Source organism: Filicampus tigris, chromosome 13, assembly GCF_054856515.1.
Source record: "Filicampus tigris isolate MCC_2025a chromosome 13, RoL_Ftig_1.0, whole genome shotgun sequence".
NCBI classification, from domain to species: Eukaryota; Metazoa; Chordata; class Actinopteri; order Syngnathiformes; family Syngnathidae; genus Filicampus; species Filicampus tigris.
The window spans coordinates 22,014,143-22,065,877 of record NC_141229.1 but is presented as its reverse complement, the minus strand read 5'-3'; the positions used below and the strand labels follow the sequence as shown (position 1 = coordinate 22,065,877).

General features: G+C 41.8%; 1 protein-coding gene and 1 pseudogene across 1 annotated transcript; both read left to right on the top strand.

Moving 5' to 3' along the window:
• The first annotated feature begins 25,509 nt into the window (after nt 1–25,509).
• Nucleotides 25,510–26,939, top strand: LOC147137955 (uncharacterized; annotated as a pseudogene).
• An 11,223-nt stretch (nt 26,940–38,162) lies between these two features.
• Nucleotides 38,163–44,546, top strand: LOC147137954 (uncharacterized). The gene is made up of 2 exons (XM_086048581.1): nt 38,163–38,268; nt 38,514–44,546. Exon 2 carries the CDS (start codon nt 38,796–38,798, stop codon nt 40,170–40,172), a length of 1,377 nt encoding a protein of 458 aa, XP_085904707.1. The 5' UTR covers nt 38,163–38,268; nt 38,514–38,795; the 3' UTR covers nt 40,173–44,546.
• Nucleotides 44,547–51,735: the final 7,189 nt, after the last annotated feature.

The window sequence follows — 51,735 nt, the reverse complement described above, 5'->3', positions numbered from 1 at the left end:
CACCCAGTTGCGCCCAGGTGTCGTCCGAATCGGCCAGCAGCGAGGGGGACTGCAGCGGCCAGGCCGGGAGCGGTGACGTCATCAGCCGACGGAGAAGCAGTTTGAGCAGCAGTTGTGTCGGTGGACGATGGACCCACAATAAAATAAGTGTGCCAAGCATTTTAGAGCACAGTGGTTTTAGACAGTTATTTAGTGTGTCCGTAAATTAGTGGATTTGTCAGTTAGACATATTAAAAGGTGCTGGAGCACAATGACCCCTCAAGATTAGTGGCAGTCGCCTCATACATGCCTGTCTAGACCTGGCCTTGCTCCATCCAGAGTACGTACTTTTCATGAAGGTGCGTAAGTGTCACACTTAAGTTGATGGGAGAATCTGCACAGCCCAAAACAAGTGCCCAGCTGCGTGCTATTCTGACGTAAGTAAACGGGAGAATATGATGAGGAGGAGAAAATAATATTTCTCCTGTACAGTCTTTGCTGTCTAGACCTTTAGCTATTCTGGATTTGTGGTCCCGTTGTTTCACAGTTTTTTTTTCCCTGTTATAACTCTATTGTTCTTTATTTTGGAGTGTGATACCACTTTTGTCGTAGATATGGCAGCACCGTATTGTGTATAACACTCTAAATCGCATTGGTGTAGTGGTACACTCGCCTGACTTGTGCGGCAGCGTGGGATCAGTTCCCGCTCAGTGAAGTTGTTTATGGTTGTTTGTGTCTGTGTGTACCCTGCGACTGGTTGGAGACCAGTTCAGGGTATAGTCCAACTGTCGCCCGTTTCGGCTGGGGTAGACTAGAGCATTATAAGCGGGGTCGAAGATGAGGCGTTGAAAACAGGAAGCGGCAGCTTCGTTTTGGACCAAAATATTATAAAGACATGAATGAATATCTCACTCTGCTCCCATCCTGCGAGAAATAAACGTCAGTAGCTTCATTTTATAGTGTACATCTTTGGGCATGACTATTGATGTATATTGTGAGATAAGTTAAGATTTTTACCAGCTTCGGCCACACCACTGCTCGGACACCGGCGGGGTCAGTCTGCTTGAATTGCCTTCGTTCACAGGCCGGTTAAACCTAAGTAGGTCTTCATACTCCATTTGCACCAACTACATCCTTATTGAGAGGCTTTTCCTGCTAGAGGGACGTGTCCGTCAGCTAGAGCAGAATAATGGTGTAAAGGTAGATATGATGGACACAACAGATAGCGTGGCTTGTAGTCAACCTACTAACCCGGTTAGCATTAGCCCTAAGCGGCTTGCTAATCACGGTGAGCCTGTTATAGCATACCATTTTATTATTTTCTTGCTTCTGTTCCTCTCAGTGGCTACGTTTAAATGGCACATTTATTTGGATTAAATGCCTGATCGGAATGAAAATGATTCATGCACACACCATATTCGAAACATTCTGACCCGATCAAGCCTATTCCGATCAACATTTTATTCCGAATGCGAGAGATAGTTGGTAGTTTATGTTGATTGTTAATCGAGGTAGTTTATGTCGATTGTTTATCCGATCTGCGCGGATAAAAACACTTATTCCATTCCAGACATTTCTGAACAAACTGTCTTGAGCGCATGTCTGTGATGTCAGTAAACGGGATTCTGATATTCCTGGAAGCTAGTAAAAGCAGAGCGAGCGAAAGACATGGCGGCCACAAGACTGAACTGCTACATTTGCGACGTAACAGCACAAACTGGAAAAATATGTGAAATAACGCTAACGTTTAAAGTGGAACTGGACAGATTGGTGTTTTGTTGACATGGATATCGGTACTGCTTCTTCTTCTACTACCACTTCCGGTATACAGTATTTGGTCCATCTGCGCATGTCAAAATAATTTGGTCTGCTCGAAAGTGTGGTGCCTGAACACGCAAGTCCTAATCGGATCAATAGGTTTAGTGTCCCTGAAAACAGTGCATCCGATCATAATTCTAATTAGAACTCTGATCGGATTAAAAAATGTTTGTCCATGTAAACGTAGCCAGTTTCCGCTTGATCTATCAGAATTCAAATCAATTTCAAAGTAACTCCTAGGTTAAATTATTCATTTTATTTTCTGAATGTTATTTGAAGGTTGCATTTGCTCAACTGAACTGTCTTACATCATTTAAGAATATACTCAACTCTGAGGCACAGTGCGCAGTCCAGTCCTCAAGAGCCCCTGTCCTGTTTTAGATGTCTCCCTCCTCCAACACACCTGATTCAAATGATCAGCTCATCAGCAAGATTTGCAAAAGCCTGATAACAATCCTGATCGTTTGAATCAGGTGTGTTGGAGGAAGAAGACGTCAAAAACAAACTAGATAGGAGGTCTCGAGGACCAGACTTGGGCACCCCTGGTGTAAAGTAAAGAGCGAAGTTTTAGCTTTCCCAACCAAACTATCTTGGTTTATAATTCAACTTAAAACAAATAAATAAAAATGTTACATTACAAAAATGAACAGCTCAGACCAATACTATGTCCATGCCTATGCATTAGGAGGAGCAAATGCTTCACTTTCAATTTGACACAGATTGCTCTCACTAGTGGTTGGAGTATCAGAGAGGATCAGACATGGATATGCAGGAAGACACATAATTGTTCCCAGTACTTGCAAAACATACCCAATGCACTTATTTTTTTCAGCAACCAATTCATGGTGTTGTTTTTGCATCATTTGACTGTCAGCACCACACACTTCTGGACGTTGTGTTAGTACTGTTAAGAAAAAATACTCGGTTCTCAATAAGCCCTCTGATTTACAGTGTCTTTGTGGTTGTTTAATGTGAACGATATTGCCTAATCTGTTACAGCAGTGTTAATAGTTGTAAGCAGCAGAAATTGTGCAAAGATTCATAGTTCCTGACGTGTAAGTCTAAATATACATCTGTTAGATTTAAAGGGTAAACTCATCTCACAGCAAAATCTTTTTGTGACAAAATGACTTGTTATTGTTTAGATTAGCAGACCTTGTTGGCAACAAATTGAGCCGAAGGTTGCTGCCCACCTATAGTTTTGAGCAGGGGTGTTGCTGGACACAAAGCTGTACTGGGGCACAAGCACATTACGACTGTTGTTGTTGTTGTTCATGTAAACATAGCCATTGAAGCATCTAACAACTAAATGGTGGGTCAACTCAAATGTAAATAACCAGCTAACATTAACATATGTACAGTATTTTCTATACCAAACGAGCATGTGTCCACAACAGGCCCATTGTAAACACGCAAGGTACCTGCAGCTAATGAACTGGGTTGCCATATTGCTCTGCTTTTGTCTGTCTACACAGCAGGTTAGCCCATCAGTGTATACTCATTTCCATGTGTGAATTGATTTTTAGGAGGTTTTCAGATAAAAAAGTGAAAGCGTTCTGTGGAGCAGAACACACTGGCAAGTCATTGTGCTTATGCATTTCTTTCCGGTCAAACAGCCTTTTCATGTGGACAGGGATAGAGGTCCCTGCTACTGGTTGCTCTGGGGCAAGGTCAGGAAGTCTATATGGTCATCCATACAGAATCTCAAATGGGGATAGAGTTTTTCCTCCTGTAGGTACTATCCTCATTCTTGTGGCTACAATGAGAATGCAATCAGCCAATGTCTCTTTGATTCTTTCATGGTCTTAATGAGTCTGGCTTTAACTGTTCCATTGGTTCGTTCCACTAGTCCTGCTGACTGTGGATGGTACGCATAATGTCGCTTTAAGTCAATCGTTAACAGTTCACAAAGTGTGTTCCATTGTCACTTCTGATTACAGATGGAATTCCAAACGTTGGAATTATGTGTTCACATAATGCCTTTACAACAGTTTTCGCATCATTGTGGGTGCTTGAAACAGTTCAATCCACTTTGAAAACACATCAACAATAACAAGACAATATTGTTTCCCTTGTGTTTTGTTCAATTCAGTATAATTCATGTGTATTGTGCGTTGTTTTTTTCAAACAAATTATACATCGTTTGCAAATTTTTTTTTAAATAGTGCATAAATCCATGTGTGTGGTAGTGCTGGTGTACCTGTGCTATAATCCCTCCTGTTGACACATGACTCAATCCATGTGTCAATTTTGCTGCCCACTCATATAAGGATTTAGGTAGCCATGGCTTACTGTCGGCCAATTTTCTTAATCATGTGTCATATTTTTGGCCCACTTGTTTTCCCAATGTTGTTGTATGTGGTGCTTGTTTTTGTCGCAAATTCAAAATCTCTTGTGTTGTGTTCTGTGTTTCTGCTGCAAACAGTTCATGTGCTAATGTTGTGTCAACTGGGGGAATCCCCCGGGCGACTTCCTTAGCAGCTTTATCAGCTAATCCAGCTAAGGGTGGCGCCCCTGTGGCCGTGGGCTGTCATTCCCCTCGGCGCGGAGAGCTCCTCTTGGGTACCCTTTCCTCATATGGTTTCTCTGTGCCTTGTCATGTCTTTTTAACACATTTTATCAGGTTGTGCACTTTGTGTGGGTGTGTGTGAATGATTGCTGATGTACTAATGGATATCTGTCTTGGGTTTGTTGGGAGGGAGGGCATGAACGGATTTTTTTTTTTTTTTTAATTATCAATGTTTTGCTTTGAATGTTTTAAAGCACTTTGAGTTGCATTTTTATGTATGAAAAGTGCTATATAAATAAAATGTGATTGATTGATTGATTGATAATCAGTTGCCAATTGGGATTTGGTCATTTCCTGTCAAATGTGCTTTACATTTGCAAATTGCAATTTCTTTTAGGTAGTTACACTGCTTCTAGTAGCTGTTGAAGTAATGCCTTGTGGGCGACTTCTTTTCCTGTTGTGGTTTTGAACCCTCAGTTTGCCCAGTGTTCGACAGAACACATGCACTGAACCCCAGCCGTATTGGCCGTCTGTCCAAATGGTTCCATCTTTCCCTTGAAACATTTTGCATGCTTGAATCAATGCTGATACCTCAGCTAATTGTGCTGAACACATTGAATTCAACATTCCTTGAAACAAAATCTTGGTCTGTGTTTTAACTGCATACCCTACCCTCTTTGCGGCCGTCTTCCCCTTTGCCAGCTGATGCGTCAACAAAAACAACTTCTCGAGTCGGGAGAGGAATGTCAGTTAGGTCGAGTCGGGGTTTGGTGGAAATTTGGACTTGGCTACCACAGTCGTGTGGCGTGCCATCTACTGGTGTGGGCAGAAGTGTCGCTGGGTTTAATGCGCCACTCATTATGATGTTAATGTGTCCCTGTGATAGGAGAAGCGCGGTGCAGTGTAGGTGTCATGCTGGTGACAAAAATGTCATCTTTGCCTCTAAGAGCAGTACTGAAACTGCATGTGGTCCCTTGTGTTAAAGGAAGTAACAACACCACTTCCGCTGATGTCTCGACCACCAAAGCTGCAGCCAACACTGCTTGGACACATTCAGGAGTAGCTCTAGCCACAGGATCAAGTTGTTGTGAATAATAAGCTACAGGCCTAATTTTTGTTCCATGTTTTTGCATCAATGCGGAGGTCATAAAACCTTGCTTAACTGTTACTGTTTGTTCAAAAGGTTTGTCATAATTTGGCAAAGCAAGTACTGATGAGTTCTAACAGAGGTGCAGAAGGCTTTACCGCCTTGATGACTGCTTCCTCTGTGTTTCCCCATTCTAGTCATAGTTCCTCATCTGAGGACGGCTCCGCATGCGTCTATCTTTTTGGTATTGTTTGCATTGTCGTGCAATGTGGCCTGTTGTACCGCAATTAAAACATCTGCCTTCTTTGAGCCATTGTTGTTTCTCTGGGGTCAATTTGGAGGGATCAAATGGCCTTTTTTTTTTTTTTACATTTTTATAATACGGATCTTTCTTGGTGTTTTATTTATTTTTTTCGGTATAATAAATGTTAGTCTCGTGACTCTCAGTATTCTCTTTCTTGTTCTCAACTCGCTCTAAATTTCGTGCATAATTTAAAATGTCCAATTCAGGTTATGTCTTTTAAATAACATATCTTATGCAAATGTACACTACTTTTACTAGCACAAAAATGGAAACCATGCGTACAAAACGAAAAAAAAAGACAAAAAAGACATCTTCGATGACATTATTTCTATGGCTTAAGTTAAATTTCTTGTGTAGTCTTTAATATGAAGTCAGTTTTTTTTGTCTTTATTTTTGTTTCAAATTGCTTCAAATGACATTCGCAAACATATTATTGGTCATTATATTGTAATACAGTTTATATATGGCCTACTGTAATTTAGAAGTATTGTATAGATTACATACTAGTATGTAACAGTCAACATTTAAATCAGTTTTACCCAATCAACATATTAAATTTATACGTTATCAGAAGCAAATTACTTTAAATTTGTTTACTATGTGTAAATATTACTTTAAAAACAAAACAAAAAAACTCCAGACAAAGGTCTAAACGTATAGACTAATAGGATGTCTGTTATTCTGTCAAAATTAGCATTTTACTCCAAGCAGTTCACTACTTTGGCACTTTATAAGTACATAGCAAGTTAACTCCAATGCATGTGTTTATACAAGGAAACCATACTTCAATTTATACATTTGCACTTTAATTTTTTTTTCAAAATAATTAATTCAATAAATGTTGTTGAGTCTAAAAGGAACTTAAATTATTATAGTATCTATACTATATATATTATTTTATATCTTATATATTATTGATATCTTTTATATATTTAAACTTGTTCTTGTTTTGTAGCAAAAAATAAGTAATCGTTTGGATAATCGTGATTTTAATTATTACCAATAATTAATGATAGTTAATTAATAAAATAATGAATAGTAAATGGCTGCTGTAGCGGCCATTGTTAAGTCCTCATCCATTTTTTTTTCTCTGCTGTTTTTCTTAGCTCATTTCACTCCAGCCCGGTCAACGAGGGCTTTACACTTAAACCATTGTTTCCCATGTTCACTGTTCTTTCTCTTTTCTTTATCTTTCAACGCCAATTTACTCAATACTCTTCCCAATTCTTCACTATCATCTAGATCACCTGAAAAAACATACATGTTTCTCCATTTTAGCACAAATTGTGTTGACCCTAACAACAAGTTGTTGTCCCTCTTGCCTCCTTGGGCCGCGCCCCATGCACTGGAGGTCTTATTTGCTTTCACCATTCTATTTATGTATTTTTCCTTTGTTCAGAGAAAAGTTCTACGTGCCTGGTGTTGTGTCAGATACCAAGCTTCTACTCCCAATTGGAGCGGGTACCTTCTGGCCGTTTATACTCGTGACCGGTTCACCAGTTTTAGATTTCTCTTAACTCAGGACATTCACACAACATTTACATTCACACTCACAAAAGTGATCAATTTCTGTGTCCTGAAAGCCAAGCTTTCACTTCGGGAATTAGCTTTATTCCTTACTATCCATAGTCAGGTTTTCACCTTACTATACTTCAGAATCATTAACTCTAACAGTTCTTACTATCCTGTCAGTTTAACCATACAATGACCTTAGGTTCCTGCAATCTCTCAGCTGGTCGAGTCACTTGGGTTCATTGGATGGTGTTCGCGTTCCTCCGGTGAGCGGTGTTCGACTTCTGGCCTCGTGGAAAGGAGGACTTCCCGGACCCAGTGGGTTCTGACAGTGCACTGATTGGTTCAGTTGTCGTCAATCGTCCACCGAAGAGAAGGCGTTACTACCCGGCTCGAAGGACCACGTTTTAGAATGTCAGGGAATTCCACTCGGAAGACCGAGACAAGCCTAATAGAGGACTGTAAAAAGCAACTCAGACCAGCCAAGATTGACTTTTCTTATGCGCGGGACAGTGGAGGCCAATCAAGGTGGTTTCTCCCCCAGTCTGTCAGCTTCCGTGCCCCCCTCATGCTCCTTTTATTCAGTACAAGCACCATGCATTCAAAGATACAGACACATGACAATAGCGATACTTCCTCTTATGTGCACTTTGCAACAGTCTGCGGTTAAACGTCTTCTGCTGACAGCTTCCTGTTTGACACTTTGCACAGCACATTTTACTGCATATGGAGACTATGTGGGTAAGGTCAACAAACGGTCACCACAGGACATACAAGGAAATGAAACTTTTAACATGATATTAATGTAATTGTCGATTTCTCTCACAGTATCTATGTATTATATTATGTAAACTTACTTTATTCAAAAATAAACATCATATTGTCATTAAAGGAACCATTATGTCACAACCGAAACCTTTCTGTATGTTTCGGTAGTGACTGTTTCGGTTTTATTTTTCCCTTCAAATTAAGACAAAATATGGAATAGAATATAGTTAAAATCAGAAAGATCTATGTATTACATATGTATCTATGTATTATATTATTTAAAACGTACTTTATTCAAAAATAAATGTCATATTGTCACTACCGAAACCATTATGTCACAACCAAAACCTTTTGGTATGTTTCGGTAGTGACTGTTTCGGTTTTATTTCTCCCTTCAAATTAAGATAAAATATGGAATAGAATATTGTTAAAGTCAGAAAGACATATGTGTCAATGTATTATATTATTTAAAACTAACTTTATTCAAAAAGAAACATCATACACTGACAATCACTACCTTTGAAACCATTATGTCACGACCGGTAGTGACTGTTTCGGTAGTGACGTTTTATGAATACTCAACACTGCTGGGCACAATGTGGCTACCACAGACAGTTTTGAGCATGTGTACAGAGATAGAAAACAGTACATTTCACATTAAAATCAAAAATGCTCATTGTATTGCCAAAATGAGGTGTTCGGTAGTGATGGTCCTTAAAACCACATGCTGATTTTCAGACTTTGGAGGGCACATAACTTAATAATGCTGTCAACTAATTACTCGCCATGTGGCCAGTGATAAACATGAAGGTAATGTCTCTTACTGGTGAAATTTCTGGGGGAAAAAAAACAACCAAAATGTTCTATTAAAGTAAAGAATTTTGTAAATTGGCAAAAATATTATACATTTATTTTTCATGAATTGAAATTCAGGAGTTAGAGATTGCGACAGCCACATCCCAATAGGAAGTGATATAGAAAAGATGACTTTTTATACATTCAGTTTAATAGTATCTCAATTAATGGCTTGTGGTAAAATAGATCATAAGAAGACATGACTAAATATGCAAGGTCTGAACACTTCATTGTTTTTTAAAGTGTGATTTTCATTGTGGGACAACAATTTCAACCAATTCGGTAGAATGGCTCGTATATAAAACACCACACACCATAAAGTGGTGATGTATGGCTTTTGTGTAGGTATATGACAATTGACTTGTTTCCGATATTTTTCGTGAGGCCGTTTCTGTGTGATCACTTTGCACTATTTTGTGCTCCTCTTGGAAAAATGCACTTCGGCTTGTTAAAAATGTCTTTCCCGCGTCTATTTTTAGATATGATGTACAGTGGAATCTCCTCTGTCGTCTCATTTTCAATTTGATGATTTTTTTTGCAGTATTTCTATGGTTATCGCACGCATGGCGAGATATCTCATCTTTGCAAAATGTGTGAAAGCTAGCTGGCTTTTTCATATCGACCTATCACATCTAATTTTGAGATCTTTGGAAACATGCATATGACGTTATGTTAAATTGGTTCGATGCAGAAGAAAATTATATGTTGCCAAAATTTGTGTCGCCTAATCCTGAATGGGTGGGATGGGGGTTAATGCACAGAAGCCATCCACTGCCAGCGATGGTGTGGGAATCTGCTAGCCAAACAACAACAGGTAGACAGGGGCAAAACTTTAGCTTTCAAAACACAAAGCTCTGAATGAAAATTGTGCTGTTTTATGGTCTATACATGGCCACACATCACATATTTGTAAGTATCCAAGGACTTACAGCCTTGCAGTTTCTCCATCGTGTAAACACTGGGTGTCTCCAAGCACAGATGAATATCTGGACATCAGGCCACTTTGAAACATCTTCCTCCCACTCTGTAATCCCAGAAGGATCAGATAGTTGCTTTCCATCTGATAACATGAGCTTTTTAGTACTTTTCATGATCCTTTCCAGTTAGTTCGCTTGTGTACCTATTCTCAAACCCCGCCATTTTGCACCAACAATATACGTGCATTCTGATGACGTCACCTTTGCTTACGAACTTGGAAAGGGGTCTGTTTGATCACAAAGTGAAGCAGTGTGCTCTTTGAAAGTAGCTCCTATGCACCGAAACATAAGACGCCAACCGCTGAATGCAAAAGACATGAAGTGGCGTGATGCTAGCAGTCAATTGTGGAGAGAAAAGCGATGTTAGGATTCAAGGATGATTGATGAGACCGGGAAAAAGCCAGTAGCAGCATGTGAGGTTTGAAACTGTACAGAAACTGGACCCAGAAACAGACAGGACATCGAAGTGGCAAAGTAAAAGTCTTTATATACAAAAGTACAACTACCGGTCATGTCATTTTGCCTTTGACCCTCCACATCATTTGCACAGCAGTCATGGTTTGGTACTATCGCATTAACGATATCCTGACATTGCTTTATGATTCTCTGTGCCTATGTATTATGTCCTAAATATTCTTTGTTATGGTTACTTGTTGCTGTAATAGTAGAGTGGTTCAAACTACTGTAGATAAAATCCTTGGATGTCTTTACATGATTGGCTAATAAAGGTGAGTCTGATTAACCCATTAAGGACGGGAGCGCATAACCGCGTTTCTAACACAAAAGCCGGGTGCGCTGTTGCGTGTTTCTCTCCCTTTAACCGGAGAGCGTATACGTCATTATCTTTTTTTAATCCAATTCTCTGTGTCTTAGCCAATGAAATGCATCAGAATATGCATGTGATGGTGTCGTGAGTTGTCGGAGGATATCCAGAATGTTTTCGGGGAGTAATGGCGGCAACAGTCGATTGCTGGAGCTCTGCAATAAGTCACGTTAGTGATATAGACGACACGCTCGCGGACTTTAAAGCCGCAAAACCATCCAAACGTGATGTATGGTTAAGATATATGTTCGTAAACAACGATTTCAACGTCTTTGTAAGAGAATACAGCATGGTAAGTACCACTCCATTTTTAAATTAAAAATAATGCTTCACTTGCATCTTTGATTCAAACAGTAAAGATTAATAAACTGTGTGAAAGCCACATGTCTAAGCTCTCAAATTCCTTTGGAATTATGTTTCTATCTGCTACAGGGGCTGAGATATTATTCTGTAGGTGGCAAAAATGTCAAGTTTTCAAGGGTGACTCCAAAGACGACTGTAGGTTTTAGAGAGATGTCTCATGAGGAGCTTCAGGTTTTAATAGGTTAAATTTGTAAATGTGTTGAACATTTCCAGCGAGTGGGGGAAGGGGTGTGGTCCCACACCCAATTGATTATTTGAATGTGTTAAAAATACTTTATATTTTGTCCATTAACTGTTTGTATATATTTGGTGCCACATGAGGACAGTCATTGTTTTTATTTGTTTCAGTGGATCAGAGTTTGATCAATTGCAATTGTTCACTGTAAAAAACAAGGAAGAACCCTAACACAACTAAAACTGAGCTCTCTCAAAGACTCACACTTACTGTATTCTCCAGAGATTGATGCATTATGCAGCTGTAATCCAGTCTGATTGCATTTGCTGGATTTAATCTAGAAAAACCTTGCAAATAATTGTCAAGGCACTCACATGAGCTAGTTATTGTCCAATCAAAGATGCTGTATATTTGCTTTGTCTCAAGTGTCCAAAATGCTTCCAAAAAAGAATGAGCTCTTGATTAATCCAAACAAAGGGTTGAAATTGAAAGATGACAGTTTAAGACATGGAATTTTTTTCAAGGGAAAAGTTATTTTACTAAATGTTGGAGTTGATAAATTTATAACAATCAGATTTCCAACTGGTTGGCAATATATCTCTAGAAGAAGTCCCCCACCAGTATGTCTGGCAGGAATGTCTGCCACCTGCCTGTGGCAGAACAAAGTAAAGGTGTGGTTCACATTTACTTGAGCGGATGTTCATTTTTAGGTTTATCAAATAATCTTAAAATATAAATAATCCTACATGTTAGGTTAACTAAATTGCCTGTCTTTATGTGCTCTGTGATTTAATTGCTGACCTGTCCAAGGTCTTCCCCACCTATGACCTTAAAGTGGAAGTCAACACAAACATATTTTTTCAAGAATATGTTCAATACAGGCCCACTAGTTGAAACAAGGCATTCTGATAGATATTGCGTTTGCAGAGTAAGAGTTAATCCACCCGATTTTAGCCATCTCTGGGGGCGGCCATATTATCACTGCTGTCAACTGAAAATGACATTACAGTTGCTCTGGGCTCAGATAACAACCAATCATGGCTTACCTGTTTTCTGAAGATGAGCCATGATTGGTCGTTATCCGAGCCCTGTGCAACTGCCAGGTAATGTCCAGTCGACAGAAGTGACAAAATGGCCACCCCGAGATGGCTAGAAACGGGTGGATTTTGCTGCTTAACTCATATTCCACAAATGCAATATTAAATCAGTTTCAACTAGTAGGCCTGCTGGGAAAAAACAATTTCTTGAAAAAAAAAAAAAAAATTGTTTGGGTTGTTAAGAAATTGGAAATACGTTAATTTTATTTGATTGTTATACCATTGCATAGAACATATTCTTGAAAAAAATGTTTGGGTTGACTTCCGCTTTAAGCAGCAAAATCCACCCATTTTTGGCCATCTCAGGGGGCGGCCATTTTGTCACTTCTGTCAACTAAAAATGACAGGGAAAAAAAATGACTGAGCCCTAATGCTCAGGGCTTAGATAACAAGCAACCATGGCTTCCGAAAACAGGTGAGCTGTGATTAGTTGTTACCTGAGCCCTGAGCGACTGTGATGTCATTTTCAGTCGACAGGAGTGACAAAATGACCTCCCCCAGCGATGGCTAAAAACTGGTGGATTAACTCTTATTCCACAAACGCAATATTTATCAGAATGCCTTGTTTCAACTAGTGGGCCTCCATAGAACATATTCTTGGGAAAAAAATGTTTGGGTTGACTTCCCCCTTAAGTCAGCTGTGACAGACTCCAGCACACGGTGACTCTTAACTTCAAAAGCAGGAGATAATTACTAACTTAAAGGTCCACTGATAGTGTAGTGGTACACACGCCTGAGTTGTGTGCGGGCAGCGTGGGATCGATTCCCGCTCAGTGACAGTGTCTATGTGTGCCCTGCGACTGGCTGGCGACCAGTTCGGGGTGTAGTCTGCCTTCGCCCATTGACGGCTGGGACAGGCTCCAGCAATTCCCCGCGACCCTGTATAGGATAAGCGGTTTGGAAGGTGACATGACATGACATTACTAACTTACTAACTTAATTACGAACACCAACAAGTGACACCGCCCAGGGACAGCTGTGTAAGGGTGCACCAACTTTTGCAATGTATTCTGAGATTCTGGTATTGCTTGTATTATGTACTCACTGACAGTTAAGCAATTGTTTAGTTTTACCGATAACAGTCTGTCACCCTTCGTCTTCTCCCCAGAGTTGAAAGACAGTGTTGGAAAATAATACTAAAATGCATTATGAGTACTTATCAACAATAGCATCTAATAGATATATAGATTAAATATAAAGGTGATTGAAACAAGCAATTTGGATTTTGGTTTGACTCACAAAAAGTCCAAATGAAGTCTTTGGAAGTATTAGCCTCTCTCATCTCCCCAAGATGCACTTCAACACAGCTAAGACAACATTTCTACTGGATGTTTTACCGTGTTTGTAGAAAAAAAAAGAGGTAATAAAATCAGCTGTTTTGGTGAGGTCCGAACAAAGTGCTGTTTTCATAAACATGCTGGGTGAAAAGGATTAAGGTCATACAAGAATATTATTGGGGGGTATGTATGGGTGTGTGTTTGGCTAAGGTTGCACAAGTTGCTCTTGGAAGGAGGATCAAACCATGAGGAGGCCCTTCATCATCATCCTCTTTCTAGCTCCTCTTGTTATACTTCGATTTTTACATAAACATCTTCTCGGGAGGTTGAATATTGCATCAGGCATGTGGCTTGTCAATTTAACTCATAATTGAGGTAACATGGAATCAAAAGAGGAGCAACAATGTAGCAGTCACTTGCGGTAAAGATAAAGTTATGAAGTCTCCCGTCCGCTTGCATGGCCAAAGCATGTCACTCTGGGCTTTACAGTCACGGAAAAATAGACACTCAACTTTTGAATCCATCATTAATCCAATTACCAAACACCTGCAGATATGGAAATAACCCTTTTTGCTACAAAGTACATCCCTACTTTTAAATCCCTACCTCACCTTTTAAAGGTTACCCTACACTAAATGGGGTTTCATTAATTGTAATTAATACTAAGTAAAGGTGTCTTTATTTACAGTCTCTTTAAAACACTACATGACAATTGGGGTGGGAAAATGACTGTGCCCAATTTGGACTTTTTCGTTTAGGGGTGTACTCGCTTTTCAAGCGGTTAAGACATCGATGGCCATTTGTTGCGTTATTTTTGACAGAACAGTAAACTTACAGAGATTTACAAGCAAAACATCACTTTTTCAGTGTTGCTCCATAAAAGAGACATTTTCAAAACTGTGGTAATGTACTCACTTTAGTGAGATATTGTATTTGATTTTAAAACATGTATTTACCCTCCAACTGTGAAAATTCAAGAAATGCTGTTTAAATGGGATGTCAACCCCAAAAATGTCTTCCCAAAAATATTTTCTATGAGGCTGCGCTAGTCAAAACATGGCATTCTGATTTGATATTGCATTTGTGGAATATGAGTTAAACAGCAAAATCCACCCGATTTTTGTCATATAAGGGGCGGCCATTTTGCCACTTTTTGTCAACTGATAATTGCATCTCAGTTGCTCAGGGCTCAGGTAACGACTAATCATGCCTGAGCTTCAGAAAACAGGTGAGCCGTGATTGGTCGTTACTTGAGTAAAATGGCCGCACCCTGACATGAACAAAAACTGATGGATTTTACTCCTTAACTCATATTCCACAAACACAATATTAATCAGAATGCTGTGTTTTGACTTGTGGAGGTGCACAGAACATATTCTTCAAGGGAACATTTTTGGGTTGACTTCCTTTATAAAAAATGCCAAAAGAGGGATGTTTCATAGTCAACGGAAATTGCTATGAGGTGCTGTGATATCTATCTATCTATCTATCTATCTATCTATCTATCTATCTATCTATCTATCTATCTATCTATCTATCTATCTATCTATCTATCTATCTATCTATCTATCTATCTGTGTACTTCTCTGGTTAATTATGTCGTCTTTTACCCACTTTGGGCGGAGTAACCCTGGAATGAAAGCTGATGAAGCGGACATTCTCCCAAAGACTTTTTGTCATGTGCACTACAGAGACTCTAGTAAGTCTAGCGTCTCTTGAAAGTGATCTTTTTTTTTAATTCAATGAACTGTTTCCGTGCTATGGCGGCACGGTGGTCGACTGGTTAGCACGTCCGCCTCACAGTTCAGAGGTCGTGGGTTTGATCCCGGCTCCAGCCTCCCTGTGTGGAGTTTGCATGTTCTCCCCGTGCCTGCGTGGGTTTCCTCCGGGTACTCCGGTTTCCTGCCACATTCCAAAAACATGCATGGCAGGTTAATTGATCGCTCTAAATTGCCCCTAGGTGTGATTGTGAGTGCGGATGTTTGTCTCTGTGTGCCCTGCGATTGGCTGGCAACCAATTCAGGGTGTCCCCCGCCTACTGCCCAAAGACAGCTGGGATAGGCTCCAGCACACCCGCGACCCTTGTGAGGATAAGCGGTATGGATAATGAATGAATGAATGAATGTTTCCGTGCTCCACTGGTGATGGCTGGGTAACAGCACCAGTTGATTCATGCTCATGGCTTGGAGGTCTTTTGAAAGCGCCACTCACAACAGCAACTACAGTCATTGTAATTGTGGCAATGATGAGTTAGATTGTGAATTGTTTGTTTTTATTTGATCTCGGCTGGTTGTGGAATCCGTTGGAGTGATTTGCATGCGTGGTTGGCGTGAAACTGCAAGCATGGTGGCTGGGCAATACGGATAAACAATGGCTGACTAATTTGCTTTCTTTAGATCAGGGGTCACCAAGTCCGGCCCTCAAGGGCACCTATCCTGCATGTTTTCCATCTCTCCCCGCTGCAACACACCTGATTGAAATGATCAGCTCATCAGCAAGCTTTGCAGAAGCCTGATAACGGTACAAATCATTTGAAACAGGTGTGTTGCAGCAGGGAGGGATGGAAAACATGCAGGATAGGTGCCCGTGAGGACCGGACTTGGTGACCCCTGCTTTAGATGCATTTGCTCCAAACGTGTTCAGCCATGCACACAGTATGCTGATCCTGATTAAATTACTTTTATTAGATCTACTAAATATAGAATATAAAAACACATGGTCCTTCGGTGCACACGTCACTGGCTTTTAATATAACTTGGATCCGCTAAGGAAGTTATTTTCACATTTAAAGTGTGACATATTTTCCAAATAGATCTCTATAGAGTTCATGTCTCATGAAAACTCTGTGAATTAGAGCCACCCACAGATTCATCGAGTCACACCTCTTGTGTGGGTGTGTCAGAAGTGTGGATGGGAGACTGTGTACCATGAAAGTGTGCAAGGCAGACGCGAAAAAAACAGACTTGAACAGGAGAATATGGCCTTATATCTTTTCATGGGACAAAGCTGAAAAAAATCACCTTTCAGTAATGTAAAAATGTGTGTGGCTGCCCATCTCCTATGCCCAATTTGTTTGGTGTTTTTATTGTTTTTAACCCTTTGCTAATGTAAATGTATGTTGCGTCTTCGACATGATGCCGTAGATTTGGGTGCTTTCGAGCATTGCAGACAGGAAACTTTGCCCCACTCACCTCTTTCAAGTTTTGTCTTTGACTTCTCGGCGGAAGCGTGGTAGTCTGGTGAAGTTGAAAGACATGATATGGACTTACTCCTCACTAAGCTGTGCCGGGGCACCTGGGGCACGTCTACAACTGCCTGTTGACCGTCATCAGCTTCGTCAGCTTCTCTGCGGAACTCCCCTGTCCTCCTCGGCTTTCTCAACGCGGCATGGACCTACAGCTCCTGCTGACGCTGCCACAGGCTCCCCTATCAGCCCGGTCGAGACAAGCAGCTCCCGCAAGGATTGACCTGGTGGACACCAGGTCATTGAGAAACTTTTATCCCGAGGGACTTCTTCAACTCCTGTGACCTGGCCTTTCTTTGTGTTATGGAGGTTGATGCTGGTGATTGTTCTACTTTAGTTGAATTTTTTATCAGATGATAAGATGATAAGCTGGATAACGAATTTTGCTGCTTAATTCATATTCCACAAATGCAATAGAATCAGAATGCCATGTTCAGACAAGCGGGCCTGCATAGAACATCCATCCATCCATCCATTATCGATACCGCTTATCCTCACAAGGGTCGAGGGCGTGCTGGAGCCTATCCCAGCTGTCTTTGGGCAGTAGGCAGGGGACACCCTGAATTGGTTGCCAGCCAATCGCAGGGCACACAGAGACAAACATCCGCACTCACAATCACACCTAGGGGCAATTTAGAGCGATCAATTAACCTGCCATGCATGTTTTTGGAATGTGGCAGGAAACCGGAGTACCCGGAGAAAACCCACGCAGGCACGGGGAGAACATGCAAACTCCACACAGGGAGGCTGGAGCCGGGATCAAACCCACAACCTCTGAACTGTGAGGCGGACGTGCTAACGAGTCGACCACCGTGCCGCCCGCATAGAACATCATCTTGAAAAAAATATGTTTGGGTTGACTTTCTCTTTAAGATGAATCGGTCTTCAGTGAGTATGTTCCAAACAGTAAATAGCAGTCAACACTTCCTCCTTTCCTGCATGTGTGTATGACAACATGGCCAGTTTCCCCGCCTACCCGACTGTACATTTTCACCCGCTTGCTCTTACTGAGCGACACGACAATTGTGACAATGTATCCACTGGGCTCAAATAAACAATGGTGTCACTTTCTCCATGTGAAAAATGTAAACTTGAACAATAATCCCTGTTTTTAATAAATGTACCTGTAATCTGATTGTATTTTTTTTCTGTAACTGTAATGTAATATATATACAGAGCTGGGCATTTTACTACCAATTCACGGTCTATCGGTTTATCACCTTCCACCTACAGCCAGGGTACCCTTCCGCCGTCCGTTTGTCTGCCATTTTGTCCAGCCAGACCAAATAGTAATCATTTATGGGTCGGTCCGTCAATCATTTTAAGTTGACCACATTAGCTAGAGTCCTTAACCACATCAGTGGCCGCAACCACTGGACCATGGATTGGTACCGGGCAGCACAGCACGCCCTTTGGTACTGGGCCACACAGAGAGACTGAACAAAAAAAATGTTCTGTTTAATTTTGAAAATCAGGTGCATCCGCCTGTGCCTCTCTGGCCAAAAAAATCTATGTCAAAGTAAGCTCACAAATTAGCAAAAAGGAGTAAAAACAAACAAACACGATTGGAGAGTGTTTTCTAAAACTGGAACAGGCTAAATAATGAGATGGAAGAAGAGCCTATAAAGTCCAAGAAAAAGCTGTATTCAAAAAACAATTTCAGCAGTCCTACTAAATACAGGTTTATTGCTACAGGTGATGTGTACTCATAAAACCTGCTCTGCGTAGTATTGTATGTGGTGACACACTTGCAAAGACGTGAAGAAAAGGGGTGGGCAAAAGATTACAGGCTCATAGAAGATACAAGCACAGTGCTCCACTAATTACAACTACAGTACATACATAGTGTAATGGTGACTTGTATTTTTCATTTGTTTTCCTCTGTTTCTTGTTCCTCTGATGGAACAACAAAATATGTGGCGCAAAGAAAAGTTGGCAACCATTAGTCTACATCACAGTGTGAGAGGCACCGTTTATACTTTTCTTGGATAATATTGCCTTCTCTTTGTTACTGACATTATGTTTTGAAAAACCTAGCAGGAAAATCAGTGAATGTAACAATGTTTCTAAATTCAGAAGTTGAAACAGTTCAAGGAGGTCTTAAATTACTTATTGTGGATTCACCAAACAACAGATATGACCACACATCGCGAGAAATAACTCTTGGTAAGCTCCGAATGTCATATTTTGATGGAGTGGTGTATGAGGATTTGACCATGGAATTTTCCACTGAGATTAATACATTTACTACCGTGTCTCTCGACAGTTCAACTCTGTTGATAATAGAACTTGTGCCTTGAGCAAACAGCCCATTTGTTTCATGTCAATACAGCTTCAATGTCAAACTTTGATCTCCGATATATCAGCCCCCTCCCACTCCCCTTGAGTCAAACCTGAACTATTCACTCTTTCCACGACTTCCTGCTAAAGGCAGTCAGCAAAATGTGGAGGAATCCTTTCATGTCCTACTGTAAACACAGGGCAGCTCCGACTCATGGCATGAAAGCAAAGTGAAGAGAAATGGACCATTATGACAGAACACAAAGATTTTAAGGGGATGACAGGATTTGCACTCAAAGTCAGGCTTTCCGAAATATCTTTGAGCAGTTAGATGACTTGTCAAGCTTAAGCTGTCACAGGCGTTTGTCTGTTTGTGTGTGCATGCGTGTATCTCCATTAATGTGTGAGCATGCCAGATTGGTACACGTATTTGTATTTAGAGACATTCATGTAATTATGGCACAAGGGAATCTGGGTAGGGACTGATAGAAGTTGTATGAATGACTAGACAACTGGCTGTCGTGTTAATTGCAAATAGGTTGAAAACGATTTGCAAATCAGTACATCCTGTTTGGATTTACATTTTACACAATGTCTTAAAGGGTCATGCGGCCGGTCCATTCTTTCATTAACAAGCTCAATTTATGTATTTTTTTTAATCAGGAAAATTATACTATCTTGGATTTTCAATTATATCAATTTGTTTTGTAGAAATCAATAAAAATAAATCAATTTAAAAAACTAATAACTTTAAAACTGCCTCCTGGAAATGAGCAATATGGCAACAACCTCTACCCTCCCTTCATATCTTGGTGGGAGTCACGACAGGGATGTGTCCATTCAAGTTCACTGTAAATACATCGGTAATATCAAAATAATGGGGATCAATCAGCCCCAAAATGTATGTGGACATCTCTACTTAGGCCCATTCAACATCTGAAAACATCACAAAATGATTAGCCATTATCCAAGAGCAAGAAATCAGTAGCCTACTCGCAGCTTAGGTGCACTTTCCGTCACGTCTGTCTGTTTTCTTTTATAAGTCACCAACATACTGTGTCCAAATTCGGTCCTCAAGTGCCGCTGTCCTGACTGTTTTCCATCTCGTCCTGCTGCAACACACCTACCGTTACACCATTTGACAATTTTACAAAAGTCTTTGTTTATAATATGATTCGGATCAAATGGGCTCTCGTGGGCCGAAAAAAGACTAGTGTCATCCGCAAACAGGACTTTTTGGAGCACTTTTGGAGGGTTAGCAATGTTATTGATGTACACAATAAAGAGAAGTTGTCCCTATATGAACCCCCATGGAGCCCATGTTTAGTAATTCTATTTAACAATATATGATCATTCGCGGATACATACTCTTCCCTTCCATGTAGGGAGCTTCTGAACCAGTTCAATGCTATGCATCTGATGCCATAATGCTGCAGCTTCTTAATCAGGATGTTAATATGAATTGTATCAAAAGCTTTTGACCAGTCCAAAAAAACTCAAACTTCACAATCACTGCCATCAATTGCATCATTCATTTCTTTCCTACAAGATCAAGTATTCTCATGCAAGTAGTCCTATCCTTCCTGAAGCCGTACAGATGCAGTAAAAATATTCGGTTTATTTAAATAATTGCTAAGTGTATTAGACGGTGGTCGACTGGTTAGCATGTCCATCTCACAGTTCAGAGGTCGTGAGTTCGATCCCGGCTCTGGCCTCCCTGTGTGGAGTTTGCATGTTCTCCCCGTGCCTGTGTGGGTTTTTTCCAGGTACTCCGGTTTCCTCCCACATTCCAAAAACATGCATGGTAAATTGATTGGATATTCTAAATTGCCCCTAGGTGTGACTGTGAGTGCGGATGTTTGTCTCTGTGTGCCCTGCGATTGACTGGCAACCAATTCAGGGTGTCCCCTGCCTACTGCCCGAAGACAGCTGGGATAGGCTCCAGCACACCCGCGACCCTTGTGAGGATAAGCGGTATGGATAATCAATCAATCAATCAATCAATCACATTTTATTTATATAGCACTTTTCATACATAAAAATGCAACTCAAAGTGCTGTAAAACATCCAAAGCAAAACATTAAAAAAAAAAAAAAAAATCTGTTCACGCCCTCCCTCCCAACAAACCCAAGACAGATATCCATTAGTTCATCAGCACTCATTCACACACACCCACACAAAGTGCACAACCTGATAAAATGTGTTAAAAAGACATGACAAGGCACAGAGAAACCATATGAGGAAAGGGTACCCAAGGGGAGCTCTCTGCGCAGAGGGGAATGACAGCCCACGGCCACAGGGGCGCCACCACCATAGAGACCCCAGCCCGGATTAGACAGGCGGACCCCACACAAAGTGTAGAGGCCGCCGGCCACCCAGACCCAAGGAGTCCCTGCGATGACAGCCCCCGCGGGAAGGACAGCCACCCCTCCCTCAACGCGGAGGCCCCCCCATGAGGAAACACTGGAGCTAAAAGCTGACAACGGCAGAGAGCAACAAAACTAAAAGACACAACAGTAGTATAGTCTAAGAACTAAAATCAGTAAAATAAGATACAAATAATCTTCAATCAAAAGAAAAGATAAATTATTTAAAGGTTGTTAAAAGCCAAACTAAAAAGGTGTGTCTTGAGCTTCCTCTTAAAAATATCAACAGTCTCTGCAGACCTGACATCCTCTGGCAGGCTATTCCAAAGGTGAGGACCAAAATGGCTGAATGTAGCCTCGCCATGCATTTTGGTCCTCACCCTTGGAATAAATAAAAGGCCGGCGCCAGAGGACCTCAGGATCCGCGAGGGTTGGTATGATAAAAGCAAATCAGATAAATAAGATGGCCCAAGACCATGAACACATTTATAAACTAATAAAAGTACCTTAAAATCGATCCTGAAACACACGGGGAGCCAATGCAGCAATTTCAAAACTGGCGTAATGTGCTCCCGCCCTCTGGTTCTCGTCAGCACCCGAGCGGCTGAATTCTGCAGTAGTTGCAATGGTGAAATGCTTATTTTCGGGAGGCCAGAGAGCAGGGCATTACAGTAATCTAAACGACAGGAAACAAAAGCATGCATCAGCACTTCCGTGTTAGCCTGAGAGAGAAACGGGCGGACTCTGGCGATATTCTTAAGGTGATAAAAACAGTCTTGGTTACATTTTTAATATGAGGAATAAAACTGAGCTCAGAGTCAAAGATGACGCCCAGGTTCTTCACACATTCTGAGGGTTTAAAATCTTGTAGTTTTGGTAAAAGCTTCTCTCTCTGACCTTCAGGACCGATAACTAAAACCTCAGTTTTGTCCTGATTGAGCTGTAGGAAATTGTCTGCCATCCATGACTTGATATCTAAAATGCAATTTAAAAGGGTATCAATGGGTCCTGTGTCATCAGAAGACACGGCAATATACAGCTGTGTGTCATCAGTATAGCTGTGAAAGCTGATGCCGTGTCCCCTGATGACATCCCCAAGAGGAAGCATATAAAGATTAAAAAGTAGGGGGCCTAAAATCGAACCTTGGGGAACCCCACATTTAATTTCATGGGTTTTGGAGGAACAAGTATCCATACTTACAAAGAAATATCGGTCTGTGAGATAGGAATAAAACCAGTTAAAAACAGTACCGGAGATGCCCACTAGATTTTTAAGTCTATTTAATAAAATGTGGTGATCTACTGTATCAAAAGCAGCGCTTAGATCCAGTAGCACCAAGACTGTGAGTTTTCTCACGTCTGCAGTGCACCTAATATCATTTAAAACCCCCAGTTGCTACCGATGCTGCGTCATCAGAAGGTGGATGAGGTACAGTGTGAAGCGCTTTGAGTACCAAAGGTAGAAAAGCGCTATACAAGTGACAGTCCATTTGCCATTTACACACAAATAATAGTGATGCATAACATATAATCGATAATTGGTCTAACAAGATAGATAGATAGATAGATAGATAGATAGATAGATAGATAGATAGATAGATAGATAGATAGATAGATAGATAGATAGATAGATAGATAGATAGATAGATAGATAGATAGGTGGAAACACACAGACAGGGCATGTGTAATAAAAGTAAAAAATATGTATTGAAGTCAAAACTGACCTGACTAAATGTTTTTTCCTTTGTCATTATTATTGTTTCTATTTATAATAATTGAAAGTTCAATTAGTTCTAATTTTCTTTTACTACATGGAGACAAAGTTTCGAGGTGATTTGAAAAAAAAAAGGTAAATAAGAAACGAGCGCATCAGACTCTAATAATGGCATATATTGTAGTTTGTCCGATTGATGGTGCCGTAGCGTGACGTCATTTGTCACCGGCAGATGATTTGCATTTTGATTGCGAACAGCCAATCAGAATCACTACGTTTTACATATGGCAATTGATGGCACTAAATTCATTAAATCTAAAAAGCTTAGTTTATTCGCTTCGTTTTACTTAGTTTTGTTCCTGCTTGTATTTTGTGTCTATGATTTGCATTTTATTTTATGAAACCGTGACAGTGATTATTGTCACTAACAATAACTTCTCAGCCCTCTTAGGTGTTGTCAATGGTGTAAAGACAATCGCATAACTTGGCAGAGAGTTGACTCGCACACTCACGTTGTTACGTGAAGCTCCAAGTGCGACAGGAACTTTTTGTTACGTATTGCTGGAAGTAATACCTTATGATTGAGTGATGTCATGAACAGACCTACTTGTTAAAGTAAAATACAGATGTCAACATGTGTATTATGATCCCGAGATTTGTAACGCGTTACCTGACTCAGTAACTGTAATGATATTACAAAAAAAAATTGGAGTAACAAGTTACATTACGTCGTTACTGCCTAAATGTAATGTATTACTGTACTGCGTTACTTTTGTAACGCGTTACCCCCAACACTGGGAAGGACAATTACATATCGTAGCATACGTCAGTCGTGTGTTGTCCTCCAGTGAATCCCAGTATCCAGTACACAAGTTTCTGGCTCTGAAATCCATGATTCATTCCATGATATTTGTATGGAACAAAGTTTATTGTTGTAACCGATAACAACCCATTAATATACATTTTGGCAACTGCCAAGCTCGCCGCTGCCAGCCATAGATCAGTGTTGTTTTCGTCAATAATGGCGATGATGAAATTGCTTCGTTAACGCCACTTTTTTTCATTATGATAACGAGACGATGACGAGCTAAACGTGGCTCTTTGGTGACTAAAATATGACGTGATGTATATGAGTGGTCTGTCAGACATTCAAAATGCCTGACCGGAATAGTTCAGATTTTAGAATGTCTGTGCTAAGTTTGATTCCTCTTTAGATGTGGGGAAGAAGCTCTTGTGAAAAATAATACAAACAATATAAAAACAAATATACTGGTTAAAAACAACCCGTTGAGTAATTCACAGTAAAGTTCACATTCAGTAAAAAGTTCATGAAATTGAAGAACAGAGAAGTTCATGCGACTAAAAATAATTCCCCCTTTTTTTTGTTAAGAATCAGAATCGATAATCGTTAGGAACCAGAATGAAATCAAAGAACCGGAATCGGAATCGTCCAAATTCAAATGATGCCCAAATAGAAAGTGTCCTGTTTTGCTCTCTGCTCTCTCTCTCTCTCTCTCTCTCTCTCTCTCTCTCTCTCTCTGTCTTAGTTGCTACCCAGGTGGAGTGGGTGGAGGTGTTCCCTTCAGCAGTGTCATTTGTTCATACTTTGTCGGTCATTTTTGTATTTTGTAATTAAAGATTTTTCTATTTGCCGATTTTGTCTTATTCTGCATTTTTGGGAGCCACATTTTTTCCTGTCCACTTTTGTCGGATCTGACAGAATAATCCAACCATGGATGCCGCAGAATCTGACAAAATTAGGAAAGCTTTGACCAGTCAGGGTTGACTGGTGGGACAGCAGGAAGTAGCGCTCACGGAACTCTGTGGTACTGTGACATTGCTGGCTCAGCGGTGCGACAGCTTGACATCCGAGGAACGCCCTCTACGGATTTCCAAGCTACATCAAGCTCGATTCCTCCTGACATGTTCAGATGTCGGGAGCCCAATTTACCCCACCCTACACAGTATGAGGGTGAACTCGGTTTGTGTGGGCAGTTCCTCCATCAATGTTCCCTCATTTTTGATCAGCAACCACTTACTTATGCCACCGATAGTTCGCGAGTGGCGTTTATTCTGAATCTCCTGTCTGGTCGAGCTGCTGCGCGGGCTTTGGCGGAAAGCAATGCCAAACCCGGGCTCCGATCTTCCCTCCCTGATTTTGTTAAAGAGTTTCGCCAAGTGTTTCACCACCCTGTACAGGGAAGGGAGGCCGGAGGTCGGTTGTTAGATTGCGTTCAAGGTAACCAATCCGCTGCGGATTATTCCATACACTTCCGTATTCTTGCGGCTGAGAGTGGGTTCGACGACTGTGCACTTCGTAGCATATTCCGTCGTGGACTGAATTCTTCTCTTAAAGACAAAATGGCCGCACGAGATGACACCACCAGCCTGGAGGGACTTATTGCACTTGCTATTCGGTTGGAACACCGGCTGCGCGACCGTCGTCGGGAGCGTACCTACGAGGGTCAGAGCTCAGGCTTCGGGAGCCACCGGCCCCTCCAGGTCCCTTCGGAGGAGTCGGGATCCGCATGGGGAAATTCGTCCAAGGTGGCGTGCCACACGGGTGTTAACCGCCATGATCATGCAAAGGTTCTGTTGGCCGGACTTGAAAAAAGATGTCAAAGATTTTGTAGGGGCGTGTTCGGCCTGCGTCTGTGGAAAATCCTTGCGGCAACCCGCAGCGGGCCTACTTCACCCCTTGCCAACCCCGTCGCGCCCGTGGTCTCACATTTCTTTGGACTTTGTCACTAGACTGCCAGTCTCTAAAGGCAAGTCGGTGATCCTCACTATGGTGAACCGGTTTTCCAAGCTCTCCCATTTTGTGGCTCTGGCCAAGCTTCCTTCCTCCCTTGAAACTGCCAAATTGTTGATTACCCATGTTGTTCGTCTCCATGGAATACCCACAGACATTGTGTCCGCTCGTGGTCCCCAATTGTGTCCAGAGTCTGGAGGAGGTTCTGCCATGCCATTGGGGCATCAGCGAGTCTGTCATCGGGGTATCATCCGCAGACCAACGGCCAGAGTGAGCGCGCCAACCAGGACATGGAGGTTGCCCTCCGATGTGTTTGTCTGCATCAACCCACATTGTGGTCCCTGTACTTACCTTGGGTGGAGTATTCGCCTAACACCCTGGTGTCCTGTGCAACTGGTAGGTCGCCGTTCGAAGCAGCATATGGTTTTCAACCGCCCTTGTTTCCGTCGCAGGAAAACCAGGCCTCCTTGCCTTCGGTCCAGCACCACCTGAAGCAGGCCCAGCGTGTCTGGAGGGAGACGCGGGTGGCTCTGTCCAGAACGGCAGAACGTAATAAGGTGATTGCCAACCGGTGCCGACATCCTGGGCCCGCTTAACTGCCTGGTCAGCAGGTATGGCTCTCTACACGGGACTTGAACCTGGCCGGGCCTCCCCTCAAACTTGGGCCAAAGTTCATCTGGCCGTTTGAGATCAAGGCGATCGTCAATCCTGTCGCTGTGAGGGTGCGACTGCCCCTGACGCTCAAGGTCCATCCTGTGTTCCACGTCTCCTTGGTCAAGCCGGTGGGGGACTGTCCTTTGGCCCCGCCCCCGTTTCCCCACCGCCTCCTCGTATCGTGGATGGTGAGCCAGTCCACACCGTGAGGGGAATCTTTGACTCCAGGCGCAGGGGCGTTCAGTTCTTGGTCGACTGGGAGGGGTACGGTCCGGAGGAACGTCAGTGGGTCCCTCGCTCTTGGCTCTTGGATCCTTCACTCGTCCGTGGTTTTTACGGCGCTCATCCCTCGAAACCGGGTGGTCCGCCTGGAGGCGTCCGTTGAGGGCGGGATACTGTCATGTTTTGCTCTAGGCGCTCTCTCTCTCTCTCTCTCTCTCTCTCTCTCTCTCTGTGTTAGTTGCTGCCTAGCTGGAGTAGGGGGCGTTCCCTTCAGCTGCGCACCTCTGGCTGATCATAATCAGATAGGTTTAAAAGGACACTGTTCACCACCACATCTTGTCGGATTATTGACCTTGCTCGCTTCACAGCCCAAGCTCTGTTTTCTAGACCCCTCGTTCTCTTACCTTGTTCTCGACTTTTCTGGTTAGGTTTTGGAGTATAAATTTTTGTTCCTCATCACTTTGACTGAGCGCTTTGTGTTTCGTATTATTGTACTTTTTGCAGTGTTGTTTTGTTTTTCGGTTGTCTATTCTTCCTTGCCTTGTGCGAGCGTTTTGTGTTTCCTATTTGATGTTCCCTGGCCTTGTTTTCGCCAGCGTCCTTTGTTCATACTTTGTCGGTCATTTTTGTATTTTGTAATTAAAGATTTTTCTATTCAACGATTTTGTCTTATTCTGCGTTGGGATCCACATTTTTTCCTGGCCGCTTTTGTCGGACCTGACAGAAAGAACAACACGATGCATTGTAGACAACGGTAACGGTAAATGTGGTCACAAACTAGGTTGAAATAAAGCCACAACAATTGCCAAAGAAAATGTTTTGGTTCTCGGTTTATTTTGGAGTAATGTGCATTGATTCCACTGTTACCACTTTATCTGTGTGTAATGCATAATCCATAGTATACCAGAAAGTCTTTGGCATTGGGTGGAAACTTTGTATGTCTGTTTTTAACTAAAATTTACTAAAACTAGATTAAAACCTTTTTGAGTATTTGTCGACTAAAACTAGACTAAAACCAGACTATAACTATCATGACTAGAATGACTAAAATGTGACTAATTAGCATTTTGGCCCAAAAGACGAAGGCCCTGTCTACACGTAGCCGGGGTTTTTGAAAACGGCGGGTATAAGCCTGCGGTTAGCCCTATCATCCACACGTCTCCAGAGTTATTTCAGTGAAAACGCAAAACTCCGGCCGCAGTGGAGATTAGCGGATTTCTCCGACCCGGAGATTTACGTTGTCACCATGCGACAACGATGCTTTGATGTCATTGTGCGACCTGTGTTTTCATGCGAGTCAACATGGATTCTCGCGGCACTGCATTGGTTATAGCCATTCTCAATGCGCTTTTTGCTTACTTATTTGTCCGCAACCAACCACTGCTTCTCGGTGAAAGGTTTAAAAGCAATTCTTACTTCTTGTCGGTTCTCCCGAATGAGTTTGCCGCCATGTTTTTGGTTTCGTAGAAGTGACGTCAAAGGACGGAAGATATATGGTTGTTAAAAAAACCCGGATGCGTGTAGACAAGGCCTAAGACAAAATCGAAAATGCCTGCCAAAAACAACACTGCCATAGATGGCTTGCTGCCCTTTCCACTTAATAATTTCAAACTTCAAAATCGGGCCGACACTCAAAAACACAGATGCAGAAGCACTTTCCCAAATACCCCATCACCAGCTTTCTGACGTCGACTGTCATAAAGAAATGGAGGCAGTCCAACAATTCCCCCAAGATCATACCCCTGGCAATACAGTGGAACTGAATACAGACCTCGTGGCTGCCATATGTCACAGATGTCTGGTGAGAACTTTGTGTTGAAAGTCCTCTTGAGAACTAGTTGAGACACTGAGGATGTCTGCCTCAGTCAGTCCTGACTGCTATGCTAGCGAATCTCTTCTGGATCTCTGAGAGAAACAGAGAGCTCACCCCAGTCTCAGAGCAGTCATTTATCAACTTGAAACTGGTGAGAATGTCCCTCCTAAAATGCATGTAGAACTCTGAAATTTGGCTCTTCTGTTGTGAGAGCAGAACCACTTGGAATTTAAAGTGGAAGTCAACACATGCATATTTTTTTCAAGAATATGTTCGATGCAGGCCCACTAGTTGAAACACGACATTCTGATTAATATTGCGTTTGTGGAATATGAGTTAAGCAGCAAAATCCACCCTTTTTTTAGCCATCTCAGGGGGGCGGCAATTTTGTCACTTCTGCCGATTGAAAATGACGTCACAACTGCTCAGGGCTCAGGTAACAACCGATCACGGCTCAGCTTCAGAAAACAGGCCAGCCGTGATTGGATGTTACCTCAGCCATGAGCAGTTGTGATGTCATTTTCAGTCGACAGAAGTGAAAAAATGGCCGCCTTCAAAGATGGCTAAAAACGGGTGGATTAACTCTTATTCCACATACCCAATATTTATCAAAATGCCTTGTTTCAATTGGTGGGTTTGCATAGAACATGTTCTTGAAAAAAAATACGTTTGGGTTAACTTCACCTTTAATCAGCAAAAACCACCCGTTTTTGGCCATCTCAGGAGGCAGCCATTTTGTCAATTCTGTCGACTGAAAATGACATCCCAGACCCTCAGGGCTCGGATAACGGCCAATCACGGCTCACCTGTTTTCTGAAGCTGAGCGATGATTTGTGATTGGTGATAATTGGCCGTATTCTGAGCCCTGAGGGTGTGTGATGTCATTTTCAGTACACAGATGAACAGCAAATAGGTTCTTTTTACTGTGTACTGATTAAAGGGTGTGTCACTGATGGTGCAGTGTTACACACGCCTGAGTTGTGTGCGGGCAGCGTGGTATCGGTTCCCGCTCAGTGACAGTGTCTGTGTATGTGCCCCTGCAGCTGGCTGGGGTGTAGTCTGCCTTGCGCCCATTGTCAGCTGGGATAGGCTCCAGCACCTCCCCGCGACCCTGTACAGGATAAGCGGTTTGGAAGATGACACATGACGCATGATTAAAGGGTAACTCACCCCCTGATCAGACTTTTGCCCCACCCCTCATTAATATTTCTTAACGGAGCTCAAAGGGGCAATGCATTGGGCTTGCGAGGGGTGACAGGGTTGAGTGTGGTCTGGCTGTGATTGACGGTCCCAGTGACAAACTACGACCTAAACAATATCTATGCTACGACAAGCTATGCTAAATAAACTAACCTAATAAATCACTAACGTGAAAATCAATATAAAGATGTTTGCAAAGGCTACTAATTATTCTAACTCCAGCTCGATGCATGTACGAGACTGAACCACTTGTATACTCCAATGGTGGCAGAGTGAGTATGATAAGATATCCGAGCCGTGATTGGCCGTTACCTGAGCAACTGTGATGTCATTTTTCAGTTGACAGTAAGTGACAAAATGGCTGCTCCCTGGCATGGACAAAAGTGGGTGGACACTGCAGGAGGACAATGGTAAAACCCAGCGTGGTTTTGATGTTGGTAAAAGACCTCAAGTTTTGCTTTCAAACACAGGAGGAAAGCCTAGTGCAAAGTACCCAAGGCAGAAGAGTTTGATTTCCCAAATTTTCATAATTAAACCGTTTCTATTTGAATAGGCAGCAGGGAACACCTTCACTTGTGTTATTTTAGTGGCTATTGTGTTTTTTAGAGCCAAATATTGGAAACTTTGATACTGAATCCTCTGGTTGATGTTAACTTTGGCAACCAGCAAAGGATTCTGGGGATGCTTTTCCTGCAAATTGCTGTGCCTTCACTGTCCACCACCCACCAACTAAGGTCGTGGAGTTCCCTGCATCCACCGTTTCCTGAGATGAGGAAGGAGAAGTACAGGGAAGACATTGTGATGCATCTTGGGGTGAAAACGTATCTCAAGTGTCTCCAAGGTTTTTAAAGAAAACACTTCAATGTGGGAGTCTTTCATAGAGGCCTATCTTGTATTGCCAAACTACTTCATAATCTCTCCATTAAAGATTTTACATGAATACACAATGAAGCTTTTAACTGCCTTCCCATTATGATCTGTATTTTACTTTTAAACAGGGATCAGTAAACTTTCATACTCCTGAAGAAATGAGAACAATTGGTGTTAAGCTGTATTGGGTAGCCTCTGTGCATCACAGCATGAGTCCTCACTGGAGGGGAACTTGAGCTCAGTGCAATGAAGGAGGAACGGCAGAGTCAGCAAACAAGTTATACTGTAGAGAGAGAGAAAACAAAGCCATACTCACAGTTTTAAGGTCTCTTCACATATCCACGTTCCTTTATGTAGTGCTAACATACAATATGTACTGATCAAGTGATATTAATCGGCAACATACAAAAATGCTAATATGCTGCTTCTGTGCAGAATCTGGAATAGTAGTATAATCTGCTACAGGTGTGCATTACTGTAGATTTTGGTATCTATCTGATACCAAGTAAATACAGGGCCAGTATCACCAATTCCAATACTAATACTTTCCAGTAATTGAGTCACATCGAAATCTCAGTAAATGTTCATGTCCTTGAAGTGTTTTTGTGATGTTTCCTTTATTATCGTTATTATTATTATTATTATTATTATTATTATTATTATTATTAAACCCAGGAAAAAAATTAGGAGAGATCTTATTGGTAAATAGAAAACTCCTTTCCCCGAAAACAGCATCATGTCTGGATTCTTTTTCTCAAATAAACAAAGTGCCCAAAGTCATCACCTGAATACAATATTTTTAGCCAGGCACTGTTCAGAAACTACTATAAAACACTAAGATAAAGATTCTCCCTTCATTGCACTATTTTTTTTTGGGGGGGGGGGGGGGGGGGGTTAAATAAACAAGCGCACTTCTTTTCTCTTTAACAATATCACTATTTATGAAAAGGAAAAAATTGTGAAAATACAATAAGTGTTAAAATGCAAAAGTGTAAACAATTAAACAATCTCCAAAGCCTTTAGTAAAAAAGAAGCCACTCTTTGCAGAACAAATGTTTTGGTCACAGGTTTTTGTGAGCGAGTCCGGCAAGCTGGATATTCTAATAATTCAAGTAAAATTTCATAGCATATGATCGATCTGGTGTATCTATATTTTTTCACCATCTTTAGCTAGAAATAGTAAAAAAGAGCTCCTTGGAAAGTTTTGAAGATTTCCTGTAGTCAAAAACCTGCTTTTAGGCACCAAGATCATCAAAATTGATCAAAGTGTGCAGATTTTGTGGTAAAATATCCCATTTATGTCTGCATGGCGGCCATTTTGAAAAAAAATAACAATTTGGATTGGCCTGCATACTTTTTTCTAAAAGAGTATGTGTAAGAAGTATTTGTGCCAAGTTTGGTGCTTGATCCACCATTTGAAAGATTGTTTGAGGGGCACTACAAAGATTTCACTTGCATACATCATCTTGTGATGACGCTGTAATTCTCCAAAAATGATCATTAGCCAAATAATTGATCAAAAACAATGAACTAGCAAAATATCAGTTTCAGGGGGGCTTTTATTTGTAAGCATATGCTAGTTTAGAATGCACAGTCCTTTTTTACGCGGCTGGGGTTGCACACTTTTAATTTGCATGCATTCTCCCGTCCAGACTTCTGACACACCCACCAAGAATGAACTGGAAACGCCAAAGAGACCTGATTCAACGACAGCTGAGCCTTAAAAATCGTGGAAAGTCCTGAGACTTGTGAAAGTTATTTCATTCCATGAAAAAGATCAAGCACATTTCACATTTGAAAATCCCTTACACCAAAAGATGTGTGTAGTCAGCCAGTTGGTTTGCATGGTCCTCTCTGATTGTGGCTGCAGTTTCTTTGTTTGATTATTAATATTCCTTAAAGTCTTCATGCATTTTTTAACTTAGATACCCATATCCCCCATGATAAAAGACATTTACTCACACATGTAAACAAACATTTTTGAAAAATATTTAAAAATCCCATAGCAGTGCTGCCAATCTCAATCTTCTTCAAGAACAAGTTGACTATATTTCCACATTTTTAATATTCTAAAGAAAATTACAGGATTACTGGCATTTCATGGCTCAGACTAGCCCATTGTAGTTCACAAACCTTTCATGAAGTTGCTTACTATTCTAACGTCGATTTTGATGTTGTATTCATATTGCATCCATCTATTCGTTATCCGAGCTGCTTATCCTCACGAGGGTCGCGGGCACGTGACCGACGCAGACTGCTGCGCGACATGTTGGCAACAGGTGTGCAACACATGCCGCGCACACATCAGAAATCATTGCCACGTATACGACGCTGCACGCATTCTCTCTCCTGATTGGTCTGTTATGTCACATGTTGTAATGACGTACACCTTTCCCCGGCTTGGAGGAGAGGATGGACCACGCAGCTTGTTGCTGCTGCGAAGCAAACTTGTTTGGCAGTGGCGTGGGTGTTATGTCACGTATGTGTGTAAAGAAGCCTACACACACACCATGTACGCTACCACCTTCGCCACCACCTTGCAGATCGTTTTCGCAAGACAGTTAAATGCATCGTCTAGTCATCTCGGTATCTTTGTTACAACAGGCAGAATATCCATTGTTTGATCATTGCTTGGCAGTAAAAACGCCGACCTGGACAGAGGAAATTCCGTTCTCGGCACTATCAGCCGTAGCGACGCCCCCCAACTTGTGAAACTGCTACACGTTTTCAAAGCAACACGTGTGGTTTGCGCACGAGTATAAAGGCAAACTGCGCGCAGCCCTGCCACAGTGACATGCTCGTGGATGTCACCAGCAGGAGTATCAAAGCCTTATCCCAGTTGTCTTCGGGCATTTGATTAAAAATTTAATTTAAAACTGGATGTACTTGCAAAATCACAATCAGTGTTTATGTGAACAAGTACGAGAACATAAAATTGTTAAAATGGACACAGGCGGACCAATAGGCAAAACGTAGATAACATGGGTTGAGAAACTTCACACAAGACGGATTTAGCAAATGCTGTTAAGTCAACAACATTTAAACCGCTAACATCGTGCTTCCTGTTTCCTTGCTTGAACCCAAGTCACACAACCTCCGGTGCACTGCGCAATCTGAAACTTCACGATCGACTCAAAGCGACAGGCACGTGAAAGAACGTCACACAAAACCGAATATTGTGCTCAAAACAGACTATGGGTAATCCTAACCATGTGTGTGAATGCATGGGAATTACACAGATAATGCCGCTTTTTAATGACTATTGTGAAGCCCTGATGACAGAAAGACCTACTAATCCTGTAGAAAACGCCACAAAGTGATGTATTCTTTTAGATAAATATGTTCATCTTTATTTAAGTGTCTTAACCATAAACTAATTTCCATGCACTGGTAAGTTCTTGCGTGAGAGGTTTTGTCACGTAGTTTACATGCGCAGTGGGCAGCGTTGGCGGTGTGCATCAATGCCAAGTAAGTTGTGTCAATGTAATTCATGTGCATGCTAACACATCGTTAGGAATAATCGTAGTCACCACATTATTTGGTTTTGTGTGATGTTTTCTAATGTGTCTGTCACCATGAGTCGATTGTGAAGTTAGCATCAGTACCATAAGTAGTGCACTGGAGGTTGTGAGACTTGATTTTAGGGCTATCCCAATTGAATCATTTTGGAATCGTTTATCCTATCGATTATTTCATCAATTATTCTGGGAATCGGCCCCACCAACACCACCACAAAGTAACTTGTTTTTTTTAATGAGAAAAATGTCATTTACATAAGGACGCCTGTAAACACAACACTGGTGTTCGCCAGTCTTGACCTTTGAACAATGAACACTATACCAATTTCAACGTAAAGAGCATTTTTAATATTGCTTTTCAAGTCTCTGGTGTCATTCACATTCACAAGTGCCTCTGTTCCCCATTAATAGCTGCTCCAGCGAACATGAGGACTTACTTGAAATAAATGATCCAGCAGCGACTGTCAGACTCGCTATTCATTTTCCTACCCATTTCCCACAATAATCACATCATGGTACACTCAAAGTCAATCACTGTTTAGCCATATAGATGCACTTTGGAGCAAGCTATGCTCAGACAAGTTTGAACACGCACTAAACAAGTTTAACCATGCACGACAATTTACTTACTTAGATAATGCTTTACTCCCCGTTTAAATAGTGCTCGAACTAACATGAGCTGCACTACTTTGTAAGAGCCACAGAGGCATTTTAGTAACCGGCCTCTCACACAAGCATCATTTGCCAAATGCATACAATATATATACACACAATATAATTGTATACAATACAATAATAGTGCATTGGTGGCCGGACGGACCTCCTCGTAGCCCAGGAGCTCAGAGGGCAGCTGCAGAGCTGGCGCCGCTCGAACAGGGTTGGAGCCTGGTGATGCCGAGGAGCCGGGACGGGGGCCTCCAATTGCTGATGCAGCGGGAAGAGGGCCTGGCACTGCCGAGGCACCGGAATGGGGTCCTGGCACTACCAAGGAGCTGGCATAGGGGCCTGCAGCTGCCGAGGTGCCGGCATGGGGCCCTGCCTCATCAGCCTGCCACCATAGAGGTTGGGAAATGCACGAGACACGAGGGGCTGGGAGTACAGATGGTGAGTAAGGTATACTAGAAGAAACGGGACGAATAAGGTGAATAAGTACACTATGAACGAGGTCCCGAAATAGGCGGGGAGTGAAGTGGCTTGGGTATTAAGTTCGGAATGACGTGACTTGGAAAAGGCTGAATTACGGAAAGAACCAGAACCTCTTCTCGGGTGCCTATGTTAGCCACGCCGCGGAGTCCGTCACTCTAATTGTCCCTAATTAGGTCCAGTACCCGCGGACGTGTTGTGTTGGGTTCTTTTAAAAAGAAAGACCACTATTCTCTTCCGCAATACCACGGAGCAGCCATGACTACAGCCTGCAAAACATTGTAGAGTGCTCTTTTTCATGTGCATTCACTCGCTGCAGTATTGTTCTCACAAGCATAATCTGCCCTCTAGTGGATGCCCATTTCACTGACGAGGAAAAAGGTGGATACAATACAATTAAGGCTGTCAAAGTTAAAGTGTTACTATGGAGATTAATTACAATTTTATAATTTTATAACTTAAAAAAGTGAACTTAGAGGAGATCCACTGTAGCAAAGACGGACCTTTACGTAGTTTTAATTTTAAAAAGTTGCTCGACGGCTCATAATAAATTTGTGCACTTTGCAAAGCCAAATTAAAATACTAAGGCTGGGAAAAAATATCATGTGATGTATCGTGATACTTTTTATGCAAATACCAAGTATCGATATGTTGATGAAGTATCGATACTTTTGATACATTGTTATGTTATGTTATGTTTTGTTATGTTATGTTATATTATGTTTTGCATATTCTATAACATACTTTTGGAACATTTGAGGTCCTTAAAGTTGAGTTTTGTGAATGGAGTTTTATTTACACACTCCTGTGTATCAAGAACAGTTACTGGAAGTTTATGGACTTTTCAATTGTGACACTTGAATACATGTAAAATGGGACTTACGTTAAAACTTTGGAAACACATGCCTCATTTTTAAAAAAGTATATATTTTTATAATAATTAAGTATTGCAATACGTATCGGATCGTAACCCAAGTATCGGAATCCGTATTGGATTGGGACATAACTGTATCGTGTCAGCCCTATTGAATACCATATTAGTTGTACGTCTTTGGTGTATAGTTCAACAGTTGTATTTTACAGATAAAGAAGAATATTCAAAAATCAAAGAAAGCTATTAGAACAGTCTTTGAATCAAAATATACTCTTATTTTTTTCCACATTAATTCCAAGATTTTACTCAAGTAAATATCGGTTTCAAACTTCGTAAAAAATTGTAGTTGAAAAATCTGATTAATCGCGATCAATTATGGAAAATTTTGCAATTAATTAGTATATAATTTTTTATCGCTTGACAGCACTAAATAGAATACATTACAACTGTATTTATATAGTGCATTACATAACAGCTGCAGCTGTAACAAAGCACTTTACATTAATAGCAGTTTTGTTTTGTTAAGCAACTGTTAACATTGAGTACAAACCTTATGCCTTTGCATGCAAAGGTCGTATCCTTGTCTGGGTCATCTCAAGACTATAAAAATCTATCCAAACCTGACGGGTCATACCAGCTCCGCCTACACTGAAAACTATGACCCAGAAGTGGAAGACGTTTGTTCTCCTCCTAAAATACATTGCGCTATTCAGCAATAATTATTTTTATTGTGAAATAACGCAATAAAAAGTGAAAACATCTTGTGTTAAAACACACACTTCTGAAATCACTACTACTTTTAATATTATTATTCATAATTAAATATATTCATTGATATTAACATACTGATCATGTTAATGATTTCTCACAATCATAAGATTATTTTCTAATGATAAATTCTACAACAATCCTAGAAAATCACAATGTCCCATCACTGGTGAGTTATTTTTAGAAAAGGGCTGCAGTTCTACTCATGTAGGTCTTGGGGGCTACCTGGTGCCCGTGGGCGCCACGTTTGTGACCCCTGACATAAGCAAAATAAAAGACAACACAAATTGTAAGTAAGTTACCATTATGCAACAAACTGATAATGTACAGTATTAATATTATGCATCATAATATTTATTTTCTTAGCCCACAGTTTATGATTAAGAAAATAAAATGTTGATATCCCATTTGAATACTACTGGGGGCAGTGAATTAGCATCTTGGGTGAGTCCAACAGTTGGCGGCAACCTGACTGAAATAAATAGGATAAGCAAGCATGGATCAAAAGACAGTCCATATTTGGGGAAAAAAAGTTTCACGCTTGAGACTTATATATCCGTAATACACGTCATCAGGTGACATCGGGTCGAAAAAGTGGAGTCAAATTAATTTTAAACAGTGACATCCCCTACTATATTCAAAGGGAAGCACCTTTTCATCCTTCCTTGACCCAATAATATTTTCCACAAAGGTTAAGGAAAGGTGGTATGATCGTTGGGTGATTTGACTTTACCAAGAGGCCCTTAAATCAAGGTCATACCAGGTGGATGTCAACTCTCACCTATGTCTGGTATTCACCCTTGCTCACCCTTGCTCTACTCCTTCCCTATTTAGTCACTATTGGTTTGATCTTTTTGATTGCTGCTCTATACAAATTTATTTGTATAGCTCTTGTCAGGTCAAAAAAACACAGAGGAGAAACTGAATCGAGCACGAATAAAACTGGTGTGACCTCCTTAGGTTGAAAAACCTGGAGGTCAAGGGGGAGGTGTCAGGTCAAAATAACACCATGCGTGTTTAAAGAAAACATCCACAAATTGAAATCAATTGGCCTCCAGACCACCAGAGGGCGATAAAATGCCAAACCACATTCAGGATGCACTCCAAGCCTGTAGAGGGTGATCACACCACCAGCTGATGGAACCAAAATCCCAGGAAGTGGTAGTGTTTAAAGGGACCACATTCATCTGCGCACCCACTGGGGAACACATGGTATAAATGTTTGCAAGTAGCTTAGCTAGCCTCTCAACTGCACCAGGACCTGCTGCTATTATCACAACATTTTATGGAACAGAAGATGCAACTGGTAGGAAGTCCAATGCAATGTACAAGTTCAATAATTTTCTTTTGCTAATTTAAAGTGTTTAAAATATTTAATTGAAACTTTGTGTGAAGTTAATACTGGAGTATGATGTCGATTTAAATTTCAATTCATTGAATTGTTTGAGATGCTGGAATAATTGTTGTGTACATGTACTAGTAGCATTTGTTTTGTAAAACCTGTGAAATGCTTATTGAACCTTGTTTGATGCATATTTGTTTCATTTGAAGGTTATCAAGCTATTCCAAGCTATTCCAAGCTATTCCAACCCATTCCAACCCATTCCAACCCATTCCAAGCTATTCAAACCCCAAATCCCAAACAATACGAGGAATTGAGTTGTCCTTTGCGTTCTCCAACTATTCATCAGGCTTTTGTCAAGTTTGGGCAGAGTTCTGGTCAAGGAAACGCATACAAACTTGACAGTTCATAACCAGCGTGACATTGAAGACGAGGATCAAAGGCCTGAAGTCAAGCTCTCAACGCAAAGGGATTGACTGGAGGTTTTCAACATGGCGAAGGAAACTCTTGGAAAAACAGTCAAGCAAGTGAAGCAAGAGAGGACCTTGGCTAAAGCAGCCTTCACAAAACAAGCAAATTACCTGGGAAGAGCTGCAAACAGCATGATCAATCATGAACTACAAGAGGAGTTCAGCAAGCTCAGGTCCTTGGCAAGACATGTCAGTGACACAAATGATGACTATAAGGCTGGCCTACTTGCAGACATTGAAGCTGATATAGAAGAGTATGAAGAAGTCAAGCTCGAGATGCACCAGCAGGAAGAGCTTGGAAAGACAATGGCGGAGTGTGACGCTAAACTGGATGAAGTCCAGAAAATTGTTCAATCCAACCTGTGGCATAGGTATGCTGAAGATGAATTCATCACTGCAATCAGAGAGGCAGGGATTGCCTGTGACAGAGCCCATGCAAGTCCCATCATTGCTATTAACAAAGACGTCTATGAAATGCAGCTGGAAGAAGTGCGGTGGCTAGTCCATGGTGCATTTGCAAGCCTGAAAGACTGGGAAAGATGGATCCCACCTGATCAAACAGCACTCCTGGAGAGCGGGGTAAAGGATCTAAAAGCTTTCAGGAACAACCTCGAGGCCACAAGGGCAGAATTTCTCACTGCACAAAAGGTCGCAGAGGAGAAAGCAGGACGAGAACCTCAACCTATGGGAGTTCCACAACCAGTAGTAAGTATAAAGGCAACCAGTTTACCTAAATTCACTGGGTCTAAGAGAGATTTCTACATATGGAGAAGAGACTGGGAGAACTTGCAAGGGGAACCGACTGACTCAGTTGAAGTAAAGCAGTTTCAACTCATTGACATCGTGGAGGAGAGAATATGCAGAGACCTGCACTTGCCAACATACAACAATGCTGAAGACATATTTAGAGTACCTCAAAACAGGTACGGGAACAAGACAACAATCGCCTTGGAAATAATTCAAGACCTGGAGAGGACCCCCCCTCTAAAGTCACATCAGCCAAGGATGGTAATTGACCTAATTCAAACTGTAGAAAAGGCCCTGAATGACCTCACTGAGCTTCAAATCACCGGAGCCATAAAAAATCCTCTGACAATTAGATTGATAGCGAGCAAATTGCCAGACAATTTGAAGAGAGACTGGCTCAAATTCATAGTTGATCCAAGAAGCGGTGTCACACCAGACAACCACTTTGACAGCCTTTTGTCATTCCTAAAAACCCAAGAGAACGTTCTTGAGAAACTAGACCAATTGAGTGTGAGTGAAAAAACTGGGAAAAAGCCTACTTATCTGGAGAAGTATGCCTCCACAAAATCCATGAGGAGAGGAGGTGCGTTGTTTGTGGAGATGGAAAACACTATGACAAAATCTTCTTTTGCAAGCAGTTCAAAGAATTAAAGGCTAATGAGAAGATGAAAGCTGTTGAAAAGCTGGGAGCATGCAAAAGATGCCTCATGTGTCATGCAGAGGATGAGGAATGTACTGAAACTTACTTATGCAGGAACAGAGATTGCAAAAAAGGAAGCTCCTCAGACCACCATTTCTTTCTTTGACCAAGAGGAGGATTAAAGGAGAAATTAACTCATTAAGGTTGGAAACCCAGACCCAGAAGGCAAACACTCACAGAGGAGCAAGAAAAATTAATACATGAGCTCACCTCAGACATGGCAGAAAAAATCAGGAAAGCTTTCATCAACATGACTGCAAAGACACACTGCATTGGGAAGATCCAATCCGGAGTGATGGACTCAAACACACGTGAATTACAAGTAATTCTTGAAGTAACTACCAATGCAGGACAGAAGTTTGAAACTCTCTTCGACTTGGCATCGGATACTAACTACATCACTCACAGAGCTGCCAGAAGACTAAACCTTCGAAGTGAAGTGAGAAGTTCACACTTGTTGTCCATGGAGTTGGAGGCATGGCCATGAAGGTAAAGACCAAAAGGTATTTGCTCAAGGTGAGAGTAAAGTCACCAAGAGGAATGGACAGAGCTCATGAGCTTATTTGCTATAGCTTGGATGAAATTTCAAAAGTGCATCGAGTGATCAAACCGCAACAGCTCAAGAAGTTCTTCCCCAACATCAGCCTGGGAGACCTTCACAGACCAGAGCAGGTTGACCTTCTGATCAGCCACCGTGAAGGAAGACTCGCGCCTCAGAGGGTAAAAGTAGTAGGAGATCTAGTCCTTTAGGAGAGCCCCTTGGGAATGACAGTTGGTGCCGCACATCCAGACCTCATTGAAGTAGTGGACATAGCTCTGCACAATTAAGAGACTCACTTTGCACGATCGATGAGATTCGGGCAGTGTTATATCAGGAAATTGCTGAAATCCAAGAATTCCAAGCTGAAACCAAAAGCACAATTGCTGGCAGTGAATTCTTAGACTGGTGGAAATGGGACAGCATTGGGGCAGCCTATGAAGCCCTGTGGGGAGAATGCCGCTGCAGTAACTGTCAACCACGAGGGGAATACATGACTCTGGGTGAGAAAAGAGACCAGGAGATTATCAGGCGAGGATGCTCAAAGTCAGGAGCCTCACTGGGACACTAAATATCCCTGGATCGAAGACCCAAGTCCCCTTCCTAACAACAGATATGCAGTGGAGGCCACTTTTCTGAGGACACAAAAACAGCTCAAAAGAGAACCAGAATGGCGTATGGCATACACAGCTCAAGTCCATGACATGGTGGAGCAAAGAAACTCACCAATGAGGCCATCGCCAACTGGAAAGGACCAGTTTGGTACGTCAGTCACTTGGTGGCGGCAAACCCACACTCCACCTCAACATCTGTACGACTGGTTTAGAACAGCAGCCAGAAGTTCAAAGGGCTCAGCATGAATGACCTACTTCTGAAAGGGCCTGATGTCCTCAATCCCATTCGGGCAGTGTTATTAAGGTTCAGAAGAGGGGTCTGTGCTGCTGTAGGTGACATCAAGAAAATGTCCAATTCTGTGTGACTTGAAGACCTGGAGATGCACCTCCACAGATTTCTCTGGAACGACAGTGAAGATGGAGAAATTGAAAAATATGCCCTCACCAGGGTTAACATGGGCGATCGACCCGCAGGGTGCATTGCACAACTAGCCATGAAAGACTGCTAAACTGCCCATGTTCAGTCATTATGACAGGGAGCGTAGCATCCTTGAAGAGGATTCCTATGTCGATGATATCCTTACATCCCATAATGACTTGAAAAAGCTAGACAAAATCACCAAGACAATTGAGGAAATCCTAAAAGCAGGTGGATTTCTCTCAAGCCGTGGGTACAGTCAGGCCAAAGTGGGAGGCAGAAAGATGCATCAGAACATCTGGAATCACCAGAACAAGTACTCATTCCTCCTAACCAAATGAGAGAAGGAGATAACAAAGCCCTTGGGGTTGGCTATCTGGTTGAATCAGATAAACTATACCTCATGACCTCTATCAACGTCTCAAAAAGAAGGAAGAAGATGAGGATTAGTAAAAATATCCTTGAACAAGAGGTCAGAGAAAAAACTCCAAATCCCCTGACTCGAAGACAACTGCTTAGCCAAGTAGCTGGCTTGTATGACCCAGTAGGTCTTGCAACACCTTCCAAACAGAAATGAGCCATTCTGGTCAGAAAACCATTTCAAGAAGCCAAAGGAAAAACCCTGATCCGAGACACATGGGACAAACCGCTGTCTGAAAAGCTTAGAGATGAAGCCATTCATTTGTTTGAGGAATACATATGCCTCAACCAAATCACCTTCCACAGAAGCCTCACACCAGTCGAAAGGATTGGTGGGCCATGGGGAATAACATTCTCCGATGCAAGTGACCAGAGCTTTGGCGATGTTGTATACTTCAGATGGGAAACCAAACAGGGTGTCTTGGTCCGGCTTGTTGAGTCCAAAGCAAAGCTCACCCCACTTGACCAAAAGGGAAAACCAGAGAAAGCTGAGGTCTGTGGCACCATCTTCGCTGCAAGACTAAAAAGATACGTTGAAAAGCACAGTCGAATACAAATTGAATGTTGGCTCCATCTGTTGGACAGTCAAACTGTGCTGAGAGTGATTCAAAGGGACAGTTATGGGTTCCAGACCTTCTTTGCAAATAGAATTGGAGAGATCCAAAAGTCCACATCTGTTGAAGACTGGAGGTGGATTCCAAGCGAGCAGAATATTGCTGACCTCACGACGAGAGGAGCAACCCCAGAAAACCTCAAAGAAGACTCTGTGTGGCAGAATGGACCAGATTTCTGAAACTACCTGTGGAAGACTGGCCGACTAAGTCAGCCAAAGATGTTGCCACACATGCCAAAGATGTTATAAAAAAGCTCCAAAGGAAATGTTTCACGGCAACACTGAAACTGCAGTCTTGCACATCATGGATATCCACACTTCTAGCTCAAGAAGCCCACACTGCAAACCATGAAGAAATTGCAGGTACACTACTTCGGATGACGAGGAAAACCTGGGTGGTAAAAGGTTGGAAACTAGCTCAAAAGATTGTTGACAACTGTGTGACATGCAGAAAAGCCAAGGCCAAGAGATGCCAGCAGATTATGAGTGACCTTCCATCCGAGCGAAAAACCCCAGCCAACCCGTTCGAGTACACAACAGTAGACTTATTTGGACCTTACAAAGTGAAGGATGAGGTGAGGAAGAAGATACGACTCAAAGTTTGGGGAATAGTGTTCTGCTGCATGGCATCCAGAGCTATGCATCCAGATCTAGTCAGTGACCAGTCAGCTGAAGGATTCCTGTTGGTTCACAGTATTGAGAGGGCGTCCGAGGAAACTGTGGTCGGATCCTGGAAGGAACTTTGTTGGAGCTAGACCTGCCCTCAAAGAATTGTACATGTTTCTGGAGCGACTGTATAAGTCAGGGCTTGAAAATGAGGCTTCCAAACACAGCACTGAATGGAGTTGGAAAATTCATCCAGCAGACTCCCCTCACAGGAATGGGGCTGCTGAAGCTGCTGTCCGCACCGTAAAACGCGCTTTGCAAAATCTGAGAGGACATGGAGTCCTCACATGGGGTGAGTTTCAAACCTTCATTTATATGACCGCTAACCTTGCCAATGAAAGGCCTATTGATGCCAGGACTCAGAGCCACAAGGCTGTGTAAATTACATCAGCCCAAATTCACTTCTGCTTGGAAGAACTGGACCCAGTGGAGATCCAGGGACCTTTCATTTCGAAGGCTACTGCTTGGAAGAACTGGACCCAGTAGAGATCCAGGGACCTTTGATTTCGAAGGCTACTCTTACGAGAGATTACGAGCGATCCAAACAGAAATTGACCGGTTTGGGAGAAAATGGAGCCAGTTAGCAGGACCAAACCTGTTCATTAAGTCCAAGTGGCACATTGCACACAGGAATGTGGCCATAGGAGATGTTGTCTGGCTGGCTAACCAACACGCCCTGAGAGGTCAATTCAAACTAGCCATAGTTGTCAGTGTCAACACTGACCAGAATGGAATTGTAAGGTATGTGCACATCAGAAACTTTCCCAGCGACCCAATCCCAACTGTGAAGCCCAAATAGTTGTCCTGCTTCCAATTGAAGAACAGCAACAAAGTTGAGAATGGAAAAACAGAGGAGTAACTGAATCGAGCACGCATAAAACTGGTGTGACCTCCTTAGGTTGAAAAACCAGGAGGTCAAGGGGGAGGTGTCAGGTCAAAAAAACACCATGCATGTTTAAAGAAAACATCCATAAATTGAAATCAATTGGCCTCCAGACCACCAGAGGGCGATAAAATGCCAAACCAGATTCAGGATGCACTCCAAGCCTGTAGAGGGTGATCACACCACCAGCTGATGGAACCAAAATCCCAGGAAGTGGTAGTGTATAAAGGGACCACATTCATCTGCACACCCACTGGGGAACACATGGTATAAATGTTTGCAAGTAGCTTAGCTAGCCTCTCAACTGCACCAGGACCTGCTGCTATTATCACAACATTTTATGGAACACAAGACGCAACTGGTAGGAAGTCTAATGCAATGTACAAGTTCAACAATTTTCTTTTGCTAATTTAAAGTGTTTAAAATACTTAATTGAAACTTTGTGTGAAGTTAAGACTGGAGTATGATGTCGATTTAAATTTTAATTCATTGAATTGTTTGAGATGCTGGAATAATTGTTGTGTACTAGTAGAATTTGTTTTGTAAAACCTGTGAAATGCTTATTGAACCTTGTTTGATGTATATTTGTTTCATTTGAAGGTTATCAAGCTATTCCAACCTATTCCAAGCTTTTCAAAACTATTCCAACCCATTCCAAGCTATTCCAAGCTATTCAAACCCCAAATCCCACCTTCAAGAAAATAAATAATCAAAGAATACGAGGAATTGAGTTGTCCTTTGCGTTCTTCAACTATTCATCAGGCCTTTGTCAAGTTTGGGCAGAGTTGTGGTCAAAAAAACGCATACAAAATTGACAGAAATCACAGAAATGTGTCAAAGTGCTTCACGTGCCCACAGCTGACAACATATAAACGACATCCCCTGATCTTAACCCCCAGGAGGGCAAGGAAAAACTAAAAAAAAACCCATCCTGGGGAAAATGAGAAACCTTGAGAAGGGACCGCAGATGGGGGAATCCCCCTTCCAGTATGATCAGGCTGCAATGGATGCCGAGTGGGCAACATTTAACACATATTATGATACTATACAGTGTTAGTTACAATAATATGAAGGTTAATCAAATTAAGTGCTTCAGGAAGATGACTTCGGCGAAGTGGGTCCCTGCCGAGTTGATCAATGTAGAAATCTCCATAGCAGCGCCTCCAAGGATGTGATCAACCTCAGATCTTGTAGCGGTCAGTTTCTGGGTGATCTAAACAGCAACCTCCAATTCTGTCGTCCTCACCTAATTCCCAAGTCTGGGAAAATCGGGCAGAGGAAAGAATGGAAGCGGCAGTAAAGTGGCCAAAACAAATAGTTAAACTAAATGCAGAAGTAAACAAATAAGTCTGTAGTCGTGTTTTGAACATTTCTACCGAGGTAGTGCCTCATATCCGCTGGTAGGGAATTCCAAAGCACTGGTGCCCGAAAAAAAAAAAACACTCTGGAACCTGCGGACTTCTTTTTGGCTCTCGGATCATGAAAAGGCCGGCATTTTGTGACCGAAGGTTTCAAGACGGAACATATGGCATCTAGGTCGACGAGATAGGAAGGTGCTAAGCCGTGCAATGTTTTGTAGATAAGTAACAAAACCTTGAAATCGCATCTCGAGTGGGCTGGGAGCCAATACAAATTGGCTAGTTTCGGAGTAATATGATCAAGCTTTCTCATCCTTGTCAGGAGTCTTGCTGCAACATTTTGGACTAGCTGCAGACTTTTAATACTAGACGTGGGAAGACCAGAGGGCAAAATGTTACAATAATCGAGGCGAAACGTAACAAACGCATGGATTAAAATTTCTGCATCACTATTCGATAGAATTGGACGAATTTTAGCAATATTACGGAGATGGAAAAATGCAGTTCTAGTAATATTGTTAATGTTCATTTGAAAAGACAGAGTTGAGTCAAATATACCAACGAGATTTTTTGTTGAATCACTTTGGGTAATTGTACATTTATGGAGACTCAGAGTGGTGTCCTTAAATAGGTGCAGATGACGAGCAGGGCCAATAATCAACATCTTGGTTTTATCTGAGTTAAAAAGCAAAAAACTGAGACATCCATTGTTTAATCTCAGCGAGGCATGCCTCTAAATTACAGCATTTGGCCAGGTTTGTTATCTCGAGCGGCATATATAATTGGGTATCATCAGCATAACCGTGAAAACTAATGTTATATTTACGAATAATATCACCAAGGGGAGCATGTAGATGCTAAACAATAGAAGTCCTAGTATGGATCCCTGCGGGACTCCACATTACAACATAACATTAGAAAACTCAGAAGTCGCGTTGCTATGAATTACACGGTGCGTCTTCTCTGAGAGGTAAGAGCTAAACCAAGAAAGTGCTAAGCCTGAAATACCAACACACGCTTCAAGGCGTTCTAATAGCATGTTATGATCGACGGTGTCAAAAACAGCGCTAAGATCGAGTAAGAGTAGTATTGATGAGGTGTCGGAGTCCATAGGAGAAGATCATTAATCACTTTAGCAAGGGCTGTCTCAGTGGAGTGATTGGCTTTAAATCCTGAAACAGGGTGATGGTCTTGGCTGGTGCTCCGAAGGCTTGGAGGATGTTCCACAGTGAGGAGTGACAAAGGTGTCAAAGGCGGCCTTCAGGTCAACGAATCCAATATACAGATGGCGGTCTTTACGGAATTCACGACCCGGGTCCTCTCTATCAGCAGATGTACGGCACAGATGTGGTCAATTGTGGAGCTACTGGGCATAAAGCTAGCCTGCTAGGGACAGCGACGGCTTCTGATCGCTGGAACGGCACGGTTAAGCAAGGTCCTGGGTATAGACCTTGCCAAGAATGGAGAGCAGGGTAATGTCTCATTGTTTTCCGCAGGCAAGACTGTCATCCTTGCGTTTCCAGAAGGGCAGGATGACCCTTCTGGTCCAGTCGGTGGGCAGCTGCTAGGTTTCCCACACCTAATTGAATAGGTGGGTTAGCCACTGGACCATGCCATCACCACCGGAATCTCACCGGTGATGGCACAGATGCTCGGGGCTTCCCTGATGCTCAGTTTCTTCAGAGCAGCTCTCACTTCCTCGGGTGTTACATGGTCTGTGCAGGAGGCGTCGCTAGGGGATGCAGCGTTTGCGGCCTCTTGCAGGGTGGGATTAGCCGGAATGGTGCTGTGCTGCAGGGGGAGGCTAAAGTGATCCTTCCAGGGCTCGAGGCAGTTGGGTTCTGTTGAAATGAGTTTACCGTCAGAGTCTTTTACCAGGGCTGTCTTTATGTGTGGACTGCTATGGGCTTGGAGAAGTAGACTGAATAGGAGGCTCATGTTATTGTTGTTGGCCGCGGACTCAAGCTGTTAGGCTTCCGCTTCCCAGAACCTCTCCCTAGCCTCAGCGATGGCCACATTTCGCAGGCGGTTCAGTCGCCTCGCAGCCGGGCCTACCGCCGCTGGTCGATGATGTGTCCTCACTGATATCCACGACTTTCTCGGGGAAGATCGTGAGTGTCCGAGGACATTGTGAGCAGACTGGGGGACACTTTCCTTAAAGGTCGCTAATCTGTCAGTTTGTCAGGAGCCAGGGCATCAAGAGTGCAGCGGGCGGATGGAGCGACTGAAGTCTGTGGCGATGTTGGGGGCATTGGGTCAGGAAGAGTCGAAGCCTCGGGGCAAGGCAGATTTTTGTGTTGGTTGGATCGGCACTTTAACGTAACCAGTAGATGATGGTCTGTATTGCCAAGCTGTGCTCCTCTGTACACCCGTAAATTGGTGAGAAACGACTTCCAGCATCGAGAAATGATGTGGTCCACGGCCTTTCTTGTTCTGCCATCTGGGCTGTACCACGTCCAGTTATGAATATGTTTCCGGGGAAACCAGGTGTCAGCAACACAGAGTCTGTTTTAGTGGCAGAGGAGGAGGAGGTTAGTTGCCATTGTCGTTTGTTGTCCTGTCAATGAAGGTGGTGCCGGGGGACCGGTCACTGCGGAATAGAGTAGCGTTGGCATCAGTGAGAATGGTGGTGACGTCAGCCTGGTGGAGTTGGTCAAAGAACATGTCCTTCACATCCTCATCAGCGACATCTGTGGTGACAATCACTGTCATCTTGCCATGATGGTGGAGGAAGCGAGCAGACGGTAGTCTGTCGCTTAGCGGTGTCCAGCTAATGAGGCACTTTCGGAGGGCTTTTGGAATGGCAAGAGCCATGCCATAAATACTGACCCTCTGGACCACTCCTGCTGTTGTTTCACCATTGCCTTGACATCAAAACTCACAGAGCCCTCCCAGGGAGATGTTGTAGCGGCAGAGCTCTCAGGACAGCAGGTTGGCAGCTCCGGGGCGAAGGTGTGTTAATGCGACAGGTTGTACTGGGCTACATTTTGCCAGTAGAGGAGAGAGAGAGCAAGACGCCCTCTCCCACCTGACAATTTCATCGGGCCTGGCGAAAAATTTGATGTTTTAAAGTCATCGTAAATGATGCAAACAAAATGGGTCCGTAGCGCCACCTAGAGTGGCAAAATTAAAAACAATTCCGGCCCGTTTGACCTAGCCCTACGAAAATTGGCGGCATGTGTAGCACCCTGAGACGTACAAAAAAAGTCCATTGCAGCCATAATCTAAAGTGAACAGGAAGTGAACTTTGAAATTCTGAATATCCAATGTTGTCCCATTTTTGCAAATTTACAGGGGGCATATTTTTGCACCCTCATCCCAGAGGATCGGATCATTCGATTGACTTCAAACTTCGGATAAACCATATTAAGACCTGGGACAACTAGAAAAAAAATGTGATTCTTCAAAATACGAAGACGGGGAGGACCCAAATGCAGGGAGGCGAGGCTGGAGGACAGTTTATGGGATTTTGATGAACTGATAGAAATACAATTGACCGGGTATTGATGTTTGGCGTGGTAACGAGGCTTTGCTTGGTTTGGTGTGGTGATGAAGTTCGGCTTAGCGTAGAGGCTTGATGTGCAAGACCTGGCTTGACGTGGTGACGAGGCTTGGCTTGACGTGGTGACGAGGCTTGGTTTGGCGTGGTGACAACGCTTAACAACAGGTAGCTCAGTTCTAAACAGCAACAATAACAAGGACGACAAAAGCAACTACACGACAATGACCCGACAAGGGCTGAACAAGCACTAGCAACTTAAATACAAGCACACTGACGAGACAACGAGAAACACCTGGACAAGAGGGACAAGGTAGGAGGGAGCTGATTGCCCAACACTAGGGAGTGGAAGGCACACAGGTGGACACAATAATCATGACGAGACAGTCACAGAACACTGAGCAAAACATGAAACTAAAGAAAGCCCAAAACCAAAACAGACCAAACATGACAGTACCGGGACGGCTCCCAGACGTCTGGTGCCGCCAGAAACAGGAACGGGTGGCGGCCACAGGACGTGCGCCGCCGGGACAGGAACGAGGGACGGCCGCAGGACGTGCGCAGCCAGGACAGGAATGAGGGACGGCCACGGGATGTGCGCTGCAGGGACAGGAACGCGGGGCGGCCGCAGGGCGCGCATGCTGCCAAGACAGGAACGGAGGACGGGCTGTTTCTGCCGAGGAGTCGGCGCAGGGGGCTGCTTCTGCTGAGGAGCCGGCGCGGCCGCCTGACACTGGCAAGGATCCGGCGTGGGGGGCCTGACATTGACGAGGAGCCGGCGCGGGGTCTGACACTGGCGAGGAGCCGGCGCGGATGCCTGACACTGGCCTCAATTTTGGCCTTTTGTTGAGGTCATGTGTGATCAAAATTGCATTTAATCTGATGTACTTAATTAAAAAAAAAATTCCACTTCCAATGTGCGAGCACCCCATCGTGCCAGTACCCCAACTTTGCCAGGACTGCAAGGGCCCTTTATAGCTGCTTGCAGCTGTAGTTATTTTTGTACTTTTGTTATATACATTAACCCCTTCTCATCAGTGGTGCTTTTATTTGTACTGAATGAATGAATGAATGAATGAATGAATGGAATAAAGACTCTAAGTTACTTCTTTAAAGCCTTGCGTCTGCTTAGGGGTCTGACTAGTCGGCATATCGTTACACAACAGCAGCAGTTTCAGATTAATTTACATGGGCAAAACATAATAGTTCTTCCAACAAGATGTAAGGTTTTGAAAACAATACCTACATTTAAAAGCAAAAGGGCAAGCCATCGGATATTGACAGTTTTGTAAAGTGGCATTTCATAAGTTTGGCCCAATTCACACTCTGATACAGTGGCAGAAGAGGGCACATTTGTCGGCCACGATAAGCAGTCACACTTTAATGAAGTGGGACACGCTGATGATCTCAGCCTTCATTGGAAGTGGACCATGATTTTAGACACAACCCGTGTCAGAAGTAAGTATGTATTTAAATATGTTATTCATGCTTTGTAACGTGGTTTATTTTTCTGCCTCATTGCACTGCAAATTTACCCAAACCAGATTTTTTCCCTTAATTAAAGATTTTGTAAATATATATATATATATATATATATATATATATATATATATATATTTATTTATATTTATATATATATATATATATTTATTTATATTTATATATATATATATATATATATATATATATATATATATATATATGTATATATATATATATATATATATATATGTATATATATTTATATATATATATATATATATGTATATATATATATATATATTTATATATATATATATATATATATATATATATTATATATATATATATATTTATTTATATTTATATATATATTTATATATATATATATTTATTTATATTTATATATATATTTATATATATATATTTATTTATATTTATATATATATTTATTTATATTTATATATTTATTTATATATATATATATATATATATTTATTTATATATATATATATACTTATATATATTTATTTATATTTATATATGTATATGTATATATGTATATTTATATATGTATATGTATATATATATATTTATATATGTATATGTATATATGTATATTTATATATGTATATGTATATATATATATATATATTTATATATGTATATGTATATATGTATATTTATATATGTATATGTATATATATGTATATTTATATATATATATTTATATATGTATATGTATATATATATGTATATATATATATATATATATATGTATATATATATGTATATATATATATATATTTATATGTATATATATATATATATATGTATATATATATATATTTATATGTATATATATATATATATATATATTTATATATATATATATATATATATATATTTATATGTATATATATATATATATATATATATATATATATATATATATTTATATATATATATATATATATATTTATATATATATATATATATATATATGTATATATATATATATATTTA

What these genes read in the sequence shown, in the direction of transcription:
- LOC147137954 (XM_086048581.1), top strand. Translation starts at nt 38,796, where the DNA reads ATGGCGAAGGAAACTCTTGGAAAAACAGTCAAGCAAGTGAAGCAAGAG.